At 38.6% G+C, this 72,089-nt stretch overlaps 1 protein-coding gene, 2 long non-coding RNA genes and 1 pseudogene across 7 annotated transcripts; all 4 read right to left on the bottom strand.

Moving 5' to 3' along the window:
- The window catches only part of LOC124282332, a 5,642-nt pseudogene extending 109 nt beyond the window's left edge, over positions 1-5,533 (bottom strand).
- An 8,280-nt stretch (positions 5,534-13,813) lies between these two features.
- Positions 13,814-16,414, bottom strand: LOC124282321. The gene is made up of 3 exons (XR_006900127.1): positions 16,308-16,414; positions 14,769-14,853; positions 13,814-14,612 (listed from the first exon to the last, which is right to left on the bottom strand). It is a non-coding gene; the product is annotated as an uncharacterized LOC124282321 (long non-coding RNA).
- Positions 16,415-26,961: 10,547 nt separating this feature from the next.
- On the bottom strand, positions 26,962-70,776 carry LOC124282315 (receptor-type tyrosine-protein phosphatase T-like). 5 transcript variants are annotated; one of them, XM_046718280.1, is made up of 19 exons: positions 70,627-70,776; positions 64,981-65,038; positions 64,590-64,694; positions 63,636-64,243; positions 63,308-63,548; positions 62,885-63,208; positions 45,590-45,677; positions 45,305-45,414; positions 44,686-44,984; positions 44,278-44,365; positions 43,728-43,804; positions 42,758-42,794; positions 42,422-42,519; positions 41,877-42,002; positions 32,035-32,186; positions 31,113-31,248; positions 28,687-28,803; positions 27,992-28,108; positions 26,962-27,688 (listed from the first exon to the last, which is right to left on the bottom strand). In XM_046718280.1, exons 1-19 carry the CDS (start codon positions 70,669-70,671, stop codon positions 27,674-27,676), a joined length of 2,841 nt encoding a protein of 946 aa, XP_046574236.1. In that variant the 5' UTR covers positions 70,672-70,776; the 3' UTR covers positions 26,962-27,673. The 5 variants fall into 5 exon arrangements, with proteins under 5 accessions (XP_046574236.1, XP_046574233.1, XP_046574235.1 ...); XM_046718277.1 differs by having other exon boundaries at positions 62,885-63,548; XM_046718279.1 differs by having other exon boundaries at positions 26,962-27,683; positions 62,885-63,548.
- On the bottom strand, positions 47,123-48,931 carry LOC124282320. Its single transcript, XR_006900126.1, has 4 exons — positions 48,732-48,931; positions 47,837-47,894; positions 47,442-47,546; positions 47,123-47,135 (listed from the first exon to the last, which is right to left on the bottom strand). It is a non-coding gene; the product is annotated as an uncharacterized LOC124282320 (long non-coding RNA).
- Positions 70,777-72,089: the final 1,313 nt, after the last annotated feature.

The raw sequence follows: 72,089 nt of genomic DNA, 5'->3' as shown, positions 1-72,089 counted from the left end.
TGACAAGACGACGACAAGTCTGTGAAGGGACTGGACGTAGGAGTCGTAGGACCCTGAAAGTATGACAACTGTAGCATCGTAATAATTCTCTGCACAGTACAGCAGAATAATTCTAATGTCTGTCTGTCTGTCTGTCTGTCTGCATGTATGTATGCATATATGTCTGTATGTCTCTATGTGGTGTATGGATGGATTGATGGATGTTGGATGGGTGTATGGATGGATAGATGGATGGACGGACGTACGTACGTATGTATTTATGGATGGATGGATGGATGGGTGTATGGATTTATGGATGGATGGATGGATGGGTGTATGGAAGGATGGATGGATGGATGATGGATGGGGATGTATGGTTGGATGGGTGTATGGATTTATTTATGTGGTGTATGGATGGATGGATGGATGTGTGATGGATAGTATCTGCCGCGTTTTCATATAAATACAAAGCTTATTTCTCTGATGGTGTACAACATTTCGGTTTCACAAGGAAACATGGACAAGGAATATGAATATAGGACAAACTTTATGGATAATAACTTCTACCTCTATTTGATGATTGGGGCTTGCTTTTACCTTAACAACATTCTCCATGCCAACGGAAGAAAACCCGCCACCGTAAAGAACAACAACCCAAAATGTGTCATCTACAAAATAAACTGTGATTGTGGGCTGAGCTACATAGGCGAAACTTCCCGACCTATCAACACCCGAGTGAAAGAACATCAGACCTCTGTTACCAATTCCGACAGCAAATCAGCCATTTCCGACCACATAAAAGCAAGCCCCAATCATCAAATAGAGTGGTCTGACATCACCATTCTCTCAACAAACAAACAGACTTCACTAAACGCAAGCTCACCGAAGCCATCCACATCAAACGCCAAAGCCTACCACCAACAGAGACCAAGGATACTTCATTCCATCCGCTTATGATGCACTCATCCACCAAGCCCAACCTACTGTATAAACTCTGCTGTATAATCATCTCATTATTATTTGTACATCATTGGCTTCCACACCTGTCCTTTGTCTACTCTCTGGCTTCAGCAGCTTTCTGCCTAGCCAATTATGTTAATTATATTGTTTTCTTTGTTACATTGTTACATCGAGGATATATACACTTCCCCTTCTTCATGTTCCATTATGCTTGACAACGGTACAAGAATCTGTATCGAAATGTCGCACTCACGAATAAAAAGAAGTTGTTATCCATAAAGTTTGTCCTATATTGTACTTCCCAACTTCTAAAATGCCACTCAAAAAGGAATATGAATGTAAGGAAAGCAATAGTTGTACTTGGATTGAGATTCTTGTCACGTAAATCTCGTGCCACACGTTCTACTACCACTCCTCAAACAAACACACTCACTAACGTCCACCACAGCCTCTTTAGATATTTTTGCTTTATTTGCTTGAGAGAGGATAATATCGATGGCTATTCTTTACATCATGATGAATATGACACAGCTTACTGATTACCGGACATTTGCTATTTGACAATTTGTTTTCATATCTTTCATTAGATATTCTTCTATCTTCCATGCGAACTTAAATATACTATATTAAATTTCGCCAAGCCTACCCTTTACCTACACTGAAAACAATGCAATGTGTTTCACAGTGAAATATTTACTTAAAGAACCACAGAATAGGACTGCAATTGTAAGCTGTGCCCTCTGTTTTACCATTTGTAATATGTGTAGCTATAGTTAAATAACAAACAAATACCTTTAAATAGACCCATAACACAAATCTGAGCACAGAAACCGCCTTAACATCAAAGGGCACATAACACCGTCGTGTTACACTTGTCACGGTAATCTCCAGTACAACGAAGATTAGCATACAACGCTTTTGCCGGCCCGATAATCTGGGTTATGTTGGGACCGTGACTAGCTGTGAATTCAGGAAGTGATAACAGCATATATACCCTGATAATAGTCCGACAAGAGTATACATGTATTTCAAGAAAGGAAAAGAAATACATTTACTATTAAGATTATCTTATAAGGGCAACTTTGTTTTTAAAATCCAACTTTCATTTTCTTTACAATAAAGAATTCATAACAGCCTCAACTTATGAACATACAATATTATTTTGAACGTGCTCCACGTGTAACACATGCTATATTTGGGATTTGGGATAACACTTTACCCAAGTTAGATTTGGATACCAAGATACATTTCTGACAGTGATCATATCAAGACATCCATATCGTATAGTTAATGCTCACATTCCAGGCAGGACCCAGTACTTCTGTTGCACACTGAACAGTGGTCGGGACACTCGTTGTCACAGTATTCTCCCCACAGTCCTGCTTGACATCCCAAAGTACAGACAGGTTTGCTTCTACCTGTGTCGGTAGTGGCACATTCCATGTCTGTACAGTTGCTACTGCATGTGAGGGGTACAGTGCTGACCGTAAGCACCAGCTACACATCCATCTGAACACGAACCATTGTCTCTGCTGCACTTGTCGGTAGCACAGTTCTCAGGACATTTAACAGAACAGGTGTCGCCATGCCAGCCCGAAACACAACCATAATCACATTTCCCGTTGTTCTGACTGCATGTTTCATTCAGACAATTGTCGCTGCATTTCTCCTGGCAGTGTGTTTTGAAGTAGCCAGGTTTACAAGGACTGCATCTCCCATCTCTACTACATGTCTCACTACCACAGTTCCTGGAACACCTCTCCCGACATTGTTCACCATGATATCCCTGTACACACGTCATGCATGATCCATTCTGGTAGCATGTACCGTGAAGACATGTGGCACTGCAGGCTGTGTCGCACTGCCATCCAAACATACCTTCTAGGCACCCCGTGTGTACATGCACCTGTTGTACTATTGCATAACGTATTTAGACACTTACTATTGCATTGTTTGTCACATTTAACTCCGTACAAGTTTCCTGAACACCCACAGATACAAGAACCATCTTCACGGTCACATTTCGAGACTCCATTGCCACAGACACCACAGTGATAACAGTTGAGGTCACATCGTTGTCCATATTTACCCCAATGCAAACCATGGACACACTCCCTGACCACTGATAGCACACCAGACTCCGGCATCCAACTCCACATCGCTTTGCTACATGCTTCTCCCCATCTTCCCGTTACCGGACACGTTCTGGTACATTCATCATGGTCATCCTGAGTTTGTCTCTGACATTCTGTGCAGGAGTCGCCAGTCCTGTACATACCTACTGCACAATCTAGTAAAATAAATACAAAATCAATTATTGCAGTGTTTTAAAACTCCCAAAATTTCGAAGCCGTTTACAGCCGGACGGGTAACTTAGACAATTACACCAGTCCGGCTACAAACTTGCATGTCCGGTTTTCAGCAGGTTTCTGAATACTCTACTGTTTGTAGGCATCGCAATGAACAGCATAGCACTAACAGGCAATGCGCCTTGTTAAGGTAAGCTGGAAGTATGCATGTGTTGTGATTGGTTATTGTAAAATAAACTGTCCAATCGTAAATAGTTTAACATAATGATCATAATACCTTAAACACCTCAAACTGACGAAAATACCCTGTCTGATGACTTGAAATATTTACTGTGTAGACCCCCGAAAATATCTACCAAACCACCGGAACGGCTACTTTTGAAATTTATTGTCCATGATCTTTTGAGACCGTTCCGGTCGGTCGACACTTCGGAAATTTAAACACTGATTATCGATTAATTCGTCATTTCGTTATGGCGTTTATGCCCCAAACAGAAGGAATTACATCAATATTTCTATAGTTTTTCGATGTTACCTGGCCGCTTTGTATATTTCAACCAAAACCAAAATGGGTAGGGTTTTTTTGTGAAAATGATCATAATTGGATCGATTTGGGAATTCGAACCCTCATTCATGTTTTCTTCAAATTGAAATCGAAGCAGATGTGAGCAAAGTACAATATAACCAAACATTACTGCAGGTGTGTACATTGTATCATTGGCAATCATTTGACATATCTCAGCTAAAGAGAAAAAGGTGAATGGATGGAACAGGTCAATCAGGTTCTTGGATTATACTATCATTTTCTTTTTCTTCGCAGTAAGTCGGTAAACCTGGTACTAGGAATCTCACCATGGATACCATTAACTGACACTGAATCATTGCTTATTATTATTATTAGTATAATATATGCCACATAAGCAATTCACGTATTACTGTATCAATGTTGGTCTGTCATACATCTCTGAATACATTCCATTTGGAAGGAATACAAATATAAAGACAGCAACACAAACCCGTTACGTTACAGCGACCGCACGTCCTCCGGCAGTGTTCAGCGATACCTGGATTTCCACAACGACTCTTGATACATACCGTTGGACTTGAATCCCGGCATGTTGCACCATCTGTGAAGTCATGAAGCAAATATATAAGTAAACTAGGTATATAACGAACACTTTTATAACGAACTGTGTTTTGGCCACTTGATGTATACTTCAGCCACAGTGCGTATAACTACGGTTTCATCCAACTAGAGTTAGTGGTCCCTTTGAGTCGTTACATGTAGTTATTCATGGCAAGATCAACCTGTTACATGAAACAAAACCATTTGATCATGGTATGGAATTCTGCAAGGGCAGTGACGTTAAAATAATCTCTGTGACGATTCTCCGTACAACTACACCGTCGTTTTGCCAGCTGTACCCTAGTATTCCTTGTTACAACAGCCGTTAAATTAATTAATTCTTACCATTTTCAAGGAGCATAATGCTTATTTTAGTGAATAAAGTTTCGAAGTGTTGTTTGACGACGACATTATAACCGTCACCTAACTATGAACGAGAGAATTGACATGCTGGCTGTATCGGCTGGAGATATAGTTACATGGTCTACACGAAGGGTGGACAGTTTGAAAGCTGAAGCCATTCTTCTTGTCATACTGTCTTTAGGAGAGTGTTTTCTTAATCTTCAAGTTGTAGATCTAAATATAAAACAAATGAAGAAGTCTCACTGACCTCACATATTTCTGGTTCCGGTTGCAAAACAATGTATTGTTATCCATCATTGTTGTTAGGTGACGGTTAGTCCCAGGTCATTTAACGTTAGACCACAGATGATGCCAAGATTGTATGATATATACATTTACTTACCACTTATATTTAATCTTTTCTTAGATGCTGAAATCACTGTGTTCATCGCTCCATTACTTACCTGCCTGATCTCCAGTTATAGCTGCTACAAGTGTGTACAGACAGATAATACATCTCAGATCTGTGGTCTCGTCAAACGAACGTTGGGCCTACGACACAGAATTGTCGATTGCAAGTATACGCAAGCGGATTCAGAAACCACCCATGCGATGAACAGAAGTGTAGTCATGCAAACGTAGTGTCTGCAATACGCCAACAACCTGGTGTGGATTGCAAGTATACACATACGTATTTATAACCATACATGTAAAGAATTTGTGATTTTTTATCATACATGAAAGGAAAAATGTACACAAATTAACAGTTTGAATGAACTGAAGAGTAAACAGTATTTACCTTCATGGTCTGCAAGTGCTGGTACTGACGTGCATGTATTGTCGTCGCTTTGTGGGAACTACCCTTTCTATTTCCTTTTTCCTGTTGCCACTTACAATGATGCACAGGAAGTTGGTCTCGCACAGATACAGTCAGTTGTTTTATGTTTAAATCTACCAAGCTCCGTGGCGTTAGGATTAAAACATCTAATCATTGATTTTATTTTTAAATCTTTTGTGCTTTCTAATTCCTTGATCGGCATTCTAGAAGTTGGTGAGTCAAACATGAAGCACATAACTCTATGGATGCAATAGACAAAAGCTGCTCCTTTATTCACATTGATACGATGTGTGTCAACCGTAATAGATCTATGCGCAGCTGAGGGAAATGGAAAATGTTTTATCTTACAGCTGAACCATATGTTTTAAACATATTTTTATTCCGTCAATAGAGAAACCTGGATAGGCGAACAAGCCAAGTGGCTTATATAAACGCCGCTCCAGTACACGGTTCCAATATAGCTGGATACATATTTGAAATAGTCCGACAAGAAAAGAATACTACTGAAACAAAATTACACTCAGAAAAATGATTGAATAATAAATATTTGGTTATAGTGTTGGTTGTGCCTAGCAACGAAAAGAGCTGCCGCAGAAAATCAAGTTATATAAATCTTGTCTTGCGTTGAATATACATGTATATGTAGAGGTGATAATCACTGAAAGCGCTTACTTTTAGAAATGAACTGGTGTAATGAGTTTAGAATGTCACAATTTGTTGAGTTATCCAATGCGCCGTTACCGTATAAGGTAGTTTTCACATCGAATCCTTGAATATAAAAATACACCGTTGTTCTTAAATTGTGATAGTTCCGACATGTAAAAAGGTAGTGAATGACGTCTTCGTTATAATGACCACATGAACACGTAGCTGTTTCTGATATATGTCGATTATATCTGTCTGCGTTCAGATCACTACAGCCGAGCTTGAGGCAACAATGGATGATTTGACAAAATCTAGTTCCAAAATTTAAATCAAAGTAGTTGTCAGTTTTTGTTGGATTTATCATGGTTTTAAACTGCCTCACGGAAATAGCGTTTACAGCTCCATCGGGCAATGAATTCCACGACATAATCGCGCTCGGTAAAAATGACTGAGAATATCTTTGGGTTCTACAGTTAGTAGTTTGAGTGGAAGTACTATCTCTAAGATTATAGTTGCTTTGTTGAAATACTCTACTTGGTACAAGATCATTCATATAATCAGGAGTCAGACGATGATACATTTTAAAGAAAGTTATAAGTTTAGAGCGATATCGTCTTTGTTTCAGGGTGCTATAATTAGTTTCCTTGTATATTTTATCATGACTGGTGCCACGAACCGCACCGCATATAGTTCTTAATGCGTCTAAGTGTAAATTTTCCAGTAAAATCGCCTGTTCAATCGTACAGTTATCCCATATATGACAGCAGTAATCAAAAAGTGGTAAGATAAAGGAGTTATATAAAGTATTTAGCGTTTTCCGAGATAAACGATATTTCAAACTTCTCAGACAATTGATCATTGGACTAATTTTCTTTACCATGTCACCTATATGAACTTTCCAAGAACAATCGCTTTGAAGTGTTATACCTAAGTGTTTATGGTTATCAACTTCTTTAATAGTTTCGCCATTCATTAGTCAGTTTGGCCTGTCATAATTTTTCGTTTTACGAGTGAATGTTATACTCTCAGTCTTACTAGGATTAAAACTTACCTGCCACTTTCTGGCCCAGTCTGAAATCTTTGCCAAATCATTGTTTATAATTGCGGCTGCTGTAATATGATCATTTATTATAGCATATATTGATGTATCATCAGCAAAAAGGCGAATGTTACTGTCTATACCATCTACAATGTCATTAATATAAATGATGACAAAGTGGTCCTAATACGTAACCCTGGGGTACACCAGCTTCCACAGATTTGATACCTGAACTATATCCATTTATTACCACTTTCTGCATTCTACTATCTAAATAACTTTCAAACCACTCCAAAAGTTCTCCCTGTATACCATAAGCGTAAAGTTTATGAATAATACCTTTGTGCCAAACTTTGTCAAAGGCTTTACTTACATCACAGAATACCGCTCTGATTTCCTTTCCTTGGTCTACGGCACTTGCGATAAAATTATAAAGATAAGTTAGTTGATTTACTGTAGAATCACCAGGCATAAATCCGGATTGTAAGTTTGATAAAATATTGTTATCCCTGAGAAAGTTGAAGACGTATTTAAAAATGCATTTTTCAAAAACTTTAGCGACACAGCTTGTTAACGCTACAGGTCTATAGTTTGAGCAATCGTGTTCATCACCTTTCTTATGAAGCGGAATCACCGAAGCTAGTCTCCAAGAAGTAGGATACGTTTTATTACGAAGGGAGATGTTGAACAACTTAGCTAACAACGGGGTTAAAGAGGTTGCAGTTAGTTTCAGTATAATGTTTCCAATGCCATCAGGCCCCATGGCTTTCGATGTATCTAGACTCAGAAGAATATCGCGAACATCTCCATTACTTATTGTGATAGATGACATAGGATGATCAATTTCATGCGGTTCGAAATCAGGCAGATCGGCGTTAGGATCAGCAACTTGGGATTGTTCTGAGAAAAATGAGTTGAGTACATCAGCAATATCTTGTTCATTGTCATAAACTATGTTATTGCTGACAATTGATGGAAAGGACGATTTTATCGAATTTGTTTTAACATAATTCTTAACTAATCGCCACCACATTTTAGTACCATGAGTGTTATTTATAGTTTCATCAACTCGTGCATCAAAAGCACGTTTTGCATTTCTAACTGTTGCTATTACTTTGTTCCGAAGTGTTCTGAACTTAGTCCAATCATCAGGAAGGTTTCTGTTTTTTGCAATCTTATGAACACGATTTCGTTTTCTTATTAAGGATCGGATTTCGTTATTCATCCACGCGGGATCTTTGGTTCTAATTGTTACAGTTTTATTTGGAATATATTCATTCATGATATTCAATAACAAGGATGTAAGGTTTTCAGTGATATTATCTAAGTTCCCCGAAGAGAAAAATATATCTGAGTTTATCTCTTTGATGGTTTCATTCATACCATTAACATCCATTGAAGAATAATTATAGATTTTCCTCTTGAATGAATTCTTGTGCTGCATCATTTCTGCTATGTTAACAAATACGGGGCAGTGATCGCTGCATATGGGATCTAATACACCAGAATCTTTAACAACGTCGACGCGAGAAACAAATATCAAATCGATCAAAGTTTTACTACTTGCGGTTATTCTAGTAGCATCCGTGATTATTTGTCGAAGGCCGTAGTAACTTTGTATATAGTCTATCTTTTGATTATTGCCATGAAGAACGTCAATATTGAAATCACCGGTTAAAATTGTCTGCATATTAAGATCAACTGCGTTACCTATTGATTCATCGATCAAATTCAAATATTCGGAGCTCTTGTCGGCGCGATAAACAGTTCCAATCAGGTAGTTTCTTGTTTTACATTTAGTCTGTATCCATATCGCCTCAAGTCCGACTATGTCTAAATCAGACATCAACAACGCACAAATAGTATCTTTCACATAGACTGCTACACCGCCACCGCGAGTTTGTCTGTCTTTACGGAAAGGTAGATGAAAGCCAGGAATATTTATATCAATGTTATTTGTATCGGAAGTTAACCAAGTTTCGGTTAGACATATCACATCATAAAATCCAAGTTCAACTCTTAAATTATCTTAATTTTTCCTTAAGACTACGTACATTTAGATGGACTATCCTTAAAGCATTTATGCATTAGGATGGATATCTCCACAGCACAGTAACAAAAGTGAAATCATTATGGAAACACAACTGCCATACAGACAACGAAATTTGAATAGATGTTGATAAAGAGCAAATTTACCTGAGTGTTTAGAATGAAGTGCTGCAGCAAATGTACCCACTGCCTGTCTATATTGTGATATTTCAACCGACATCGAAAATTAGAAACTGGTGACAAATATAGTAGACAGTGGGTCTTGAGGATGCAAAACTGCATAGGCACACACCAACAACATAACTTAATGATATAATACGTAAACAAAACAAGGGCATTCTTTTCTTGTCACATTCATAACAGAAATAATCAAACAAACAGAAGAGGAAAGGGTAAAACAGGAAATACAAAGACAAAAACATTTGTCTATTTAGTGAAAGGAAAATTCGAGAAAATTTCATATATATAATGTTTTCAAATTGCCTATAAATGAAAGTCTTAGTCATATCAATTGCCCAAAATATCTACATCAAAACGTAGTTAACAGTAGTGAGGAGATTTGTATCCGTGTCAACGCATGTGCATGTGCGAGAGAACACGATGTGGGCGCTTAGCACGAGAATGTGTGCGTGTGTGTGTGTGTTAAGGATGCATGTTCAGGGCACGACCAAAACGGACTGGATACCTGTGCGATTAGATGCATGGTGTTGTGAAACAACGTGAGTACTGTTGTTTGTTACATATCCTATTCTATATAGACATATTCAATGCTTTATCATAGACGGAAATAAAAAGGGTAATGTAAAAAATGTATAATAATGATTTGTATAGTACAGTAGTTGAGTCAAGTGTTAATTGACACAGATAGCTTATTGTGCACATTGTATGAATGCAAACGACTATGAATGTATTGAACGTAGCACGATCACCCATGAGTATGTTATTCAGATCATGGTGACCTCTTATGTCATAATTATCAGATCAAAACATAGCGTCCATGCGCTTTAAGAATGAAGCCGTAAACGTGTCAATTTCATTTAAGCAATTGTTTAACGGGTTGCGATTTAAACACACAAACACACACACACACATATATATATACATACACACACATATATATATATATATACACACATATATACACATATACACCCGTGACCATACACACACATACATGTATACACATAAACATACACACAAATACATACACATACACACATACACATATATACATATACACACATACATACATATATATACATAGAGAGAGAGAGTTAATCATATTCATATCAATTGCCCAAAATATCTATATCATATCATAGTTAACAGTAATAAGTTTGTATCCATGTCGACTCATGTCCATTGCGAGAGACCACGATGTGGGCGCTTAGCACGAGAATGTGTGTGTTAAGGATGCATGTTCGGGGCACAACCAAAACGGACTGGATACCTGTGCTATTAGATGCATTGTGTTGTGAAACAACGTGAGTACTGTTGTACTGTTGTTTGTTACATATCCTATTCTATATAGACATATTCAATGCTTTACCATAGACGGAAATCAAAAGGGTAATGAACAAATGTATAATAATGATTTGGATAATACAGTAGTTGAGTCAAGTGTTAATTAGCACAGATAGCTTATTGAGCACATTGTATGAATGCAAAATACTATAAATTTATTGAACGTAGCACGATCACTCATGAGTATGTTATTCGACAACGCTGATACACATGTATTCTTAAAAACACCCGTGACCATCAGATCATGGTGACCTCTCGTGATATAGTTATCAAATAAAAAAAATGTAGCGTCTTTAAAATGGAATCATAATACTGCTAATTTCATTTAGGAGAATATTTAACGGGTTATGACCTCAAAAGAATCTACAAACACCAGTAATCATAATCAAACCATACCGTCCATCATGAGTTTAGAGCGTAAAAAAAACCACAAAAATAAATAAATTAAAGCATCACCTGCTTGTAGCTCAACATTTACCAGGTTAAGGACCCAAAGCGAGTACAACACATGATTGTGAAGCTTCAAAGAAATACCATGCCGCTGACACTGAAAATATAAATTACAATACCAGTACTATCAGTGATGGGTTGATATAGCATTAGAAAAAACAAACAAAACAAACAAAAAACAGACAATCATAATGTCATAATAATTCACACCTCAACTTTTGAGGACACAATGTTAGCCCATAGAAAGTCACAGATCAATATTATAGTCTTTTTCTTTCCTGGTGCCTCCTTAAACGCAGGATTTGATAGACACTTTCTCGGTGCTCCTCGTGAATACTGGACAATCACAGACAACACTGATCACATTCCTCTTTCCATGGGCAAGTGATATTGTACCATGTGAACACTGACACATAACATTGTGTATTGACACTTTAACACCAATTGTAATTTGACACCCCCACCGTTGGTAACATTCCAACTTGGTATTGTATAGTGTGCTACAAACATGCCAATGTGCATGCCACATTATGTAGTTCAAGTGTCAATTTTATAATATATATTAGCAATAGACAATATGTTCTATCTAAGAGTGAACAGTTATAAACATGATGAAAGGATAGTTTGTCATTGTGTTTACAGTTAGTGTGAGAAGAAACATATTCATTTGGAGTTAGTGAGAGTCCTGGCTCAGCGAAATTACCATTGTCAGTTCTAGCTGAACCATATCTTCGGTGGACGTGCATTAACGAATGTCATGTTTGGATATTCGTACCCATACTGCCTCACCTGAGTGTAGATGTATGTGGAGCATTGGGTGAGTGAGTGATTGAGTGATTGAGTGAGTGGGTTGGGATTTACGCCGCTTTTAGCAATATTCCAGCAGTATCATGGCGGGGGACACCAGAAACGGGCTTCACACAATATGCCCCTGTGGGGAATCGAACCCGGGTCTTCGGCGTGACGAACGAACGCTTAACCACTAGGCTACCCCACAGCCCCTGGAACATGTGGGATGATGATATTTTACATGTGTGTGTATGTGTGTGCGTGTGAGCGTGTGTGTGCAATGAAATGAGTCTGAAAAATGTTTTTATCAACAAAAACTGAAGTTCACGGCAGCTATGTGTTTGGTGGGGTTTGCAGGACATTGTAGTGTCATCTAGTATCTTTGCCTGACAAGGAAATGGTATCTCAGATCGTTCTGCCAACAAAGCCATATGAACATATGAAGACTTATTTGTTATATGATATGATATATCATTTGTTCATTAGTCAGGAAACTGCAACGACCTGTTTCATGTTTTTCAAAGTCAATCACAGTCAATCATAGAGATAAAACAATTTATCATTCTAATCAAATCGCATAGCTTTTCACTTGTCTGTTACAGTCACCGTCAAACATATGAAATCACTTCAAGAGACCACTTGTGAGAAGTGGTGATTGGTATAAGATAGAACAGGGGAATAATCGAACACCCGTTTTGGTTTCATTTAAATAAGAATATACTCTCAATAAAACAAAACTACCGAATGATATGATCCTGATGAAACAACTGACCACCATAACCTCATTAATCGCATAGCCCCGCCTTTACAGTGTGTCCATGTTTTTGTTGTTGAAAATGCTCTCAATTTCAAAATGCATTAAAAGACCGCTGTTACAAAAGCGTAAAATATTTGTATTCAAAATGCAGGTAATTCCAGGTAAGGGTTTCCATTTTCGCACAACATTGCTCTTTCGAACATAACGTTTTATCCATTTCACACTTGTTAAACGTTGGTGGACATTTGTTTCAAAATGTCTTTGAAAGCAAGCATTCGTACTTGCAAAGAACATGACATTCATAACAAATATAACTACCTACCCACAATCTATTGTGTCTGCATCAAACACTTTCCATACATATTTCTTTCTGAAATTACATTTTGTAGCCATAACTATGCATAATGTAGCCATCTTTGTGCTACTGTCATTCATTACCCAGGATCCCTTTCCACAGTATACGCATACATATATCATGTTTCATACAACCGCCCTCTCCCCTACTCCTACCCATTCCAACACAATCACCCACCCACTGTGTTGCAAAATCAGCATCTTCATCAAATGTATTCTTTTCGGATTAAACGTACCAACATTTCTGCAGTTGTGAAGAATTGCGACAACCAAAACTACCATACCGTTATATGTAATTCGAGTAATTTCAAACTTATTACTTGACTCCCCTGTACGTATTTCGCATGTCCAGTCAAGATGTGCACTGATTTTAAGTATATTCCATTTGGTTACCCAAAGCGGCAAAGCATTTTGTCGATTACTACAGTGGAATAAGTACCAATCTCTTTTTATTCACCATTCTTTATGAATGGTCATTCACTCTTACCAGTGAATGAAACAATTATTTTTCTGAGGGGGCTGACCTGACCTTACTGAGTGTATCATGTATATTCTGTTAAGGAAAAATGCAAATATCTTATAACATTTTGATTTTCGCCCATTTCCAAACACGTCAGAAGGGCGAAGGAATCTATCAAGAACGCATTGTAAATAAACGACTTTATAATGATTTATTTACAAAAATATGTGAGCAACTCTGTACAAAATTAGAGATATATTTGTTGCTGTTCCTGACATTTACATAGGAGTGAGTGAGTGAGTTTAGTTTTACGCCGCTTTTAGCAATATTCCAGCAATATCACAGTGGGGGACACCAGAAATGGGCTTCACACATTGTACCCATGTGGGGAATCGAACCCGGGTCTTCGGCGTGACGAGCGAACGCTTTAACCACTAGGCTGCCCGACCGCCCATTTACATAGGAACTGTCAAACACTACTCTACATGACACACAACGAATATAGTTGCATTTAAGACATCACGTAATAATCCTTTCATGTCTCATTTCCGTGCTTGTGAGGACAAAAGTACGTATTTTGAAAACCCTATAGTCATACAGGAAAGCATTCAAAGATCATATACAATATATACATACACGCAATATTGATAGAAATATTGTTGCAGGTAATAAGACACTGTTGATGACATCATCAAATTGCAGTGACACAGGTAATAAATAGAGGATCTTTTACTGACACTCAAGTTTATCTCACTGCCAAGTATATACTAACGGCATGTAGCCAGTGTCTGGTCGGGGTGCTTGCAGTTGTTCGTAGTCTCTCTCTTCCACAGCGAGGTCGTTATTTATATCCGGGATCACGTCATACTGAGAATTTTCACTGTTGCGTGATACATTAAACTCTTGCAGTGAGATTTCTTCTGGTCTGCTGTCAGGGTTGATTGGTGATATACTTCTGTGGAAACCCGGACAAGACGTACACTCTCTCCTCCTGATAGAAACAAGTTAAGTCGTTAAAGGTGTTCATGAATATATGTTAAAGGTTTCAGATACACACAGACCAAGAGGGCATTTCTGTTAATGTTATAAGGTTTGACCCGGCGCAATTTCTTTCGCTTGTATCAAAAAGAGTTTGCAAAGATTTCACCTGACGATCATGACGGCAATGACAAGGATGAAAACACCGAGACATGCTGGCAAGACGACGACAAGTCTGTGAAGGGACCCTGAAACTATGACAACAGTAGCATCGTAATATTTCTCTGCACAGTACAGCAGAATAATTCTAATGTCTGTATGTATGTCTGTCTGTCTGTCTGTATGTGTGTGTATGTATGTATGTGTATGTATGTATGGATGGATGGATGGATGGACGTATGGATGATGGGATGGATGGTGTATGGATAGGATGGATGGATGGGATGGTGGTGGATGGATGGATGGATGGATGATGGATGTGGTGTATGGATAGATGGATGGATGGATGGGTGTATGGATGGATGGATGGATTTATGGATGATGGATGTGGTGTATGGATAGATGGATGGATGTGGTGTATGGATAGATGGATGGATGGGTGTATGGATGGATGGATGGATGTATGGATGGATGAGTGATGGATAGTATCTGCCGAGTTTTCATATAAATACAAAGCTTATTTCTCTGATGCTGTACAACCTTTCAGTTTCAGAAGGAAACATGGACAAGGAATATGAATGTAAGGAAAGCAATAGTTGTACTTGGATTGAGATTCTTGTCACACTGGAGAAAATCTACGTAAATCTCGTGCCACTCGTTCTACCACTCCTCAAACAAACACACTCACTAACGTCAACCACAGCCTCTTTAGATATTTTGCTTTATTTGCTTGAGAGAGGATAATATCGATGTATATTCTTTACATCATGATGAATATGACACAGCTTACTGATTACCTGACATTTGCTATTTGACAATTTGTTTTCATATCTTTCATTCGATATTCTTCTATCTTCTATATGAACTTAAATATACTATACTAAATTTCGCCAAGCCTACCCTTTACCTACACTGGAAACAATGCAATGTGTTTCACAGTGAAATATTTACTTAAAGAAGCCACAGAATAGGACTGCAATTGTAAGCTGTGCCCTCTGTTTTACCATTTGTAATATGTGTAGCTAGTTAAATAACAAATAAATACCTTTAAATAGACCCATAACACAAATCTGAGCACAGAAACCGTCTTAACATCAAAGGGCACATAACACCGTCGTGTTACACTTGTCACGGTAATCTCCAGTAGAACGAAGATTAGCATACAACGCTTTGCCGGCCCGATAATCTGGGTTATGTTGGGACCGTGACTAGCTGTGAATTCAGGAAGTGATAACAGCATATATACCCTGATAATAGTCAGACAAGAGTATAAATGTATTTCAAGAAAGGAAAAGAAATACATTTACTATTAAGATTATCTTATAAGGGCAACTATGTTTTTAAAATCCAACTTTCATTTTCTCTACAATATAGAATTCATAACAGCCTCAATTTATGAACATACAATATTATTTAGAACGTGTTCCACGTGTAACACAAGCTATATGTGGGATTTGGGATTACACTTTACCCAAGTTACATTTGGATATCAAGATACATTTCTGACAGTCATCATATCAAGACTTGTTACAGTATAGTTAATGCTCACATTCAGGGCAGGACCCAGTGCTTCTGTTGCACACTGAACAGTGGTCGGGACACTCGTTGTCACAGTATTCTCCCCACAGTCCTGCTTGACATCCCAAAGTACAGACAGGTTTAGTGGAACATTCCATGTCTGTGCAGTGGCTACTGCATGTCAGGGTACAGTGCTCACCGTAAGCACCAGCTACACATCCATCTGAACATGAACCATTGTCTCTGCTGCACTTGTCGGTAGCACAGTTCTCAGGACATTTAACAGAACAGGTGTCGCCATGCCAGCCCGAAACACAACCATAATCACATTTCCCGTCGTTCTGATTGCAGGTTTCATTCAGACAATTGTCGCTGCATTTCTCCTGGCAGTGTGTTTTGAAGTAGCCAGGTTTACAAGGACTGCATCTCCCATCTCTACTACATGTCTCACTACCACAGTTCCTGGAACACCTCTCCCGACATTGTTCACCATGATATCCCTGTACACACGTCATGCATGATCCATTCTGGTAGCATGTACCGTGCAGACATGTGGCACTGCAGGCTGTGTTGCACTGCCATCCAAACCTACCCTCTATGCACCCATGTGTACATGCACCTGTTGTACTATTGCATAATGTATTTAGACACTTGCTATTGCAATGTTTGTTACATTTAACTCCGTACAAGTTTCCTGAACACCCACAGATACAAGAAGCATCTTCACGGTCACAGTTCGAGACTCCATCGCCACAGACACCACAGTGGTCACAGTTGAGGTCACAACGTTGTCCATATTTCCCCCCAATGCAACCATGAGCACACTCCCCTGACCACTGATAGCACACCAGATTCCGGCATCCAACTCCACATCGTTTGCTACATGCGTCTCCCCATCTTCCCATTTCCGGACACGTTCTGGTACATTCATCATGGTCATCCTGAGTTTGTCTCTGACATTCTGTGCATGAGTCGCCAGTCCGGTACATACCTACTGCACAATCTAATAAAATGAAATACAGAAAAATGAATTATGGATTATCCGTCATTTCGTTATGACGTTTATGCACAAGCAGTACCTCAGATTTAGACAATTACAGCAGTTTTTCATCATATTTTATATTGATCATATTTCAGCCAAACCAAAATGGTTACGGGTTTTTTAATGAAAAAGATCATAATTGTTTCGATTTGGGAATTCGAAGCTTCATTCATGTTATCTTCAAAGCGAAATGAAGCAGATGTGAACAAGTACAATATGACCAAACATTAATACAGTTGGGCACATTTTATCATTTGCAATCATTTGACATATCTTGACGATTAAGGTGAAAAGGTGTTGATAAGCCAGGGTGCCCTTGTACAAAACAACCCTAGCGCTAAGAATAGCTTATGGCTATGTTCAGGTATGGGAGTTACGCTCACCTCAGCGCTAAGGTCGCTTTGTACAACGGCACCCTGGTACTATGAATCTCACCATGGATAGCCTTAACTGACACAGAATCATTGTTTAATATGCCACATAAGCAATTCACATATTACTGTATCAATGTTGGTTTGTCATACATCTCTGCATGTGTTCAAGTTGGAAGGAATACAAATATATAGACAGCAACACAAACCCGTTACGTTACAGCGACCGCACGTCCTCCGGCAGTTTTCAGCGATACCTGGATTCCCACAACGACTCTTGATACATAACGTTGGACTTGAATCCCGGCATGTTGCACCATCTGTGAAGTCATGAAGCAATGTATATTTATTTAAATATGTCTAATTCGTTTGCACTGTTCCTTGCTTTTAATTACAGTAAACTGCACATGTGTTTCGGTCACAGCATAGTCACAGTGCGTATGACTATGGTTTCATCCAACTAAAATAAGTGGTCTCTTTGAGTTTGTTCTATCCTAGAACGAGACGGTTTCACGATTTGCGTACAATAAGCGTATTTCTACAATTTGTCCACAAAGTGATTAACAGTTTCGTTCTGATAACTCTAACGTGGCTTTACCACAATATTATGTCTAGATTACAATGACGAACTATTGTAATCTTCAATAAAACAAATTTCCCAAAATGTTTAATCAACTATCTAAACAATACTGGATACAGTTCATTCCCTTTTCAAATACACACTTTGGTGTTTATACTACTATACATTACATCTTTAGATACTGAATTTGATAAACACCGATTCTCTATAGTAAAGACACGTAGTAGCCTATTTAGGCCACGTGGTGGCCGCGCTAATTCTAAGTCCAAATGTTACATGTTGCAAATAATTGTTTAAAACAGAGACCATATATCGGTCTCTGTTTATAAGAACCAAAAATTGCATGATGTGGTGTTTTCATGACATTCTATTACTCTATTCCATAGCCCTTACAAATTGAAAACATAACGGGAAAATATGATATGAGGCATAAATAAGATGTGCCCTCAGACTAAATAGAAGAACCACAAATAGAATGAATGAATAGAGAAAGGTATTCAGAATTTATCTATCCCATAGATTTTTATAGCACTATTACAAAAAGAACTGAAAATTACGTTTTATGACCTTAAAGGTTTTTAATTATGTTTAAATGGTCAACATGACATACACTAAACGCCAAAAGAAACGTTACCCTCCTGCCTTAGTGACGGAGGTACCTATCTTCAGCTGGCGTTGTGATGCGTGGACGTCTACTTCTTGGTCTGTCTACGGTGACCCTAGTCTGACTGAAGCCCTGAACAAGTATTATAACCATGATACGGTGGCATCCGATGGCGTTGGCAACAGCATTGTACGTCGACCCCATCTGCACCACCCCAATGGCTCTTTCTCTCTCTTCAGCTGTTAATCGTGGCATATTTCTCGTACTTGTCTATCATATCATGTATTCTAGGCTCTCTTCATACCCTATAGATTCATTCCATATGTGAAATGGATGCAAATACTGCTTGAATTTTGCTGCGTTTTGGCGATTGATATTGCTAATTTTACACAAGAAATGGAAAAATGTTACTTTGCAAGCAAAAATGTTAACAAAGTTAATTTTGATGTTCCTAAACCCTTTTTCACAATAGCAAAGACCTGTTTTACTTGTTTTCACTAATGCAAATCAGCAGAAAATGTTGGAGAAAAAGACTGGAATCATAGCAATGATTATTTTACAATATTACACACTCTACAACAATTGTTTATTGCTTTAATAGTTGAAAAATGGTGACTATAAATGGTTTATCTTTGTCTCAAAGCAGAATTATATTTCAAACTTTCTTTTGGACATCTAAATCAATGTTGTTAGTGTATTTCGGCATGGACGAAAATTGGACAGTTTAACTCTTCTGAAAAGGATGCATTTCTCCTAAATATGAATGCATTTGAGAATTTATTTTTAGTGATTTGCACAAAGCTGTGCTGTTAAGATTTCTTGCAAACTAATACCTTTTAATATATCTTTAAGAGTTTTTCAATAATTCATAACGGTAGGAGGTAACGTTTCTTTTGGCGTGTAGTGTATAATATTAGATATAGATTCGATATAGCAAAACCGAAGTGTTACATACAGTTGGAGACAAAATTTGAATTTCATGAAACAGTTACCCATAAACACATCTGTCCCCTCAAACACAAACAGAATGAATGAACATAGAAATGTGTTCACTGTGTTGTATCAACGCGGACGGATTTGAAGAAAACAAAATACTCGTTCAAATTCAATATCCGTTGGTAATTTCCACTTTCATATGTTCGACTATTGTTATTGCTTCGTATGCGACAAGTTCGCCTACTGAATTCATGTACTCCTTTGGAACGCCGTGGAAAAAGCTCGGTGGACTATACAGTGTCTCTCCCTTTGATTATTGTGTCGGGGCGGTGGGGTAGCCTAGTGGTTAAAGCGTTGGCTCGTCACGCCGAAGACCCGGGTTCGAATCCCCACATGGGTACATTGTGTGAAGCCCATTTCTGGTGTCCCCCGCCGTGATGTTGCTGGAATATTGCTAAAAGCGGCGTAAAACCAAACTCAGTCAGTGATTATTGTGTCAACATTTCCAAAACGTGTTATGAATTAGGAGTTTCGTTAGAAATATCATTGAAGAACTAAGAACATCATGACAATGTATAACATATATCGAAACTGAACCGTCACAGACAATTGTAGAGAAAGTTTCAAATTCTTGAATTTCCTACACAGTTACTTATCAACCCCCACAGGCGTTCTTCGTCATATGAGAGAAATATTCTCAAGCACGACGTAAAACCCAATTTCACCTCACCTCACAGGCGTTCTACTTTACTATTAGAAACAGATCACAACTAGTTGGTCGATCATGCAGAAAACGATACTGCAACCTGAGAACCGCTGCGATCGTGTCAATATTGGGTCAGTATTGATAATGTGATGCTCGTCATTTGACATGGGAAGATGGACCTGTTGCATTAAACGCATCCATTTGATCAGGACATGGTATGGATTTCTACAAGGGCAGTGCCGTTAAAATGATCTCAGCGATGATTCTCGTTTTGTCAGCTATACCGTGGTCTTCCATGTTACAATAGCCGTTAAATCAGTTGTTTCTTACTATTTTCAAGGAGTGTTCAAGGAGTAACGCTTATTTTAGTGAATAAATTTTCCAAATATTTGACGAAGACATTGTAACCGTCACCTCGGCAAGCAAAAATTGTAACTATGAAAGGGAGATTTGAGTTGTACGCTCTGTATGAAGGATGCTGAAGCCATTTTCCTTGTCACTGTGTTGTGGAGAGTGTTTTCCAGGTCTTCAAGTTGTAGATCTAAATATAACAGGCGACCATGTCGCACTGATCTTTCATATTTCTCGTTCCGGTTGTCAAGCTATTTATTGGTATCCTCCATTGATGATATTTATTCCTAGACCATTTTATACCGTTAGACCACAGATGATGCCAAGATTGTGTGCTATGTACATTTACTTACACTTTAATCTGTTCCTAGATGCTGAAATCACTCTGTCCATGGCCCCATTACCTACCTGTCTGACTTCCAGTTATGGCTGCTACAAGTGTATACAGGCAGATAATACATCTCAGATCTGTGGTCTCGTCAATCAAACGCAATGGCTGTAACAAAAACATCAAAATGATGTGGATTGCACACATGCGACGAACTTGCAATTGTATAATTCTTCATCGGATGTGAATGGTAAAAGCACAGTGATATAGTATAATCTAGAAGCATGTCAATATTCCTTAACTCCAGTTACCTTCATTGTTCGCGTCTTAGCAGTCGTGCTGACGAACATGCAAAGGGGTCGCTTTTAAGTCACATTCTCTACTTCCTTAACATCTGTCGCGACTTAAAATAATGCACGATTGGTCTGTTTCGCAGTGCTATAAATTTATGTGAGATGGACATCATCCTTAATTACAATGCCTTTTCTATAAATTATTCTTTCAGTGTATTTGTATGTCACTAGTTCGTTAGCATCCCGAAATGTGTTAATTAAACCATCTCGACTGTGTGGTTATGGAACAAGTACTAATGGGGACATTGAAACTGACTGTGGTGATTATATGTCCCTATTAAGACTTACTATAGCCACGACTGACAGTAGGTTTCACGAGGAATATAGGCGATGATAGTCATACACTACAGTACATACACACATACACACGTGTATCCATGTTTATATATGTCTTATAGGCATATGTGGGTGTTACCTTGAATTTAATGTTTTTTTCATACAATGCTGATATTTCAAAAACCTCGTTTTTTCGCACTTCCATCACACTATACTGTTGAAGGGACTGAAAATCTTTTATCCATAGAAAGAACATTATGCTGTATATGTGTCCACGCAAGATGTGTCGTATTTAACTCGCATTTTAAAGAGTGTAAAGCTTTTACTCTGACATTGATATCTCTTATAACATGGATTGTTTCCGGTGAACAATTGCCTTGCCTCTACATGTGTTTGTGACGGGTGTCATAGGTTGGGCTGAAAACGCTCGCCATTTTGCAAACACATTGTATCATCATCATATGACAGCTATTCATAAACATATGCTCATGACATGTTCATGCTCGAAATCGTAATATTGTGTCTGTTTTTTGAAGAGATTTAAATTGATCATTTGATTTTTTTAATATTATTGTCAAAATCCTTAACATAATCCAGGATGCCTTACCTCATGTGAATGGCATTGAATGGAGTAAGGTGAAGATATGCTGGCTGTATGTGCCATCAATAAAGTCGGTTTTACCGTGTTAGCATGTCTTACCGCGGAGTCTAATCATCGACCTCCAGCTCTCCGTACAGAGGAAGGGAGTGAGTGATTGATTGAGCGAGGATGTTTTACGCCGCTTTTAGCAATATTCCAGCAATATGAGAGGGGTTGGGGGGTTGGGGGGTTGGGCACCAGAAATGGGCTTCACATATTGTATCCATGTGACGAGCTAACGGTTTAACCACTAAGCTACCCCACCGCCCCTATTCTACAGTCCTCAGTTCTCCGAACAGAGGAAGTGAGTGAGTGAGTATGGTTTTACGCCGCTTTTAGCAATATTCCAGCAATATGACGGCGGGGGACATCAGAAATGGGCTTCACATAATTGTATCCATGTGGGGAATCGACAAGCCAATGGTTAAATCACTAGGCTACCCCACTGCCCCACAAAGGAAGTGAGTACGTATATATGCTGTCATGACCATACCTAGGATCAGTATTGCACATGCTCATGAAAACTATGCCAGTGTTATTGTTTGAAATGTTAACCAATACAAAGTGGTCGTCAAACATTCTGATGTATTCTTAAACGAAAAAGATAGCATTATATCATAGCATATATTGACACCTTGTCGTGCAAAGTAAGTATAAACCAAGTGGGTAGGTTCCTGTGACAGGTGATACAGATAATGGCCATGCAACCAGATGGACAAAGGGCAAGAAACCTTGGGATGTAATAACATTGATCTCTGTATATTATCCTCTTCATCGTACCAGCTTCCAAATGCCAAGTGCTTACGTCTTTACGAACGAGTTTCATTTCATGTCATTGCAGAATCCTCCACTAGAGTTATCTATTTTTCAGTAAAGACAAAAAATGTGATTGGGTGTCTGGTCGATCATATGTACGGTAACCTGGCACTTTACCATTGCAAGGCAGGAGAATTGCCGTTAGGTGTCAGGCAACACACGCTTACGTTTTTATGCAAATTGGACGAGTGGCATGTGCAACCGCTAGGGCAGAACATAGTATATATACCCTTTCGGCAAGCAGCATTGATTTTCAGTGATCCATTGATATTATCTTTACCCCAACCCCTTTATGCCCTGTTAAATCTGTTTCGCGGCAGAGCGTCTGTATATTTATTGACGTTGTATATTTATATAAACTGACATAGAAATGCGTGAGTCAGTATGATCTTACGCCGCTTTTAGCAATATTCCAACAATATCACGACGGGGGACACCAAAAATGGGCTTCACACATTCTAACCATGAGGGGAATCGAACCCGTGACGAACGTACACTTTAACTACTAGCCTACCCCGCCGCCCCCACATAGAAATGATAGCTACTACGATAGAAGAATACTTTTTTGGACCATGACGGGTTAAACTGTGTATGATAAGTTTTTGTGTTTTTTCACTTAGTGAACCTTTGTTGTTTGGAGGGAGGTCTATGTGTGGATTCAGAATCACAAGTACATTCCTCCTTTTGAAGGTTACGTGTCCCTGAGTCTGATATCAATAACCAGTTTCCAGCGCTAAATTTCGTCAACACGAGTGTCTCTCTGAACATATAGCATGTAACCGTGGTTTAGCACTGAACATGAGGAGGCATTTCAAATACAAGTAAGACAATTTTCTCTTTCGTTTAACTTAGGTTCCAATTTCAGCTTCTTAAACTATGGTAAGTCATAAAAAATGTAGCTTAACGACAATGTGCACCGCCGCCACTAACGTTGTATGTCATCGTACCCCAGTTGCGTAGGTCGATGCTCATGATATCAATCACTGGTTGTGTTGCCGAACAAATATTTACAGACTGATGTCATATGGCTGGACCATTACTGAGTGCAGCATTAAACAACAAGCACACAAACAACAAAACAGTTGCTTGTACGCCACGGGTTCGTGACAAAGGGTCGTATTTAGTTTACTAACTGACCTTCGGTAGCACAATTACAAAAGGTGACAGTGAATGCTATATATAGGGTTAATGATGCAAGATGAGAGTTTGGATGCAATAAACCATGTGTGAAATATGTCGCATTTCACATGAACAGCTAGTTTACTAGTGCTAACACAACCCTTTTATTGGACTAATGCCAGACAGCGTTAGATGTCTTTAGGGTCGATTAACTTAAAAAATCTGATTAAACTTATATGTAATCCTTAGTGTAATGTATGAAAAACTGAAAAAGTATCGCTACTACATAAATGTGACAGTATAACCCATCTAAAAGCATTAATTTTGATTCACCCATTGGCCTCCACGTGTGGTTAATTTAAAAACTTATACAGCACAGAGTAAAGCTACGAAATGAGACACTGAAATATTACATAAACTGTGAACAAAAGCCACAATCCCTTTCCACAATAATTATATAAATCGTCAGGGCAAGAGGATACCTCGTCTTGACTAGCTTCAGAAACAGACTGCATTTAGTGTAAAGGTCGATATATAGCTGTGAAACTGATTATGAATGCCCCATAGAAAATCAGGGATCACACCAGGTGTTCACAAACAGGTTAGGCATGTCTTGCCCAACCGTAGGCACCCGTCATTCACCCATTTTGCCAAAGAAGAACGTATTTATAGCGGAGAGTCTGAATCTTCAATCCTTCGCCTATCGCATGAACTGAATAACAGATTGTGATGAGAAACAAAGCTCATTGTACTGATCAGTGTATTCGCCTTTCATCATGCGAATCAAATATTGTTGTACGTGAGTCAAACAGCACGTGCCAAAACTTCACCGCCTCTCTCGTGGACAAAGTATGAATATGAATGTGTCATAGATACATCAAACGTCAACCTCAGTAACCAGCAGTGAACCAGTGTGTCTCATTGCCGGCTTCATAGTCACGAGGGCACAGAAAATGCACGTAATCACTCATGATTTCCGGGGAATTATACTAAAATCTCAAATAAAATGTCAAACAGAAAGTAGAAGTAAATGAAAAGTTGGAACATGTTGTCATCAATTGAGTATCTTTATTCAGTGAAACATAACAAGTACATGATAATGTATGGCTTTGTTAGAGGTTAAATACAGTGAACGCGAGGCATGATTGAAGGGACAATAATCTGTCCCATGGTTAGAAAATTCAGAACGCGATTATCTGGATGCTTCACTAAGTTTTTAACGCGGTTTCATTCTGCTTTTGGCGTGTTTCATTTTCATATAATTTCAAATGACCATTTACAGACCTCCTTGTTGCTGGTGTTCATATATAGGAACATTCCAATACACGAATACATGACATTTTTTAGGGATAGCAACGTCTTTTTGTTCTTTATCACGACGTTTCGGAGCTAGTTCTTGAGCCTTCATCAGCTTTAAATATTTAATGACTTTGCAATTTGCGATTCACCTGATGAAGGTGTACTCTGAAACGTCGTGATGAAGAATATAAGGAAGTTGTTTTCAATAAAGCGTGTCATGTATTCATGTTCGTCCAACTTCTAAATGTAGGCCTATTTAAAAAAATTCAAAACGATATATATTTATAGATCTGTAAAAATATATTCCACAACAGCTCTCTGAATATTTAATGACTTTGCAATGGCGATTAAAAAGAATGATCTGACTGTTATTTACTTAGATATATTACATAATATACAAATTACGTGAGTCTTGTACGCGGTAAGATATATTACATAATATACAAATTACGTGAGTCTTGTACGCGGTAAGATATATTTACAGTGTAAATACATATACTTAATATGTGCAAATAATTGCTTTAACGCCAATATTAACATTAAATATATACATAAACATATCCACAGAGATAAGCATCTGTTATTTACAGGTGGACCTTAACGACCAAGCCAAAGTGTAACAACGGTGTAACAAGGTCACGCTGACATGGCCCAGTAACCGCGACACACGGGTTTGTTGAGTTTCCGTTTCACAGCCGTCCAACAAGGAAATATTTGCAGGGCAACACTCCCCTAACATACATGCAGTTTAGAACGAGTCAGATGATACTTGCAACGGTTGACAGATTTAGTAACTAGTAACTACAGACCTCTCTTGTGGTCGGAAACTTTCAATCGGATATTTTCTCTACTGATGAGAACTGTGGACAACACAACTAATATGATTACAATTTTACATTATTGTTTAATTTTCAATTTAATCACACACAGACAGACAGCCAGAGAGAGAGAGAGAGAGAGAGAGAGAGAGAGAGAGAGAGAGAGAGAGAGAGAGAGAGAGAGAGAGAGAGAGAGAGAGAGAGAGAGAGAGAGAGAGAGAGAGAGAGAGAGAGAGAGAGAGAGAGAGAGTAATACTCCCGAACTAAACGTTAAACATTTCACCTTAATTCTATGCAATGTAAAGTTAATCATATTATCACAGATCTACTTGAAATCTTTAATGCACAAGATGCTTAACATGTAGCGAAACGTGATCAGGTCGTCAGGTGTTTTGTATATACAATAGCCTCTTTGAAAATTGTACGTCTCGCTGATTCACGGATTATTTTCGAGTAAGTAACTTTCGCAGATTACTTTTAACATATTACGGACTAAACACTTTATAAGTGAAACTATGCGTTTTGAGTAGATCTCAGAACGCGTGTGATTAATACGATGCATTGTGAATACATGTATAGGTTTGTATGACATTCCTTCTTGATGCTGATTTATTACAGAATGCTACACTCATCCAAAGTACAGGGCCTAGATTTTCGAAGCTCTCTTAGCGCTAAGATAGTCGTAAGGTAATGTAAATGAATGACACTTACGACTATCTAAGCGCTAAGAGAGCTTCGAAAATCTAGGCCCAGAGCCGTTGACACATTCGTAGTGTATGTCATGTAGAAATAATAATGACACTACATGAATATTTAACATTAACATATATACTAGTATTTCGTTCATACACATATGCTTCGGCGAGTTAACATATCATGGATAGGGGAGACGAAGTAGCCTAGTTTTAACCGTTGACTTTGGTTCAATCCCTACAGGTATATCTGAAACTAGCGTAAAGGCGTCCATGAGGCTGGTTTTGCTGGAATATTACTAGAACCCTTTTCACTTAATCACTCACTCAATATATAGACATAATGACATAATATACAGACATAATCCAATGAACTTATGTTTGCATCGTTAATAAATGTCACGCAAATACGCAATCAATTAGAATGTCCTCTGCAGGAACTTCAGCAGCCCTCTTCACGCGGTTGTCAGCTACACCTGTCCTGCAACAAAAGTAAATACACGACACAAATCAAATTAGATCTCATGTTTCCTTACATGAAGCAAGGTGACGGTAATCCAGCTTATAATCGTTATTAAAATAATCAGTGAATACCGCTAGTCCTGAACGATACCCTTTCTCTCTATAATTACATGTTATGAGGGGCAGTTTTGTGTTCACATGAATAAAGAGGAAGAAGTGTAGTTGGTGCTGATAATCAAACTAGGAATTAACTGATCATTATAAAACATTTCTTGGAAAATGAGGGTTAGACTCGTCCCGTGTTTAAACGTCCTGGTCGTACCTGTGGTGGATGTTGGAATCTGTCAGCGGCGTGTGAGGGAATCTCCGGCAGAGGTAACTGAGTGCGTCGCCTGTACTTGTCGTTTTCCTGTTCCAAAATTACATTCCGTTTCCGTTTCTGGAAGAAGATGCAATATACATAATATACATATCACAATTATATCGTTCTACGTATTGGCAGCTGTTGCCTCCAGTACATAACAGTAAATATCAAGTCAAAATCTGAACTGGAACTCAGTTGGAAGAGGCTCCCTGCTAGAGAAGGTAGCTTATTGTTAAAATTAGTAGAAGTCTTTGAATGTCATTTAGAAGTGATACACATAAGGAAGACAGTTTTATGGATGTCCTCATAATAAAGAAGTTGACCATCGATCTCTTCCTGAAACCTAGTAGAGTCTACAACAGGCTAGGTCTTTTAATGTATGAACTTCCAAGAAATTAAGAGAATAAACATTTCTTTACGAACACCCGGTATCATCATTATTTGACGGTGTTCTTGATATAAGCACTGTAGGAATCGTGCAGTCGACAATTCTTATATGAATGGTTTTAAACGCCTAAACGCATAATGCATTTGTCATATGACTAGTATCAAAGGCAGATATGCCGAAACGTGGTGTCCTGTTACAGCCTGATTAAAAGCTGAAAACCTATTCCTGAAAACCTATGGAATGTACTCCATACAATGACGATCACCTGCACGACTGCGTAGACATCGCTGGCCCCCTTGTCTGCATCCTGACACTCCAACGTCTTCTTATCACAGGACGCGAGCGCCTCTGTCAGAGCATCATGCAGAAATAGGTACTGCGCCTGTTGGAAAAGTCAATACCGTTTAGGGACCGTTCATGATATATGGCTTGGGGTGGGGTGGTGGTGATGATGATTTTTATGGATAAGCATGTAGAATGTGAAAGATGCCCCTAAAGTTTATGCAAAACATAATTGACCCGCCTGCATCTCATGTACAAAGTCAATGACCCTCCCACCCCACCCTCCCATAATTTTTAACCATAATTTTAAACATATTTATATGTACAAATTGATCGCCCCTAGTACGTGTGTACAAAATTGATGCCCCCAAGCTCCCCAGAACAAAATGGGTGACCCCCCTTAAAATCATCATTCTGAACGGTCCCTTACATTTCTGTTCAAATCTTGAACATTAACAACAATAACAAAAACAATTATCATCTAAAACGCTTCAAGACAAAAGAAGGAGGATAGGTCTGTTTACTAGGGGGACTAGTTATTGAAGGTCAGGCCTAAGGGATGCACGCTCTTAGGGATGCATGTTAGATACGAATTTCAAAATGCCCATATATAGGACACACTGCAGACATTCAAAGAATCAAGTGCCAACTTCCTTATATTCATCAGTTATAGTGACACAAACACGACATGATGGCGTGGTTTCGGTCCTTGTGTAAGAGGTCCTGCCATGGTACGACCCAGAATGTGTAGAGGGCGTCATGTCATGGAAATGACAATTACAACATTCTTCGGAATAGTCATAGATATCCATGCCATCAAACCCGACCATGTCGTGTTTGATAAAACAAATGAAACTATGTAAGTCACTGGATTTTCGGCCCCTTTGAAGACAAATGTGATTGACCAGATATATGGATTTATACCCGCATATTCTGTCACGGTAAAATTTTCTGATGATTTATCTTCAATATATTCTTTCAGTTTCAGCCAGAACGTTTTCACACACTCAGATTCCCAATAAACATGTATCAAATTTTCTGACATTAAATTACAAAATGAGCAAAGTTCATCATCTACTAATTTCATTCTCAATAATTCTTCTTTTGTGTAGACAATATTTCGGATAAATTTAAACTGAAAATAAATTTTCTATATTTTCTAAAAAATATCTTGCCATGGAATTGCAATATCAAAGATATTTTGCCATTTTTCACATGTTGAAGGTAGGTTTTCAGTAGTTATAAGTTTATCATAGAAATATCTGGATCTCTTTGGTGCTGAAAGTAAATCTATCCGTGATGTGTTAAGATAATGATTATGAACAATCAATAAATTCTTTCTTATAGTTCCTTTCCATTTTTGGGATATATTTGAAAGAACCTGATAATAGTCAAGAATTGTGCCTTAAAGTTTGTAAGTTTTCTTAAGTTCACTAAATGGCAAAATACCTTGATCATTACACAAGTCTCTTATAGAGTGAATACTTTTGAGATGCCAATGTCTTATAATGAAATTACTATTTTGGAATTGGTGATTGAACCAAAGGGGTTGGGATAAGATTTGATCAATATCTGTAAAATCAGTTTTATGTGTTTTATAGAATATTCCCCATGCAGCCAAAACATCTTTCCAATAGGGATTCATAATACTGACATAATTTTCAATATTGGCTCCAAGCAGAAATATATCTTTACATGGAAAGATACTAGGGCTAGAATTGCTATTATTTTGAAGATATTTATGTAAAACTGACAGTTTTAAAGAGTTTATGATAATACCTGTACATTAACCATTCTGAGTCCCCCCCTCTTCATATTTTCTAATAAGTGTCGTTCGCTATATCTTATCCCGCTTATCATTCCAGATGAATTTATAAAATATATTGTTTAATTTGTCAATTAATTCCTTTGGAGGATTTGGGAGTGAAGTGAATATATGCAACAATGATGAAACTGCTAAAGTTTTAATAACAGTTATGATTGATAAGATTTGGCAAAAACTTGGCATATAAGTAGACCTCGGTTTTGGACCTTCCAATTTCTTGACTAAAATTCTGGAAGTGAATAATTCTGACATTCTAGGCAATGCAAAAGGTCACTCTTAACATTGGCCAAATCAGCCTGACTGATCCAGTGGAAGGATCAGTACGCATTCGATTTCAACTCTCCCTGGCTCCCAGGCGAATATAAGCCCAAACTACTGTAAGGCGCGAGCAGGCTATCCATTTCCCATCCTACCGGGTACCCGTTCACCGCATGGGCGAAACCGTCTGGATTCAAGATGCAAAAAGCGACTATCCATCAGATTACCCTCCGCGAACTTTGTTGATTAGTTTGCACTTGACACAGGACGACGTACATTCATGTCATGTAAAATATATTTCATATCTGTATGGAGAAACACCTCACCTCAGTCTGTATTAGATCCATACGCTGGTGCCGGAGCCTGACAATACACTCAAAGATATCCACCACACCTTCCGCCTTAGCTTGGGCAATCAGATAGTCAAGTGCTATCCAGGTCCCAGTTCGGCCTATACCAGCACTGAAAACAACATTCACCCCAGTGATTTTGTAATGCCAACATCTAGTGATATCGACGCAGTTTGATCCTGTTTTAGGGCCAACTTTAGATTAGTATTTCAGCTACACTATGGCTTATTAACTAAATGTTAAAGCGAAACAGGAAGTCCCAATCATCTTACATTTAGTAAAACCCATGAGAGCTGATGGAACAAGAACATGACAAGAACATGACTGGGATGAGAACCTCAGAATCGGGTGCGCCTTCGGGATGCATGTCTGCGGGGTTTGATTCACCCACACATAAACAACCATAGACACAAACGCAACACAAACACGTTAGAGGAACAGTTTGGGATATTTGACAGCTATGAACGCAAAAAACCCCCAAAGCTTGCCTGTACGAAACATACACTTTATAAGTATTCATGTACAACGATTAACTGTTTGGCCAAACATATAAGAGAGTAAACCCCAATTGAATTGATAATGAAACTGCATTGTTGCCTTATCCCCCTCGTATCACGTCAAGAGACGAGAAGAGATAATACTTAGGGGCTTGCACTCGACCTTGAGGATACTAAACATAGACTGGTCAGAACGGAGTCAGTATACCGTGTCTCAGGTGGGTATCGATGATAAACTGCGGAAACAGTAGGAAATCATAAGAAAATCCGCCATCAGCCCGCATTATCTACATCCCATTTCCCTTCACAGTTTGGTTCAGACCTTCCCAATAACAATTGTCTAAACGGTATACGGTCTACGTGAACACATTTCAGATCGTTACACTACAAGTTCGACGTACCTGCAATGGACAACTACCGGGCCTTTGCTTTTTGACGGTGCGTTCTTGACCAGTCTGTGGAAGTCCACCAGCGTCCCGACATCTTCTGGGACTCCTTTGTCTGGCCACGCAGTGAAGTGGTACTGCTTCACGGTTCTGACAGGGTCTTCATCCTGTGAACCGTAGTGTTAGATATCAAACAAACTGGGATTACAGGAATATCCAAGTAACCGAAGGAAACAAAACACATGTCCAGGTTATGTCACACATAGATCTTGCCTTATTTATGTCATCATCCGCAGTAGAAAGGCTAAAGGTGTCAACGAGTTTGGTCCCTTTGGGATCAACCATGGCGGTAAACACGTAGTTAGGTCAGTGAAAATAGATAACGGATTAAGACAATATTGAAACACTGTTGGGATTCCTAAGCGAGACAACAAGTGTGTGCAGTACATAAGTCACTGCTTACCTGCCATGGGTGTGACTTTTGGACTCTGGAGGGCCAGAACAGGACAATTTTGTTATCGAGGTAAATCAACATCCTCATTTCGCCCAGGTATAACGCCCCAAATGGGACACGACTTTGTTTACGTCTGTCATTGATCATTCTGACACTCCATTGTTGCTGGAGACGTTGAACGTAATCCAGGCCCTGATGAAATTACAAGACAAAGCAAATCATTGCATCGTCTCAGGAAAGAGTACAGACTCATTTGTCCACGAGAAATGCTTGCGTAGCTCCAGATAGAGATGAACAAATTTGTACACTGAATGACCTCGGTATAACGCTCTAGTTCATCAAAACAGAACTTACCTCCCTTAACAACAAGTTAGATGTGTTTACCAGTGACTTCAACAACAAGATAGATGAGCTGAAGAAGGACAATCAGAAGCTTCAACAGAAGGTTCTCTTGTTGGAAGAATAAGTTGACGTTAGGGAAGGTAATTCACGTAGAAACAATATGATAATGAATGGAATTAATGAAAAACCACGAGAATCTTGAGAAGAATGTGAAGAAGCAGTGATGCATGTTATGAGCGACACACTCAATTTAGAAAATGCGCATTCAATTCCTATTGAAAGAACTCACCGCTTACACTCGAGGTCAAGGAACAGACCGGTCATTGTGAAACTGACTTTTTTCAAAGATAAATCTGTAATCCTTGCTCCGGCTAGAAAACTGTTGAAAGAAAATGAAACTTACAGGGTCTCAGATGACTACACAGAACGAAGAATTCCGTGAAAACAATAAAACTGCTTTCCTAAGTTATGACAAACTCATTGTGGATGGTGACGTCTATGGGTATGATGATATGCAAACTGATGTCCGAAAAGTAGGACAACGTCGAAACTGGACCACATCTAAGTAAACTCATCCCCCAACCAGATCTTCACAGGAATAGGACAGTGGCCGTGGCCTATCAGATAGGGACTATGATCAGCAACAACACAATGGTGGACTTAATATAAACTTTTGGAACATTCATGGACTTCGATCTAAACTGTTTAATAAAGATGTTTCTTTACTTTTTTGAATAGTTTGAACTTATCTGTTTGATTGAAACAATGTGTTCAAATTCAACTAATATAACTAATATTTTGCCAAATTTATTTCAGCATTACACTTTATTCCATTCCGATGCTAAAAAGCTAAGTGTCCAGGGCAGATATTCTGGTGGCATGAGTGTTGGTGTAAGGAATACATATGCACACAGATTTGAGAGAGAAAACTGTTTTCTTTAGAATTAATGGTGCGAATACGTGTTATCCATTATTCATGGGAGTTATATATATCCACCCAGAAGGTTGCCATATATACGACCACATGGAAGGAAATGGAATAGATCTTCTAGAGGAGAAATTGTTGCAGATCACATCTGATAATGGAGCAGATTGTCAGTTCATTCTCTGTGGTTATTTGCCAGAACGTCACAAGAACAAGATTAAAAACTCGATGATGATACTTCCTACATACCTGTAGCTCAAGACTATAATTCAGATGCATTTTGTTGCCCAAGACAATCCTCTGATATTGTTATGAATACTTATTGGAGATGACCTCTACAACTATGTAAGCAGTACAATATACATATTGCCATTGGACGTACTCGGGGAGATAAACCAGCATATTATATATTTATATATCATCAAGGATGTAGCTGTGTTGACTATTGTCTCATGTGAAGTACAGTAGAATACTTTTATAACGAACAGGGATATAACGAACTGACGACTATAGCGAACTGTTTTAAAAGTCCCGAATAAACCTTATATTATCATATAAAAAAGTGAATAGCGAACTACTGATATAACGAACTAATTTAAGTGGTCCCTTGGAGTTCGTTATAAAGGTATTTTGCTGTAATATTTTCCACAAGATGAATGATCTAGAAGTCTTATGTAGAACTGAATCAGACCATATGCCTGTTAAGTGTTCACTGATAGATATCTTACAACCGTTTCATTCAATGTGACAAATACAACAATGCAAATGACTGCAACTGTTCGATATAAACTCCCTGAAAGTGCAAAGTCTGGATTTATCCGTATGCTACGATCAACTTTAAACGATAGTATATTTGAAGAATTTGAAAGACTGTTTTTCAAGGACATAAATGCAGCAACATACAGGATGACTGACATCTGTACTTTCTTTGGGGGAAATATGTTTCAAGGAAATAGGAACAAGAATTTTCCAAAACAACAACCTCCATGGTTTGACAAAGACTGAGAAATACAAGTGCCTAAACAAATATAGGAAATACAAGTGTACAACAAATTTACACAAATATATTACGGCAAAATCAAATTTTACGGAACACTGAAAACACAGAAAGATGGAATATGAACAAAAGACAGCTGAAAATATCAACGAAGCGGTCAAGAGCAAAGATTGTAAAACATTCTGGAATACACTGAAATTGTCTTTGTCAAATGAGAAAAATACATATGATAATAATCCAAATGAATTCTATGAATACTTCAAATGCCTTTTAAGTCGTGATAAATCTGATAATTTGAATGACTTCGATCAGCAAGTCAACGATTTTCTTTTAAATCATAAATGTTATGATTGCTGTGAAAATATATAATCTTCCGAAATAACAAATCACTAAATTACAAAGGCTGTTGAACAACTCAAGAACAACAAAGCCCAAGGAGAAGATGGGATTCCTGCAGAGTTTCTTAAAGTGGACATTGTTAATATACTTCCCTATATGAACCTACTATTTAAAAATATTTTGAACTGTGGTATTTTCCCAGAAGCATGGAACATAAGACATGGAACATCGGTGGAATGATGATCACTATTATTATTGAACAACGATTAAGATCTTGGATGGAACCAAACGAACTTCTTGCAGAATCTCAATCTGGCTTTCGTGAAAAGTATTCGACTATTGACAATATATTTACTCTTCAAGCACTCTCTACCAAATACTTATCAAGATCGAAGCATCGTTTCTACTGCACATTTATAGACTTCAAAAAAGCCTTCGATTTTGTTCCAAGAAAAAACCTTTTGTACCTGTTATCGCTAAAAGGGAGCCATGGGAAAGTATACAATATCATCAATAATATGTATGACTCTGTGAAATCATGTATAAATATTAAAAATGAAAAGACACCATTATTTACAACAAACACAGGCGTTCGACAGGGATGTGTTTTGAGTCCCTTGTTATTTATTTTCTTCATCAATGAACTTGTGAGTGAAATGTATTCTACTTGTAACCATGGTATTTTCGTATCACCAGCTATTGAGGATCTGTTACTTCTTCTGGTTGCAGACGATGTTGTGACGTTTTCATATACTATAATAGATTTACAACGACAACCTGATTGTGTATCAACCTTTTGTAAGAAATGGGGACTTGAAGTGAATTTGCAAAAAACAAACATAATTGTGTTTAGAAATGGGGGCATAATCTCGAAAAATGAATCCTGGACATTTGAAGAAAAACCTGTAAAATGTACAACACATTGAGTTCTATTCTCGTCATCACTGAAATGGACCAAGAACTGCCAGAGTTTCTCCGCCCAAGCTGGAAAAGCCGTCATTCCCATCTATAGTCTCTTCAAGCAATACTCATCAATATCATTCGAGTCTGCCTGTCACATATTTGACAGCAAAATTAAACAATATTGCTCTATGCGCCTGAGATATGGGGAATCTAATATCAAGAACGTATAGAAAAGATACAAGCTAATTATTTTAAAAGATTTCTGAACGTTGGAAATTTGCATCAAATAAAGCAGTTCTGGGGGGAAATTGGACGATACCCATTATACATATGTACACAAGTAAAATCTGTCAAATACTGGATCAGCCTACTAAGAATGAACGAACGCAGATATCCTCACCAATCCTATTTAATGCTGAAAAACTTAGATGAAAAAGGAAAAGTAAGGAGTCTGCTATTTTCTTGTGGATTCTCACATGTATGGTTTTCCCAGGATGTCGGAAATGAAAATAGTTTTATTTATCAACTGAAACAACGACTTACTGATACATATGCTCAAACATGGCATGATGAAATCTCAAACTAAACATATCTAGCGCATTTCAAGACTTGGATACATCCCCTCTGCAGCCAGAATTCTACATAAAACATGTTGAAGATAAAAACCTCCGACGAGTACTTTAGAATATCTCTACACGATTTTAAAGTAAATATTGCAAGGAAGAGTAAAAATGTTGAAAATGTTAATATTATTTGTACAAATTGTAATGATTACAGCATCGAGGATGAATTTCATGTCTTGTTCGCTTGTTCAAAGTATTCAAGTTTACGAATGAAGTTGCCATTTACATATCAAGTTAAGAATATGTATACAATGACAAACCTGTTAAATTTCAAAAATGTAAATACCCTTAAATCCGTTGCAATATTCCTGAAACAAGTTATTCGTTTAAGATGTATGTATGTATGTATGTATGTATGTATGTATGTATGTATGTATGTATGTATGTATGTATGTATGTATGTATGTATGTATGTATGTATGTATGTATGTATGTATGTACGTATGTATGTATGTATGTATGTATGTATGTATGTATGTATGTATGTATACTTAAGATAACTGTACACTAGGTCATGTAGCCATTCTACTGAATAAAAAGATTGATTGATTGATGTATTTCAGTTAGGCCAGTCTGGTATGAGAGGGAAGTCCCACGCCTGGCGTTAGTGATAACTAACAGTGATAACTAAAGTGTTTATTTCACGACACCCCTATAACAGATGGATGGATATACAAAACAAATATCTTGATCTTGATTCATGACATTGTGATATTAGTCCATGTCATTGCAACATTTTAACTGAGGTATTGTGGCAAAGGAATGGGTGCACTCAAAGATAATCATTTGCAAATAGGTGTACAAAGCTGCAGGTTTGTGCAGATGTATGACCAGGAATAGGAAACATTCAGCCTGTTAGTGTGCCAAGTCGTTGTCACGGGTCAGGATAACCTTCCTGCACATCACCCCGTTGTTGTGTATGAATTGTTTCATTACAATGACCAAATTGCCTTCAATGTTTGTGGTAGGGTATAAATACCTATTTTGGGATCCCAATATCCCAAGAAGGATAAACACGTGTACATTGTGTCTTTTGTAACATATGCCTCATAGAAAGTGTTTCTTATGACTTGAGTGGGGCAAACGATATTATCACTGCTTTGAATAATATTATATATCAGTTATACGTTATAACATTGACTGTCAGTTTAATCTGGATGGGAAGACCAAAAAGATGACAAACTTAAACGTTTACAGACGATCATTTGTATGTGTGTAGTTTAACGCCGCACACAGCAGTCAGGTCGCGACTCGTGAGGATCGATTTACACATATGAGATCCGACGACATTCATAAATAACCATTTCAGGGAATCTTATTATCTCACCCCGGCAGTAAATATTTTTACTTTAAGGTCAGTTCTAACCCGGATCTTTAAAAGAGGGCAAGGATTGAGTGATGACAACCAAAACAATCATATTCAAGGCGTAATGGGATTCGACCCTAAGATTAGCTGTTCACAACCAATGGAACTAAGCCTCTACGACGTATTTCAGCCTTCAGACAAATGAATTTTGAACAAACGCATCTATGATATTCCTTTGCATTATGTAATTTGCAATTAAAGTACACACTACCCTATAACTAGACAACGTCATCACTTGAATCTATCATCAAATTACTGCTCACTGCTGACAGCATAAGACCGAGTATGAAAGAACAGAGATATTGTATGTAGTCCTCACTCTGTAGTGTACCCTTACCCTTTGTACAGAAAACGACCTGACTGTGTAGTTTATCCTTATCATGTGTACAGAGAACATCCTGACTGTATAGTTTATCCTTACCCTGTGTACAGAGAATGTCCTGACTGTGTAGTTTATCCTTACCCTGTGTACAGAGAACATCCTGACTGTGTAGTTTATACTTACTCTGCATACAGAGAACATCCTGATTGTGTAGTTTATCCTTACCCTGTGTACAGAGAACGACCTGACTGTGTAGTTTATCCTTACCCTGTGTACAGAGAACGTCCTGACTGTGTAGTTTATCCTTACCCTTTGTACAGAGAACATCCCATGACTGTGTAGTTTATCCTTACCCTTTGTACAGAGAACATCCTGACTGTGTAGTTTATCCTTACCCTGTGTACAGAGAACATCCTGACTGTGTAGTTTATCCTTACCCTGTGTACAGAGAACAACCTGACTGTGTAGTTTATCCTTACCCTGTGTACAGAGAACGTCCTGACTGTGTAGTTTATCCTTACCCTGTGTACAGAGAACGTCCTGACTGTGTAGTTTATCCTGACCCTGTGTACGGAGAACATCCTGACTGTGTAGTTTATCCTTACCCTTTGTACAGAGAACGTCCTGACTGTGTAGTTTATCCTTACCCTTTGTGCAGAGAACATCCTGACTGTGTAGTTTATCCTTACCCTTTGTACAGAGAACCTCCTGACTGCGTAGTTTATCCTTACCCTGTGCACGGAGAACTACCTGACTGTGTAGTTTATCCTTACCCTGTCCAGAGAACAGACTGTCCTCCTTACCCTGTGTAGAGAACATCCTGACTGTGTAGTTTATCCTTACCCTGTGTACAGAGAACGTCCTGACTGTGTAGTTTATCCTTACCCTGTGTACAGAGAACGTCCTGACTGTGTAGTTTATCCTTACCCTGTGTACAGAGAACGTCCTGACTGTGTAGTTCATCCTTACCCTGTGTACAGAGAACGACCTCACTGTGTAGTTTATCCTTACCCTTTGTACAGAGAACGACCTGACTGTGTAGTTTATCCTTACCCTGAGTACAGAGAACGTCCTGACAGTGTAGTTTATCCTTACCCTGTGTACAGAGAACGACCTGACTGTGCAGTTTATCCTTACCCTGTGTACAGAGAACGACCTGACTGTGTAGTTTATCCTTACCCTGTCTACAGAGAACGTCCTGACTGCAGTTTATCCTTACCCTGTGTACAGAGAACGACCTGACTGTGTAGTTTATCCTTTCCCTGTGTACAGAGAACGTCCTGACTGTGTAGTTTATCCTTACCCTGTGTACAGAGAACATCCTGACTGTGTAGTTTATCCTTACCCTGTGTACAGAGAACATCCTGACTGTGTAGTTTATCCTTACCCTGTGTACAGAGAACCTCCTGACTGTGTAGTTTATCCTTACCCTTTGTACAGAGAACATCCTGATTGTGTAGTTTATCCTTACCCTTTGTACAGAGAACATCCCAATTGTGTAGTTTATCCTTACCCTTTGTACAGAGAACGTCCTGACTGTGTAGTTTATCCTTACCCTGTGTACGGAGAACATCCTGACTGTGTAGTTTATCCTTACCCTTTGTAAAGAGAACAACCTGACTGTGTAGTTTATCTTTACCCTGTGTACAGAGAACGTCCTGACTGTGTAGTTTATCCTTAAACTGTGTACAGAGAACGTCCTGACTGTGTAGTTTATCCTGACCCTGTGTACGGAGAACATCCTGACTGTGTAGTTTATCCTTACCCTTTGTACAGAGAACCTCCTGACTGCGTAGTTTATCGTTACCCTTTGTGCAGAGAACAACCTGACTGTGTAGTTTATCCTTACCCTGTGCACGGAGAACTACCTGACTGTGTAGTTTATCCTTACCCTGTCCACAGAGAATGTCCTGACTGTGTAGTCTATCCTTACCCTGTGTACAGACAACGTCGTGACTGTGTAGTCTATCCTTACCCTGTGTACAGAGAACGTCCTGACTGTGTAGTTTATCCTTACCCTTTGTACAGAGAACGTCCTGACTGTGTAGTTTATCCTTACCCTTTGTACAGAGAGCGACCTGACTGTGTAGTTTATCCTTACCCTGTGTACAGAGAACGACCTCACTGTGTAGTTTATCCTTACCCTTTGTACAGAGAACGACCTGACTGTGTAGTTTATCCTTACCCTGAGTACAGAGAACGTCCTGACAGTGTAGTTTATCCTTACCCTGTGTACAGAGAACGACCTGACTGTGCAGTTTATCCTTACCCTGTGTACAGAGAACGACCTGACTGTGTAGTTTATCCTTACCCTTTGTACAGAGAACGTCCTGACTGCAGTTTATCCTTACCCTGTGTACAGAGAACGACCTGACTGTGTAGTTTATTCTTACCCTGTCTACAGAGAACGTCCTCCCTGTGTAGTTTATCCTTACCCTGTGTACAGAGAACGTCCTGATTGTGTAGTTTATTCTTACCCTGTGTACAGAGAACGTCCTGACTGAGTAGCTCATCTTACCCTGTGTACAGAGAACATGCTGACTGTAGTTTATCCTTACCCTGTGTACAGAGAACGACCTCACTGTGTAGTTTATCCTTACCCTGTGTACAGAGAACGTCCTGACTGTGTAGTTTATTCTTACCCTGTGTACTGAGAACGTCCTCACTGTGTAGTTTATCCTTACCCTGTGTACAGAGAACCTCCTGACTGTGTAGTTTATAATTACCCTGTCTACAGAGAACGTAATCGCTGTGTAGTTTATCCTTACCCTGTGTACAGAGAACGTCCTGACTGTGTAGTTTATTCTTACCCTGTGTACAGAGAACGTCCTGACTGGGTAGCTCATCTTACCCTGTGTACAGAGAACATGCTGACTGTAGTTTTTCCTAAACCCTGTGTACAGAGAACGTCCTGTCTGTGTAGTTTATCTTTACCCTGTCTACAGAGAACGTCCTGTCTGTGTAGTTTATCCTTACCCTGTGTACAGAGAACGTCCTGACTGTGTAGTTTATCCTTACCCTTTGTACAGAGAACGTCCTGACTGTGTAGTTTATCCTTACCCTTTGTACAGAGAACATCCTGACTGTGTAGTTTATCCTGACCCCTACTGTGTAGTTTATCCTGACCCTGTGCACGGAGAACTACCTGACTGTGTAGTTTATCCTTACCCTTTGTACAGAGAACAACCTGACTGTGTAGTTTATCCTTACCCTGTCTACAGAGAATGACCTGACTGTGTAGTTCATCCTTACCCTGTGTACAGAGAACATCCTGACTGTGTAGTTTATCTTACCCTGTGCACGGAGAACACCCTGACTGTGTAGTTTATCCTTACCCTGTGTACAGAGAACAACCTGACTGTGTAGTTTATCCTTACCCTGTCTACAGAGAACATCCTGACTGTTTAGTTTATCCTAACCCTTTGTACAGAGAACGTCCTGACTGTGTAGTTTATCCTTACCCTGTCTACAGAGAATGTCCTGACTGTGTAGTTCATCCTTACCCTGTGTACAAAGAACGTCCTGACTGTGTAGTTTATCTTACCCTGTCTACAGAGAACGTCCTTACTGTGTAGTTTATCCTTACCCTGTGTACAGAGAACGTCCTGACCGTGTAGTCCATCAGCTCCTCTTCGGCCACACACTGGACATGGACATCGTCATAGTCAGAGCCTCGCTGGCCGAAGTCAGGCCAATATTGCTCACACTTAGCCTAGAAAAACATAGATCAGTGTTTGTATCAAAGGACGTCTAAATGAGGCAAGAACTAAGTTTACTTAAAAGAATGAAAGGTTTCATTATACAGTGCAATGTTTTGTCTGACAAAGGGTTAAGTGTGTTTCCGCCAGACGCGTGTGTCATCACTGATTTGGGGGATCGAGTCATAATTTTCAACGCTATTTTCCGTTTTAAGCCCAAAGGAAACAATGGTAGGAAAATGGCTATTCTCTAAACCCTCAGCGTTGTCATATTGCAAGTAGAGGCCGACATGTGCAAATGTGATGTTTCAGTTTTACTTCATAAACACTACTGAAAATAAAGATTGAAGTTTCTTCGATGATTATTGCAGTATAATTACTGCAGAAATTTATTTAGACATTGTGATTTGCATTGTGTGGTTTATTATCTTACCTTTCCATTTTCAACAAAGTTTGTCAGCATAACTATTTTACTCGTCTCTATTTCCCATATCATTCTCCAGAAATCCCACATGACCTCACCGTACGGACCTGAAAGTACGCAGGCATTTTCCAGGTACATGATTGACGTCACGAACATAATGAAAACAGTCGGTGAGGACAATCACCAAGTGTATGGTAGCAGGAGAAGTGAAAGCGAAACCAGTGTTTAACAGGCGCACTTTATGTGACTGCTCATGAAATGTTAACAGATTCAATTAGATAAGCAGAAAATCTCGGGAAAGGAAATGTAACCGAAAGTACGGAAATAATCAGCACACATAGTTACCTTGCGTAGCTACAGATGCTCTCGGCCGGCCGTATCCCTGAAAATAACAAGATCGTGTTAGAGGCACCCGGTCATGTTGCTCTATTGTATGTAAGTCCAAGACTATTAACAGGCCCAGTTAACGCACACTGTGTACGCGTGGCTTAACACAGAGAACATTGTCAAACAGTCTCATGATCAAATTCATCGTTAACGAGTATTCAGGAATTGATAGGAAATTTGATGCTGGACGTAACCTTGAATACGAAACGAAACACATTTGGAACCAGATCATAAACATGAAACTAGTCAGCTAAATATCCCTTTTGGGTATCATACGAATCTAATCCAACAAGCGTCTATGGTTTGTTTGTCAGGTTTGTAAACTGTAAATCAGTTTATATGTTTGCGACATGTCACTTATATATTGTAGTTAGGATTTACCTATTCCCGAATAACGTCTTGTCCATTTGGTCAGATTTTGTGTGTTGAACTAAAGGGAATATCATTTGATAATACGATTGACATAATCTTTGCTCCAAAATATGACATCCTCACAAATTAGATGTCTCCAACGGACTGACTGAGTTTAGTCTTTTACGCCGCTTTTAGCAATATTCCAGCAATATCACGGCGGGGGACACCAGAAATGGGCTTCACACATTGTGCCCATGTGGGGAATCGAACCCGGGTCTTCGGCGTGACGAGCCAACGCTTTAATCACTAGGCTACCCCGCAGCCCCAAAATATCTCCAAAATATTACCAGTTGTAATTAAACTTTAGATACGTTACACAGTGAAAGTGAAGATATGTGATGGAATATATATCCAGAGTAACGAAACTGAAACGGGCAATGTAATAGCACCAAAATAATGAATTAATAAAAAGATATAAATCATGCGTTTTCATTAAATACTCATTATTGAATACTTTAAATGTCAAACTTCACAGAAAGATAAATGATGCTGCGATCTATATATGCAAACTTACATGTATATAGTTAGCGTTGATGTAGTCAGAACCAGGAATGTAGGGGATAGACTCCAGTTTGACTCGAGAGTGGTCGTCTGGAACAAAAATGGGAAGGAATTTAGATCCTAAAACATATCGCGATCGATTCCTTCAAAAAGTGAGAAATGCTTTTCACCCGTGGAACGTCCGGGTATATGTCTTCAGCAACATGTGCTGGTCGTAACATGATCCGGTGTCAGACTCAGTGATCTGGCTGTATGTGTGTCAGCGACTCCCACTCAGTGAACTGATGCTCATTATATCAATCGCTCATGTCTAGACTAGACTGGGTTATTTTAGAAACTGCGTCATACAGATGCAACCATGAGCGGGGATTTAGATGACAGAAAACAAACAAGGAAATGTATAAAATGCTCATTTCATAGTACTTTCGACAACAAGCAATTAAAAAACAAAATAAATGTTTACAAAATATGTTTTCAGGTATAATTCAGCATATTCTACGTGTGTACCTTTGAAATGATCAATCCACTTACATGGTAGTACAAAACTATGTTGTTATACTTACATGGTAGTATGTTTCGGTATCTGTTCTTAAAAGCATTTCCTGGCATTTCAGCTTCGTCACAAGAACCAAGTTTACCAAACGGAAGATCCTTGAAACAAAGTTGATGATAAGCGTGTATACACAAACATAAAGGAGAAGCATCACATCACCAAATAAAGGATCCGAACATATGTTATGTGATGCACTCTGTCTGGAACTGTTTCAGGGATGTTGAAAATAATACTGCTAACCAACCAACTATACGTCTTTAATCTTACATAATTTCACTTTGTCTTTGCAAAATACGTTGATCACTGGATTGTCTGGTCCAGACTCGATTATTTACAGACCGCCGCCATATAGCTGGAATATTGCTGAGTGCGGCGTAAAACTAAACTCACTCACTCACACACTTTGTAAAATACTCACAAAAAACTGTTTGGTTAAACCAGCATCGATTTTCATCTTCGCAACAAAGGAGCTGAGGTTCTGAACTGGAACCTCCGTTTTCCATATACATTCTGGATAAGACGAGTCAGCTGGGCAGTGTGTTCGAGGCTGCGAAACACCAGGTTTTGATGAGTTACTGGACGTGGGAGACCGCGAGCGAGAAACCTTTGTCCCCTGTCTGTCCTTCACTCTGGTGCCAGTAGAGACACTGTGCCCTTCCATGTCACCCATCAGGGACTGTACCTCATTTGTGACAGCAACAACAGGCTTGTGACATCCTGAAAGATGAAATGAAACTTGCAGGTTTATTTTTAGTCCAAACACAGGATGTCAGTGCAAAAGAACACACAACACAGTCTTGACCATCCTCAGAAACGGGATCCGTAAAGGAAAAAGCAGCTGTGAAAATTATATAAATGGATCACTGAGAATGAATAAAATGAAGAAGATTGTACTACTGGAATTATGAAAGACTGTCTCCTTCGCACCATTATTATTTAGTGAGCACTTTGATGTAACGCAATATACCTATTAGGATTTAACTGTTTACTCTTTCATTATTAGAAGCGGTGAGAACAACTATGCGTTTGTTGGTTACCCTTCGGACTATTTTCAAATGTTGGGTTGTCTATAGTTAACACGGTTGATCTCTTTGAAGAATAACGGAAGCATTGACCTCTCAGTTTGCCCGGACCATTCATATTTCTTCTGAAACAAAAGACATAAAAGTAAAAGAATGAGAAAATTGCACTTACAAAAACTTCATACAAATTATTCTAAATATAACGTGTTGTATTTCAGGAACGATAAATACGGAATGGACAAGTATCAAATGTCACTATGAAGATATGATCCTCAGAAATGACATCGTTGGTCAACTTACCGTCTCAGTACGAAGAAAGCCAGTATGAAAAGAATCCCAATCAGAAGACAAGGTATGACAATCCAGAGCATCTGTATCCAAGTTGATACTGATAACAGAAACCCAATTAGCATCCGTATATGTATCTGTTAACATCTCTTAACATTTTGTGACAGAAACCAAATACATAATTTCACACATGTAATTTTTTTCGAAAGTATCAAAATACATTTTTTACAATGATGCATATACATTACATGATTTTAGTATAATTATTGACATTAAAAATACATAATTATTATAATATCTACCATTACAGCCGCCTCGCTCCCAGCCTTCCGCACAGGTAAGACAATTTCCAGTTCTGTCACAGCTGCCGCACCTGGGGGGAACACCTGCTGCTGCAGTTGTCTCCGTAGTAGTTCTCCTCGCATCCCAGACATCCAGCATCAACCCTATCACACCTGGCACAATGTGTTGGACACCTGCTATCACACTGAGACCCCCACCAGCCGTCCTTACATCCGTGTGTACAGTTTCCAGAGTCACTGGAACAGTTGGTCTTCAGACAGTTGGAATTACAGGAGCGATGACACCGATGTCCATAGGTACCAACTTTACACCCGACTAGGCAAGTTCCATTAGTTATGTCACATGTACCATTGAGACACGTGTCGCAAGATTTGTCACATGTCTTTCCGTACCAGTTAACAGTGCATGAGGTACATGTGATGCTCTTTTGGTGACATCTTGAACACGTGTCTGGACACCGGGTGTCACAGCGTGGACCTCTGTAGCCAGGTTTGCATCCTGCACAACCATGTTGTTCACAGGACTCAGTAGCACAGTTGCCTGGGCATGATGTGTTACAGTGATATCCGCTGTAGCCGGCTGTACAATTGTAACAGGAACCACTACTTTGTGCACATGAGTTTGTGGCACAATGAGGTGGACATGGTGTCCTACAGTTAAACCCAGAGAAACCATTCTCACAGTCAGAACATGACCCATCAGTTCTGTTACACGACTGTGAAACACAGTTTCCTGAACATCTCATGTCACACTTGTCGCCATACCAGCCAGAAGTACATCCTTTGTCACAAGATCCAGTATCCCGTCTGCACGTTGCGTTTTCACAGTTTCCTTCACATGGAGAACCACACTGTAGCCCATGCCAGCCTTCTGTACATCCCCTTGTACATACACGTGTGTTGTTACATTCAGCATTAAGACATGTCTCTGGACAAGGCACGTCACATGTTCTTCCGAGATATCCCTCTTTACACTTGCAAGCACCTGAATTATCACAGATACAATTGTCATATGTCCCAGTACAATCACTTCCCCAGTAACAGTGTTTACATCCAGAATGGCAGGCCCCAGTCCACCTGCTACATGTAGATGTACATCCAATGCTGCAGGTTTCATTACAGTCACGACCCAACTTGCCGTCTGGACACACACATGAACTGTTGTAGGAGTCAGTGTCCTGTGATGTCAATGGCGGCAGCTTGTCACAGGATTCACACCTTCCCTCAACTGTTTTGTAGTAGCCCCTTTTTGCAACCTGCACAATCATGTCGGACAATAAGGAACGTGTTTGAAGGATCTCTTTCTGACATCAACATCTTGATAGATTATGCAGACTAATCATGTTCTTGTCAGTTGATACAGAGGAATATCACGTATATGGAAAAACTAGTCAACAATTGCACACACACATGGAAATCAAAAGAAAATCAACGCCTCATTCAAGTACTTTGAGGACGATATGTGGCTCAGTCAACCGCAGAATTAAGAAACGAGGTACACGTTATGGAATGATCTGCCTGAACTGGTATTACATGTCACGTCTTAGTCAGTGAAAACAAACCTTTTCCCGTACAAATGTCACACGTCTTCGCACACTCGTGAACGATTCCTGGCTGTGAACAATCAATCGTCTTGCAGGTGTCCCCTAAGTTGTCCACACAAGGTTCTAGATAATGCAATGTTTCAGTGTATACAGTTTTATGCCAATACATGTACAGTGACTTAGCATTATCATCTATAGCATCATCTGTTGCCCTTTGTGAATTGTTTTATTTACAATAACGAATGTTTGGCCAATAGACATAGGTTAAATTTTGAAAGTACGGTTTCATATACAAGTGACCTACAATTCAATTAGCATATTCTATATCACTGTAAATTATATTGGCTATATGCCACCAACTACCACTATACTACCAACGTGAAGCGGCTCAGATACAATTTAATTCGACGTACCCGACCCTGCTCTGTGCCTTGCAATGATCACAATCCAGCAGTAAACGATCACGCCAATCTGGAATTGGGAATGTACAAATACCTGACTGTAAACAATATCCCACTACAACGTATTAAAACTTTTCAAGCACGGACATGCACCCATGCTACCTACATCGTGAAATAGCTGTAAATATTCATATTCAAATATGCTCATTTTGATGACTGAAACTTGGGAGATCCACCCTGATGTGAACATTTCTACTGATATGGTACGATGGATTTGGTGACTGTGCAGCTATGGTCCTATTAATACAACCCCGGTATGACTATGCCACACATAACTTGTTTGGAATGTAATGGTGTAGGTTTCGCGAACTTCTGGAATAAATAACAGCAAAACAGCTTACCCCTCTCTAAAACAGCTTTCATTTAATACACATCAATCGCTTTGTGGAAGTGACAATTTTTTATGCAAGTATTATTTTCAATTTCTCTCACAGCCTTGTATCCTTTAAACGCATGAGACATGTGTGCATTTAAAATGTTAAATCCTTAAAATAGTGAAACAGAAAGACATTTCCATAAAAATATTTACATTTTCATTTTTTGCCAGTTTGTATGAACAAGTGTCAGAATGTAAACGGAGTCCTAACTTCACAGGTCTGGGAATTACAAGCAGAAGAACAGACTGATTGAATAAAATATCCTACCAAATTTGCCTGTGGCGTCATTTGCTAGTATGAGTAAGTAGAAGAAGCACGCGACACACCATGAATGCAAGCCACTGAAATACCTTCCCGTATCATACATCGCACGTAACACTGGTCGCGAAATCACTTGTTCCTTTGGTGATGGAGTGTATGATACATGATAAAGTTAAGATCAGTATATAGATGTTTAAGTCATGATTTACCTCCATGCTTCTCCTATTCCTCAGCCACGAAATATCCTGCCACATGTAGTCTTCCCTCTCTGGTGGACAGCTGTAATAAGGTTAGTCTAGAAACACACTGTATCCCACTACACTACACCACAGCCGTTAGAATGAATCATAATTTCCATTTCCCTGTTCACCTAGAATCGGAAATATAAGCACATCTGTACCCGGACATATTATGGGTTTTCCCAAACTATTTATAGCTGTGTGTGTTGTCATATCTTGTGACATATCGAGATACACATTACTAAGCAGGTTACAATGGAACAACGTGAACCCAATCTGATATACAGAAAACGTCCATGCTTCATGGGCTACTGACACGTGTGACGTTGAATATGATCATTACCATTCCTATTGACATGTGTTCTCTGTGTAGCGTTCTCGGTGGGAAGTGACAATGGGAGCATATAGCTGGAATATGATTAATTGCACAATCCTTCCGATCGGACTCTGGACCCGGGATTGTATACCCAACGTCATCTAATAAGGATTAAGTCATTAATATTAACAACAGCAATAATATAGAGAAGTATCAACACCGCAGCTCGGTTAGGATGGCAGACTGCCAATATATACTTCCTTACACTCACTAGTGTAAATATAGCCACTTACTTCAGGCAACTGTTCTAAACTACATTTGCAAAATATTCCCATACTGTTTAAAGGTACTGTTTACATGAACTGATGTATCGTAAACAAAATCCGTAACGTAAAAAAGATTATTGTCACGAGTTCAGAAAATGAAAAAAATCAGTGAAAATTGGCGAATTCTTAAAAAAACAATTACATGCACAATATTTGAACCTGATTTTCAGCAATCTGATGCGTGATCCTCGTGCAACCCATCTGCATAAGGTTTGCAGTTGGTTCCCAAAGTTAGTGGAGAAATCAATCTTCGATGTAACTATATGTGTGTGTGTGTGTGTATATATATATATATATATATATATATACATATATATATATACATAACACACACACATATACATATATATATATATATATATTTAAACATTTTCAAGGAAGTATACAATACAACGTTGATTAACAGATGGGATTATCATTTAGTAAATAATGTCATCCAAGTGACCAGACATATAATATGACCAGAAATTATTGAGAATTTTAGGAATATGTTTAATTAGATTTCTAGTATAAACAACCTTGACCAGCTATCAAGTGCTTGGTTTCATTCAAGAGAGACAACTCCGTTAATCCTTTTTCTTTAGTTTGTGAAGAGTTATCCCCCCTTTGTTTACTTACTAGCAGACGGCATTTTCATTGATCCTCAGTATGGATGATTAAGAGAAGAGGAAGTTGATTTTAGAGTATTATAACAAGGACATCAGATCAGCTAAACTGATTTCAAGTAGAACAGGCATCCCTTTGTCCACTGTTTATCGTGTTTTAAAAAATATTGCAAATGGATATGGCACTGAGCACCAGGGAGGCGCAGGTATGCCCAGAAAATTGACTGTCGGTGACAGGAGGCGGCTTGGTATTCTTGTTTCTAAAAACAAACGAAGGAGTTTAGAAAATTTAAGGCTGGATATGATTGATAGAGGAACTGTGGCTGTCTGTAAGGAGACAATCAGAACTGAGCTGCATGCAATGGGTTGGAAGAAAAGTCGAGGAATTCCATCACCGATCATGAAACTTGAACAAAAGGAGCAAAGGTTGAACTGGTGCTTACAGCATAGACATTTAACTGGGACAATGTGATTTTCTCAGATGAAAGTTCTGTGTGGCTGTTTCCTAATACACTGAAATTCTGGACCAAACAAACTGAAAAACCTTTGTATCAGCGCCCAAAGTACAGAACGTAATTTAACGTGTGGGGTGGCATATATCTGTGTTAGGGGCACCGCCCCTGTGGGAATATGAACAGTGAGCGGTACACAGATATTCTCGAGGGACATTTACTTCCATCTGCTCACGTGTTTTTTGGATTTTCCAGCAGGACAACGACGCAAAACATCGTTCAAAGCATTCACAGGCCTGGTTTCAGACCCAAAATATGACATTATTAGATTGACCAAGCTATAGCCCTGACCTAAATCCAATAGAAAATGTTTGGGGACTTATGAAGCGATGTGTCAATAAGAGAAATCTGAAAAATATTTCTGAAATGAAAGAAGAGGTGGTCCAATATTGGGACAGCATGGACCACGACTTTCTAACTTCTTTGATCAGTAGTATGCCCCGCCGCATTGAAGCCTGCATTGCTGCCCATGGTGACTTGACAAAATACTAACTGTTCACCTGTCTTTGAATCTGGAGTTATGTTCTGCTAATATTCACATTTAATACTTGAGTAATGAGTGAAAAAAATATAAATATTTACAATCTTTAAATTCTCAATAATTTCTGGTTGTACTGTATAAATGTCATAGCCGCAAGGTAATGAGCCTTTGGGTTGTCCCGACTCGGTCGTCATGACAATAGTAAATCTCGTATATTCAGACTGTCAGTATTAACAGCCATCAGGGTCCCGATCCATAAAGCGTTCGTAACATTACGACCTGTCGTAACTCTGTAGTATGTCATTGGCTTACGAATGTCGTAACACTACGAACGCTTTGTGGGTGGGGACCCATTATATCTACTTAAGCACTGCTTAATAATTAAGATAGATGGCAGTCCTTAAGTTTCATTCTGCAGTGTTAACACGTAAAAAGAACTGACGTGTTTTTGCATCTTTATTACATGCTTTATTACCGTAATGATATCACCTTTATTCATATATACAAAAGGTAAGCGCCGTGCCTGGCCCCAGACCCTCTACCCTATGAAAACACAGCCAGTCTGTATCCTACACTGAAAGAGAGACGCAGAAATGTAGTACGTTTGGTGAACCATTCCAGATCGTCCCAAGACGAAACTAGTCGTAGGTTTGTAATTATAGCGTGGACAAAGAGAAGAGATAGGACTGTTTAGGGGGAATTAGGACATTGGGGTCTGTACCTCTGTCCTTCCTATTATGTCTGACGTATATGGTTACGGTACAACTATTCAAGCTTTGCAGCGCAAGGAAACATTTCTACTTTCACTTTCGAGTATAGACTTGGCCCTTCAACAGGTGACAAATATTTACAAATGAGAGATATATAGACATTTGTTTAGGGAGCCCGATCTGTTGAAAGGCACTACAATGTCCCATATTTTCACCTTGCATCTTCATGTTTGTGTTTGGATAAGTTATATAAATGACAATTTCATATTATATGATAAACTCACCTATATTATGGATTCCACAACTCGTATCGAACGTTTGTTTTACGGCCCTAATTTTTATGTTGTACTTTTCAGACCCACTGCAATTCAAAGATTCAACTTATTTCAATTAATCAGTACTTTACGCTATGTACATAAATTCAATACACAATGCAAGGCAGAATTTATTAAAGTTGAATATGTGTTAAACATATGTCAATTATGTGAACTGTTCCGTTTCTTGCCCTGATGACTTCCTAAATGTAAGTTTTGTTTGTTAGTTCGTTTGTAGGTTTGAGGTTGCACTCAGCAATGTTCCAGCTATATGACGGCAGTGTGTATCGAGTATCAGACAATCCAGTGATTTACAGCATGAGCATCGATCAAACATCTGACTGAAATATTAACCATTAGCCATAAACTGTAAAGGAACCAGTTTTTACAGAAAATTGTTCAGGGAATCGAAACTTATAAATTTGGCCAAGAGGAACAGCATTTCAAAGAATGACCCTCGTTGATTTATCGGGTTTACAGCAATCAAGGCTTTAGTACAGAGTTTAAGAAGCACATTAGAGGCACCAGTACCCAACATGCAACTCTCCAATGTGTTATACCGCCTATTATCATGTTTGTTCACATGAACACTAATACTTCAAATCAACAAAATTAAATAATGAACTAAATCAATACAACTGTGAATAGACAGAGCTAGCCCCTTAGCACAACTATAATTACTATAGCTGGCTTACTTACATATCGGTGTATTTTCAGATGAACAATTGATTGGCCCGTGATGGTGCATGTGCAAGGACAGCGTTCACCTTTCGAGGACACCTGTTAGCAATGATACTGTATAACGATATATGAACACAAACGTATGCTATAGACAAAATCGGAAAAATGGACAAGACAAAACATCAAAGAAAATAATATAATTGATCACTAACAATCACTGATGAAAAGTATAAGCTGGGACATGCCGGCAGGGCACAACATGCTTACCCTTTTCCCGAACACCTGGTGTCAACACTTATTTTCAGTGATCAATCCATACATTTTTTATTATTTTAGCCTTTACATCAATGTAATGTTCTATTCTGCGGATGGCCAAGCTAAGACTAGAAGGGTAAATAGCATTACAAAACAAATGTGATTTTAGCGTGAAATTTATATTAATATTATAAAGTAAACAATATGTGCTAAGATCATAAACAGCTTCTGTAAGGATTATGTCTGATTTAATTTCCTATCAAATAAAATTATCTCGAAAGCCCTATGAGTGACGTACATTTGACATGATGAAATAAGGTGACAACGACTGTGACGACAGTGATTTGAGATCAGGCTGGATTTGACCATTATGATCTTATCATTTTGGAAAACCTTTGCTTTTGTTTTTAGTTCATGTAGTCTATGGCCGTTTGGTACAAAATAGAGTCTACAGCTTATACGTGGTATGGATTTATGAGAAGAGGAAATAGAATTTTCAGAAATATTTCAATTCAGTGTCACAGAGCACTTGATGAAACAGAAGCCGGAAAAGGAAGAATTGATACCATATTTACAGCCGCGAGGAATCACGTATGATAAACTGAAAATGAAGATACTAATTTGCTGTTAAAAACATTATCTATGGAGAAGTAGCTTAAGGGATAAACTGCACAATAACATAGTATCTGTTATTTTTAACTTCAACTGCATGAAACAAATCTCCATCTTCATCTGCACATGATGGCTGGGTAGCTTCACCTTGAATCATTTCACAATATGTGAGACTTGTGATATGTGGCTAATCAGAGCACGGGGAATAGAATACAGGTATATTGGGTTTGAACGGTTAGTGGTTTGGGGAACACGTGGGATAACTCAGTACAGACAGAGTTTTTCCCTTTTTAAATATGTTCTTCAAAGAAAAGGAAGAGCTAAAGTAGGAAAAATTGGAAATATCTGACGAAGAATCGGTAAAACATTGGGAAAACCCCAAAATTTAACGAAAATACGAAGGAGCGTGGCAGCAAGTCAAAACATTGATTACACAACAGTCTCGTTTCCTGTTGACTGGGTTCCGTCCTATTGTGCAACTTAGTAAAATAGCCAGTCCAGAATTTTGAGACCAATTCATTCAACTGGATACATAAATATTAATCAGTATTATTTGATACATCTAAGCACTTGTATATTGCAACACTATGCTCCTTATAATCCGTGCAAACATTTCGTGCAGCGTGCTCTGTCGTACAGCAAGTACTGACAAACAGAAACCTGGAAATCGTGGAAATCTCAAAACGAGGCTCAGCCGCTAGAAAAGTTTGGCGGTCTGGTACGGACTTGATATTATATCAGTCACATTATACGTTACAGAACTACACTGAATATGCGCCAAAAACACATAACAGCTGTTACCAGTTAGCCATATGCATTGTGAATCATTTTACGGCCTCATCAAACTGGGGTTGTCTGTGACGTCTTAGTTAAGGTCATGCTGCCTACACCTCGCCATAAATTATAGAAATACGATGTTATTAAAGTTTAAAATTAAAATTAATTTGTAAATACCATTTTCTTATGATACACGAAATTGGAATTCAGTGTAACCAAAGTTGTTTCGGATGTCTATTTTCACTTTCACACGAGAAATAGGCTAATGAGACTCATGTTTCGGTTTGCAACCACAAAAACATTAAATGCACGTGCATCATGACATCTTTGGCTTTGAAAACGATGGGTTTTCATTTGTCTGTCATCACAATTGTACAGCCGGTAAAAAAATGAAAACATGCCACGACTGACAGAAGCTCAACGCAACAACGCCATTGGCCAGCTCCAGACAGGCGACTCTCCGTATCCGGGTTTCTCCACCATGACAAGACTGTGGACCGCAGAAGACGTGACCTCTCCAGATTCCGTCGACCAAGACTTGTTCATACCGGTCCGTCACTTAATTGATAGACTCACCACGGTCACCTCTACAACAGCAGTACCAGGACTGTGAAGGATTTCAGCCCAGACAGCGATGAACCGTTTAGCTACGCGCCGGAGGTATTGTCCCGGAGACGACCAGTTGGAGGCGTCATTCTGACTGATCAGCATCGTCGGCTGCGACGTCAGTGGGGTCAAGGACACAGAGCATGGCCACCACAACGATGGAGACGTGTTTGGTTTAGTGACGAGTCACGATTTTTGCTGCTCCGTTCAGACGGTTAGACGTCGTGGGGAACTTTATGTTTTAAACTGCCAACAGGGAGGGTCAGGTTTGGTGGCGATAGGGTAATAGTGTGGGCCACCATACCTTTACCTTTAGAACAGATTTGGTACACGTCCAGGACAATTTAACGGCTCAACGTTACACAGATTAAACAGATGAGCTTCACCAAGACATTGGGTTGTTTCATTGTTTCATGATGAACCCCGGTCAGTGACAGTGACGTGTACCAAATCTGTACAGGATATTATGATCCGTTGAATTATTAATAATATAAATTTATAATACATAGAGCATACATCTGAAAACAACCTTGCGTTTCCTTTTTGTGTAGAGTATATTTTAGTTGGTGTTGTTGGGTAGGATAGCCTAATGAAGCGAAAAGATGACTAATTTGTGTTGTTTTAGTGCACACATGGGCCTGATGGAAACATATGATAAACAATTATGACTACTTATTTTCCACGAAATTACTGTTTCTGCCATTCTCAATTGAGATGCAGTATAATAGAGGTAATTACACAACCGAACTGAAACGTTACATAGTTGTCCCAGTCACACCTGATATGATCATAACGGTTGAATGTTTAGATATTTACTAGTGTATTGTAACTTAGGGTATTCCAGATCACCCTCACATAAAAAGTATCGGAGAGAAATGACACAGCATATAAAAGAGGGTATTACTAAGAGCATGTTTCTCATTTTACATAAACTGCTCCATAAATGTTTGTGACCAAAAATATATGATATATCAAAATAAAAATCGTATATATAAAGAGAGTAATGCCCTATATAGACGAAGGATTTCTGAAACATGAAATCAAGCTCGATTCAAGCGCATCAGGCGACACTTCATCTGTACCAGCCTATACGTGAGTTTTGCCTTGAATCAGTTCGCAATATGTGTTAATTCATTGACATATCAGAGTACAGTGAAGAAAATGCAGTGAGTTTAAAGTTATTGCATGATATTATTTGTGAACAGTTGCTATCAATGGTAAATATAAGCTTCTGAAATATTCATAACAGAGTCCAAACAATATTGATACTTGGCTCAACATAACAGCCACGTTGAAACCCGTATATGCCCAAATGTATCAATTCTATTTTACTACGAGAAGGGCCATGCAGTGCAAGGGAGATAACTGCACAAGATCCAATGATAATATTGAATATATAAGACGTGGCTGTAGTCATAATTTCCTGTCCTCCTCATGATACGGGTTGATGGTAGTTGTGTAATCGTCGAAGCTACAAAGAGTTGGTTTCATGTACACAAATATGTATGGGAGCCGGGACTCTAATAAGCGCCGGGTCTGGAAGTCCGTTGAAAAAGGAGGAAATACGATATATGGTGACATGTGAATGCTACATTTCTTTAGTCCCAAGGAAACAAAGCAGTCATGTACATTCCCTTTCAACACATTTTAAACATCAGCCGATATTGGTTGGTGGCTTCAGACACTTGTCATGAAGGGGTAGTTGAGTATACCACACTGTCCCTGGATGACCAAACGGATATGAACCTAACTGTACACAGTTGGTCAGCGTTCTTTCCATGAACCTATCAGGACCACCAGGAAACGGGTGTAAAAGGTGAACTGTATCACTCATGCACTGCTGGAAATATTACTTTCTCAACAAAATCATAACGTATTCAAGTTTTTTCGGGAACTGTTGAACTGAACAACCAAAATGAAGAGAAAGAAGTTTATTTTCTTGAATCATGCAAGCAAAATACACAATTCCATGTGATTAAGTGAACTAGATATCAAATCTATCGGCATGCCATCAGGAATATGTTCCATTAATCTAAAGGCGGGGTATGGGATGGGTGTATCCTGAATATACATAATATCAGTGGAAACATTCAGAATTCAGAATTATAATTATACCTTATGGATAGATCGTACATATATACATTGTTTGAAAGGTATTTGCAAATAAAATGACAAAACCAGTACGAAAATCATAAAAAAATCCCGAATACGACAGAGTCCATTGTACGATTCAGACCATGGCATGTGCATGTGTCGCGAATTACCATAAGAAAGTAATGACACCGGGTGTTCGGGAAACGGTAAACGTGTTCTGCCCAAAGGATGACACCTGTTACAAAACATGCGAGTGTGAGTGAGTGATTACTGATTACCGCCGTTTGGTAGATATTCTGCAGCGAACACAAAAACATAAACATGCCAGTCGGTTGCTCAGCTGGGAGAAAAACAAGGAATATGTAATCACAGATGTCAGAACGGAGAATCATCAACCATCATATTTGTCTTATTTGTCTCTCACTAATGCATCAAAGTTGCAAATCTTCTTGATAAAAGTTTTGAAAGATTTACTGAGGCCTTGGACGTTTGCTTGATTACTTCAAATGTTGTGGCACGGTTATTGGACATGCGCACCTGTTTAAAGTGAGTAAGTGATGCTACAGTTTCTGTTCTCTGTAACATGAAATAACTGAAGTATTTCTCACCTAAGGGAGATCTGTGGATGTATTTAGTAATATTTCAGCAACGTCATTTGTTAATGTTGAGAACTAAACACATGCCATTGTATCATAGATCTGTGCTTTTGAGACTATCATTACACATTAATAAAATAAGAACGTAGTTTAAGTTCACATATTTATTGTAAGCAGAAAAGCAATCGAAGGGATCACCACTGATGTGGAAGCTGCGATGGCTGAGTGGGTTAAATCGCTAAGTCTGTGTGCTAGCGATTAGATGCCCGACTCTGAGAGTGTGGGTTCGAATACCGGACTAGTAAAAGTACTAGAATGAGTACTTTACTAAGAAAGTCTAATCCCCAAAATAGCAAATGTTACATTTGACCACTGTCCGGATTGCAGTGTGTATTCAAAGAGATCAAGGGGATCTACATTACAAGGATCTCTGATTGTCAAACCATGAGCAAATATTCAAGATGGTTAGCCAAGCAACGGTATCAACTCTGTTACCAAATATAACTGAAGTTAAATCAAGATATCCGACAAGATGCATACTAGGCAGTCAGTTATGTTGGCTGTGACAAATTATCACCGCAGAGTTAATTACATAACTGTTGTACAATCATTTTATCTTAGTTTCATTTGATTGTGTTATTCATAGAGAAATTAGAAAAACTACATTAACAAATTAATTCATTAACCGTATACCATGCTAATTACGAATTTCAAAAACACGGTTAAACACACTGTTGATAAATAGCATGGATATCGCAGATTGCATTTTTAACATCTCTATGGGGATACCATCTTCACCTGGAAGTTAACACTAAATTATGTTTTGGGTTATTAGGTCTTTCACAGTTCATTAATTCGGTTGTATCTTAACGATAATGTTATTATTATAGTTGAAGCTAAACTTACATGATGAGTTAGGCAGGCGTAGTAAATGCCGTTGTTACGGCTGGCATTCTAACACTAATTAACTTCAGTACAGTGACTGTTGTCAGTAGGACTTAGTATATTTGCGATGGTATTCTTTGGGTGAATGTCATTAATGCACTATCACTGATGAAGAAAGATGTTTGAGAAGTACAGACTTTAAACAATCCGGTGTGTGTGGAGTCAACATGATGTCGTAAAATACGCTCAATGGGTTAGGTCTTATACATTTCACTTTAATGTACGATTTTCGTGTATCCTGTAAGGATTACAAAATACTATCGAAATTTGTTTGTTATTTATAGAGCTATTTCTATGTTAGATATATGTGTAAATACTGTTCTAATTGTTGGTGTCTAAGCAAAACGTGTTATTTGGCAGCAGATTACCTCCCTTGGTTTGACAACTTTTCGTTGTGAATATAACATGTTATGTGTGGTCATTAACTCCCTTGTGTAATGACAATTGAGTAGTTAGTAAAACAATGTACATGTGTGGTTGTTAGATATCACAGAACCAATACATTTTATGATGATAAGCTACTTAGTGATATTTATCTAAACTTATTCCAGTGCATGACCATTCCTACTAGACAGTGATATGTTTGCAACGCTATAACTAAAGTCATGACGACATATTATGAATAAACCGAGAACTATAGCGAGTCAGGTTTTAACGTGGCGCTTTATACCAGCTGCATTACAAACACGCCCAGATATATGTCTTACAGAATGAAGTCATCTGGACAGAACAACGAAATTCTAGCCTTCTATAACATGTTGGTACTTGACCTAACAAGTAACTTGACTCATGACAATAAAACCGTACGTGACCTAAACTAGGCAATCCTATTTAGCAAATATGAAAACTGGCTACCCACGGATTACTAGAATTGAAGGAGTGAAATGTAACATCAGAGCCAATAAGGTTTGCTCATTAACATCAGATATATACGTCAGTACCATGTGAAATACGGCTCTTAAATACTTTCTAGCGAACACGTTTCGCACTGACCACCCAGTACCAGTAGGACCCGTGGCCGTCTCGCTCTGCCTGGCGCATTCGTGACCAACTCGTGTTATTTCGGGACAAGCCGAATACCTCTTCGTCTTACGGTTACGGTAAGGGGCGAAGGGTGACGAATGTGCCCGGCGATAGTTACAGCTGTCAAGGCCAAGGTTCTTACGTAAATCCAGCGCACGACGTCAGAGGCGGTAGCCTGGGCTATTCACAAGAATTAACCAGTTTTGAGTCTTCTAAAATATGGAAAACACGAGTATCAAACTAACTGCTAAACCAAGAGTAGATATCAAGATATAGGGCTGAACATATACACTCAAAGGTACTAATAAGCATTTACAACCAGATATGTACAAATTGTGAGGTGGCAAAAATGACCTCAAATACTTGAGAAATATATACATGGTACCGAACATTACCGCTAGTGCATCAAAATCAAATTCATGGATAAACTTGCCTAAACATGTGAAATACCTTATATAAAAACAATGTTTGGTAAAAAATTCCCTGTATGTGAGCTGTGCCGAATTGGACCGAGCTGTGCCGAACGAAAGACATCGGCTGTGAACGCATCTGTGAAGAGCCTTGCTTTAATTACGACCCTGTGGACACTTACAGTGATGGGCGAAACCTTTTAACCAGCAGGTTACAATACCACGCCAAGGATTAATTTTTTAGATTAAATGCAATGATTTCTAAGTATCAAACAAACCAATAACCTCGAGTTAAAAGAGCAATGTAATTAAATTGAAATGTCAAAGTTTTCCAGCAGAACATGACGTCATTGTTCAGACCTCCTCTGCTCTTTTCAAAGAAGTGTAACCCGTGCATTGGGGAGCTTGTCTCAACTGTTCGTAGCCTCGGTCTTCCACCGATACTGCAGTGTCAGGGATTCTTTCATACTGGGATCCTGTACTGTCACGTGCTTCATCCAATTCATACAGTGGAAACAGTGGCAAATCATTTGCTGGAGAGACAGCCTCTTCATCAATTTGGGGGGTGAGATACACAGTGCTTCCTCGTTTAGACAAACTGAAAATAATATTGAATGAAAACTATTAATGAAAAACTCCAACCTTAAACAGTTTGCCAAAATTGCGCACATGAATTATATAAGAGACGGGTGCTATGCAATCACTATTTAGGTCATATTCAGATAAGATATCTGCTTTGTGATAATTGTGTCTCACATATCAAACTATTGTCCCGAAACCGAAAGTGGTTATATTCAGTTACCCAGTGAGTCATTAAATGTACTGAACGAGATAATGAACTATGGGACTTAAAAATATTTTTCAGACCAGTTCTGACAATGACTGACAATTGAGAAATTGCATTATTCGCTCGGCAGGAAGTAGTTTTGAGATGTAAGAATATTAAATATCTGACATCAAAAGTGGTAGACCTGTTGCTACAAAGTAATCATTAAGGTAATGAACTAAGGCAAACACAGTCTCTATGAGGAATGTTTGTCAAATTTTAATCTAATCATTGGAGAACTTAATTGTTACCATAGCTTTCAGTTTTAATACCTAAGGCCATCCTTACTTATCCAAACAATTATGTGTCTAATAGAAACATTAGTTATGATACATTTTGTTTCTAGTAATAGCTGTCCAATTACATTAAGAGCAATACGATATCTATGTAAACTTAAATATAAGAGAATTGGATTGTGACGACACAAAAAGGTCAAGGGTATTTATACGAATAGAACAGATAATTATACGGTCAACTTAACAGAATTTACCTCAGTTACTAAGCCTACAGTTGTTATAAAGAACCCGAACGTACCTCTTAATGGTCATGATCACGATGATAAGCAACAGAGCTACAACGACGCAAATCAGTACAATTATTGATGGACTCACACTCTTCGACTCTGAAACATAATGAAAAGATCAAGAGCATTCTTGGTTTATGACCATCAACCATATTGTAATGTTGCACTACAACATCAATAATCGTTTAGTGTATATATAAAAACACGACTGGTATTTATCAGATGAATAAACGCACACGTATAATTTGATTCTTTTTCAGAAAATTCGGGCCTTCTATTGTGGAACTATTGTTAAAATACATTTTCTTTAAATGATGACCACTCGTAAGTTGTATAATATTAGCTGGAGTATAGGATAACTACGTATCCGACAGGTACGAATTTTTAACAGCTGTTTGCTTTAGGTATTGCACGCAATTATAATAACAATAATGAAAATATCTATAACCGTCTTTTCCAGGCTCGATATCCTGTTAAAAGTGCACAATCTGATCAATTCATATACATGGTTCAGTAAATTTGTCTATTTGCAAAATACACAACTGACATATAGTACACCAGTTCACACCAGTAGCAATTATTAAATAGACTTGTGATAGGATTTTGTGTATTTGATTTCGAATACATGTACGTTCATGTTAATTTCATCATATATTTGACCTTCTTGCTACTAATAACATAATTGCACCGTTATACTCCCTGGATAAACATTTCAGACTACTACTGTTTTTATGAGTTTGTTTATCCTGTAAAACAAAGGTCTTACATACATCTAGTAGATACTTTCACACCCCACCCTAGGACATGGGTATTGAAAGATACACAAACAGTTGTTCAGGATCAATAGGAGTTCCTGAAAATAGTGTTACCTCATGGTGGCTCATCTGGATATATTTCAATGTTTGCAAACAAGGAATAAATACAGCTACAGAAAAACCTATCTGACACCACTGATATTCAAACATGTTACCAACACACAAATTAAACTATATTAAAAACTACTAGGAAGTCATCATTAGGACATACGTATTGTCCCATTCTACCATTACCACAGGGAAAATGGTTAACAGGAAATATAAGAGCATGGTGAATAATAGAACTTATCCGAAATAACAAAGCATATGTATAGAAGGAAATATATGACATTGTACAACTACACGTGTATCAAATTTCATTTGTATTTGTATGTGTGTGTGCGCACACGTGTGTAAAAATCGCAGATATACTGTATGTTTTGAGGACAAATGCTTCTTAACGACTATTCAATGTATCAGCTTTAGGCGTGGTTGATGCAGAATGGTCACAACAAAATCTAACTTTATAAAATGTCGAAATAAATAAACTACACTTTGATCCTTACTGCTACCCACGGAAATGAACAAGTAGAAGTTTCACATGGCTATAGATTCGCTCCCCTGGATCAAACCGAGATGTGATCACTGAGGGAAGTGTGTGAACAATAACATTAAGTCAGTATACTTTCGGTCAGGTTAGTTGAAAAGTATGGTTACCATGGCAGCCGTCTCCCTCCCAGCCTTCCGCACAGGTAAGACAATATCCAGTACTGTCACACCTGCCGCACCTGGGGGAACACCTGCTGCTACAGTTGTCTCCGTAGTAGTTCTCCTCACATCCCAGACATCCAGCATCAACCCTATCACACCTGGCACAATGTGTTGGACACCTGCTATCACACTGAGACCCCCACCAGCCGTCCTTACATCCGTGTGTACAGTTTCCAGAGTCACGGGAACAGTTGGTCTTCAGACAGTTGACATTACAGGAGCGGTGACAGTGATGTCCATAGGTACCAACTTTACACCCGAGTAGGCAAGATCCATCAGTTATGTCACATGTACCATTCAGACACGTGTCTAGACACCTGGTGTCACAGCGTGGACCGCTGTAGCCAGGTTTGCATCCTGTACAGAGAGCTCCATGTTGTTCACAGGACTCAGTAGCACAGTTGCCTGGGCATGATGTGTTACAGTGAGATCCGCTGTAGCGGGTGGTACATTTGTTACAGGAACCACTACTTTGTGCACACGAGTTTGTTGCACAATTGGGTGGACATGGTGTGCTACAGTTAAAACCTGAGAAACCATTCTTACAGGGAGAACATGCCTCATCAGTTCTGTTACACGACACTGAAGCACAGTGTCCTGGACATCTCATGTCACACTTGTTCCATGAAGTTCCCTTGTCACAAGATCCAGTATCCCGTATGCACGTTCCACTTTTACAGTTTCCTGAACATCTCATGTCACATCTGTCACCATACCATCCAGAAGTACATCCCTTGTCACAAGATCCAGTATCCCGTATGCACATTCCACTTTCACAGTTTCCTGAACATCTCATGTCACACTTGTCACCATACCAGCCAGAAGTACATCCCTTGTCACAAGATCCAGTATTCCGTCTGCACGTTGCGTTTTCACAGTTTCGTCCACATGGAGAACCACACTGTAGCCCATGCCAGCCTTCTGTACATCCCCTTGTACATACACGTGTGTTGTTACATTCAGCATTAAGACATGTCTCTGGACAAGGCACGTCACATGTTCTTCCGAGATATCCCTTTTTACACTTGCAAACACGGGATTTAGCACAGATACAATTGTCATATATCCGAGTACAACGACTTCCCCAGTAACAGTGTTTACATCCAGAATGGCAGGCCCCAGTCCACCTGCGACATGTAGATGTGCATCCAATGCCGCAAGTTTCATTACAGTCACGACCCCACTTGCCGTCTGGACAGCCACATGAACTGTTGTAGGAGTCAGTGTCCTGTGATGTCAATGGCGGCGGCTCGTCACAGGATTCACACCTTCCCTCAACTGTTTTGTAGTCGCCCCCTTTGCAACCTGCACAATCATGTCGGACAATGAGGAACCCGTTCGAAGCATCTGTTTCTGACATTAACATCTTGATAGATTATGCAGACTAATCATGTTCTTGTCAGTTGATACAGAGGAATATCACGTATATGGAAAAAAACCTAGTCAAACAATTGCAAACACACACATGGAAATCAAAAGAAAATCAACGTCTCATTCAAGTACTTTGAGGACGATATGTGATTCATAAATGTGTTGCTAAATTGTACAGGTGAGGCTCAGTCAACCGCAGAATTAAGAAACGAGGAACACGTTATGGAATGATCTGCCTGAACTGGTATTACGTGTCACGTTTTAGTCAGTGAAAACAAACCTTTTTCCGTACAAATGTCACACGTCTTCGCACACAGGTGAACGACTCCTGGCTGTAAACAATCAATCGTCTTGCAGGCGTCCCCTTCTTTGTCCACACAAGATTCTAGATAATGCAATGTTTAAATGTATGCTGTTTTATGCCAATACATGTACAGTGACTAAGCATTCTCAGCTATAGCACCGGTTGTCATCTGTTACCCTTTGTGAATCGTTTTATTTACAATAACGAATGTTAGGCCAATACACATGCGTTAAATTTTGAAAGTACGGTTTCATATATATGTGACCTACAATTCAATTAGCATATTCTATATCAGTGTAAATTATATTGGCTATATGCCTTATACTACCAACGTGAAGCGGCTCAGATACAATTTAATTCGACGTACCCGACCCTACTCTGTGCCTTGCAATGATCACAATCCAGCAGTATACGATCACGCCAATCTGGAATTGGGAATGTACAAATTACCTGATTACCTGATTGTAAACAATATCCCACTACAACGTACGTATCAAAACTGTTGAAGTACGGACATGCACCCATGCTACCTACATCGTGACATAGCTGTAAATATTCATATTCAAATATGCTCATTTTGATGACTGAAACTTGGGAGATCCCCCCAGATGTGAACATTTCTACTGATATGGTACGATTGGTTTGGTAACTGGAGCTATGGTTCAATTAATAACTCCCCAATATGACTATACGCTAGACAGCCTGATTGGAATGGAATAGTTGTCGCAAACATCATTAATAAATATCAGCAAACAGCTCACCCCTCTCAAAAACAACTTTCATTAAATACACATCAAATCGCTTTGTGGAAGTGACAATTCTTCAAGATTCAAGGTTCAAGATTCAAGATTCCTTATTCAGTACCAAAGGCCTCCACCCCAGAGTACATGTATATATATATATATACATGTACTCTGGGTTGGAGGCCTGACTGAGTTTGGTTTTACGCCGCTTTTATCAATATTCCAGCAATATCACGGTGGGGGACACCAGAAATGGGCTTCACACATTGTACCCATGTGGGGATTCGAACCCTGGTCTTCGGCGTGACGAGCCAACGCTTTAACCACTAGACTACGCCACCGCCCAATGGGAAACAGAACCATTAGCAACAATTTGGTGTTGTATGGTGTACCTGAGAGTGGGGACAAGGAGACATACACTGAAAGTAAACAGAAAGGGCTAGACGTACTTAACAAAGCACGAGTAATGAGAGATCTCCCACCCCTTATCCCTCGCGACATAGAACGAACCCATAGGATATCCACCAAACGGAACGACAAGTCAAGACCTATAATAGCCCGCATGTGTCATTGGGAAGACAAGTGGCACTCGGTTAAGATGAGAAGTGTCTTGAAAGAACAAGGAGTGGGGATTGCCAATGACCTTACTTCCCATCAACGTCAAGAACTGTATCGACTCCGCAGTGAGAACCCCGAAACTCGATACTACTACAAGGGTAGTAAGTTGCTGCATACTCCCCCGGGAAGACACTAGTAGATCTGCGGGTACGTCGGCCTCACACCGTCCCTCACCGACAAATACTGACCGTACACCCAGATCCTGGGGTAGCCAGGACACAGGGGGGTAAATACCCCCTGAGGTCGACATCCAGACGTGTCGACAGTGACAAGTAGGGGTGTGGCCAGGGCCAACATGTATATAGGCATTTTATGGCGCATCGAAGTGAAGCAAATAATGAAGATGATGATGTTAAAAATACTACTAAAGACTCTTATAACCCAATGAATTTATTATTTTGGAATATTTCTGGTATTACGCAGAAACTAACAGACTCTGATTTTATTGAATATATTAAGTCATTTGACATAATTGGATTAACTGAGACATGGTCAAAGAATCTAGATTTAAATGATATTTTTTCTGATTATAAGAATGTTATGAAACATGCACAAAATATACCAAGCGGTGGTCGATCTTCCGGTGGTATTGTGGTTTTAATAAAGAATCATTTACTTAAATACTTGAAGTGGTTTAAAGTAACAGAAAATGCTGTTTTCGTTCTTTTCGACCGTTCGCTGTTTGGTTTTGATAAAGATATTCTATATTCCTGTGTCTATCTACAACCGGAGTCATCGTCATGGTATGATAAATTTTCCCCTAACTGTAAAAATGGTATTAGCATATTCCAGGACTCTATATTAGAAATTATCTCATCTCTACCAGATTGTTATATCTTGTGTGGCGGAGATTTTAATGCTCGAACCGGAACGAAAGCAGATTTTGTTGAAGATGACTTATTTGAATATACAGAAAATAGAAATCATTCCTACTGGGATTTTCTTATAGATTATTTTAACTTGAAGCGTTTCTCCGCCGACAAGGTCGTTAACAACTTTGGTAGAACATTTCTTGACATGTGCTCTGTTTTTAACATTCATATACTAAATGGCCGATGTGGAAGTGACACAGAAGTTGGAGACTTTACTTTTCTTGGTCCAACTGGCACCAGTGTTATTGACTATATCATTTCTTCATCAACAATATTTGACTATATTCTAGATTTTAGCATACAAACGAGAACTGAATCTGATCATCTTCCCACTACATTAAAACTAAAAACAGTACAACAGTTCTACCAATTGTAGGAATAAGTCGTTTAAGTTCATTTGGGATAACGATAAATCAGAACAGTTTAGAGAAAATATTTTGTCAGATAACGTACAAAAATTACTAGATAAATCGATTGACTGTGCTTTCGTTAATATTGATGATAGTATAAGCTATATGACCGAGGCACTCTGTCTGGCCGCCTCTTGCATGAAGAAAACAGTTAGCCCTCCCACAACAACTACTAATAAATGGTTCGACTCTGAATGTGAAAGATTAAAATCAGACCGATGTAGAGCTCTGAATAAGTTTAGGAAATCGAAAGATAAAGAATCATACGATCAATATTGCGCTAAAAGAAATAAATATAACTCAATTTGTAAGGAAAAACGCCTTAATTATTTTAAAGAGAAGCAGAGAGTAATAGAAAACAGTATATCTGATTCAAAACAATTTTGGTATGAACTCAAACACCTGAATACTAGACATGAAGCTCAAAACAACATCGAAATGAACGACTGGCTAAAACACTTTCGGACACTGTTTAACTCTTTACATAATGAAAATGACGATGTAACATGTGATAATTTCGAGAATGAAAACCCATCAGATCCGAATTCAGAGCTTACCACGGTAATACTTGATTCCCAATTACTAGAGATGAAATCTTAGCTAGCATTAACCAATTGAAATGTAATAAATCACCAGGAATTGATAAAACGATATCTGAATTTTTAAATACTCAGCAGATCTTATCGTCCCGTACTTAGAATTGCTTTTTAATTTGATATTAGAAACTGGCACGTTCCCCAGATGTTGGGCAATTGGCATAATAGTTCCTATCCATAAACAAGGTAATATAAATAATCCAAATAATTACAGAGGCATAACACTACTGAGCATATTTAGTAAAACTTTCACCTTTATTATAAATAAAAGACTTGTAAACTGGGGAGACTCAATGGATAAGATCAGCGAAGCGCAAGCTGGCTTCAGACAGGGATATACGACAGTAGATAATATGTTTATACTGCAAAGTATTATTCAAAGGTATTTAAACTCTAAAGGGGGGAAATTCTACGCACTATTTGTAGATTTTTCAAAAGCTTTCGATTCAATACAACGAAAAAAACTTTGGCTTCTATTTAATACCCACGGTCTCAGTGGCAAAATGAGTAAACTTTTATGCAATATATATGAAAATGTCAAGTCTTGCATTAAAAGTAATCATAATTATTCAGAAACATTCGACTTGCAACTTGGTGTGAGACAAGGCTGTATACTAAGCCCATTTCTATTTTCCTTTTTTATAAATGAGTTAGCACGACAAATTGAAACTAATTGTGTACACGGGATTCAACTCCACCCTGACATAGTTCATATTTTCCTATTGCTATTTGCAGATGACATTGTTTTGTTCTCAAGCACGATTAATTGCTTACAGAATCAAATTAATGAACTTGAAAATTACTGCGATAAATGGAAATTAACTGTAAATAGAGAAAAAACGAAAATTGTTGTATTCAAAAATGGAGGCAAATTGTCAAAAAGGAAAACTGGTTATATAAAGGTATGCAGCTGGAGTGTATTGGCTTTTATAAATATTTGGGACTATATTTCACCAGTGGCCTGTCATGGACGAGGCATGTAAAATATGCAGCGTTACAGGGACAAAAGCATTAATTGGAATTATGAAACAGTTGAGTATACTTGGTAATATTAACTACTCTTCATTCTTTAAAATATTTGATGCCAAAGTCAGTCCAATTTTATCATATGGGGCCGAAATTTGGGGAATAACAAAATTTGACGAAATTGAAAAAATCCATTTATACGCATGCAAAAAGTTCCTCGGAGTTAAAATTAACACTATTAACGCAGTGATTTATGGTGAATGCGGTAGGTACCCAATGCACATTCTTACAAGCATTAAAGTTATTAAGTACTGGCTAAAACTGCTGATTATGCCTTCAAATCGCTTACCCAAGAAGTGTTATAATATGATGTTGTTATATGATAAAGGTGGACAAAAGAACTGGGCAACTAATGTAAAAACTTTTATATTCTATTGGTTTTGGAATTACATGGAATACACAATATGTCGAATCACCTACGTTATTCATACAATCCTTAACGACAAGATTAAAAGATATGTATATTCAAACATGGAGTGAAAGGATATCCTTATCAAATAAATGCATGTATTATCCATTGTTTAAAAATGCCATAGTTCTTGAGTCATATCTATCCTGTGTTAATGTTAAAAAGTTTAGAATAGCACTGGCACGATTCAGATGCTCTTCTCATGATTTGTTGATTGAAAGAGGCAGATATATGAATGTAAAAAGAGAAAATAGAATATGTACACTTTGTAATTTAAACGAAATAGAAGATGAATTACATTTTCTCCTAATATGTCCATTTTATGACCGGTTGCGAACAAAATATATTAAAAGATATTACTATGTCCATCCAAATGTGATAAAATTCTCCTCATTGTTAAGTAGTAAAAATCCAGTTCTTCTACAAAATATTTCAATGTTCATTTACTATGCTATGATTACCCGATCTAAATTCCTCTCAAATGTAACATAACTTTATGTACTACAGGCCTGTGGCCTTCTCAGTGCAAATAAAGATTATTATTATTATGCTATTGATATACATTATAATGACTTGACTATGCATACACTATATAATGACTTGACTATGCATACACTATATATAGTGTATGCATAGTCAAGTCATTATAATGTATATCAATAACATGATAATGGTTCTGTTTCCCATTGGGCGGTGGCGTAGTCTAGTGGTTAAAGCGTTGGCTCGTCACGCCGAAGACCAGGGTTCGAATCCCCACATGGGTACAATGTGTGAAGCCCATTTCTGGTGTCCCCCACCGTGATATTGCTGGAATATTGATAAAAGCGGCGTAAAACCAAACTCAGTCAGTCAGTCACCAGAATTAAATGAAGCGTTGGTAAAATTGTCAGTCCCTTAGCTGTCCATATACAGCTGTCTGATTTAGAATATTCAGTGCTAATTAACACTGACACGGTGTTATCTGTCATAACTTATAGAACAGTGACAATTCTTCATGCAAGTAGAATTTTCCATTTCTCTCACAGCCTTGTATCCTATAAAAGCATAGGATATGTGCGCATTTAGAATTTTATTAAAGTTGTGAAACAGGAAGATATCACATTTCCATTAAAATATTTACTTTACAGTATATTTTTGGCCAGTTTGTATGAACAAGTGTCAGAATGTTAACGGAATCCTAAGCTCACGGTTTTTGCAATGACAAGCGTAAGAACAGACTGTGATTAAGTAAATTATCCTATCCTTTGGTGATGGAGCTTATGATTTATTATAAATATTGACTCGATTCATAACACGTAAAGATCAGTATGTACATGTTTAAGTCGTTACTCTGGATTACCTCCATGCTTCTCCTACTCCTCAGCCACGAAATATCCTGCCACATGTAGTCTTCCCTTTCTGGTGGACAGCGTAGTCACTGTAATAAGGTTAGGCTAGAAACACACTGTATCCCACTACACTACACCACAGCTGTTATAATTAATCATAGTTTCTATTTCCCTGTTCACCCAGAATCAGAAACATAATCAGACAGTGTAGGAAAGATAGATTTTGTGGAAGACGGGTTAAAAAAATATCTAGTCCGTCCTCATGTCCGGTCAATTTTAGCAAACCAATGACATATATATAATGATTATAACCTTTTTGAATATTTACTGCCGGAGGTGTTCTATTTATATTTGGAGGACAGGCTAGATTTTGGCAGGACTGATAAAATATTTGACCTGCCAGTCCTGTGGACAGGCTAGATTTTCTACATCTTTCCTACACTGTCATAATGTTCTGTAGAAATGGTATCAAACTGACATTTAGCATCTGTCCTAAACCTCAGCCCGGTGGGAAACACAATCACAAGCCAGTGCACATTATTTCTTAATGTTGAATGCTCGCGCTTCCTCAGATGCTTCTTTGAATGCTAAGTCAATGCCTTTGCTGATTAGGCTTTTGAGGAGTTGATTTTTTTGTTGGCCAGACATCAAAATCTTTTGTTGTGAGGGAGAAGTACCAACGTCATATTAGTATAGGTTTTGTGTCAGCTAAAAGTAAAATTTCCGTTTTGAGGGACACTTCAAAGTAGGGCTCCAACGATTCGGTTCGATTCATCGAAAATCGAATCTGACACCTTAGTTTCGATTTTCGATCACCATTATCAGTATTTCGAGTCGATATTTAAATACTTATTCAAATTACATCTATTTCCACGCAGCCAGAACGTCATTTTGACTCCAACTTGAGCAGTTTCGAGCGCTGAAATAAGGCGAAACGCGATTGGTTGACGCCGGGCTTATTATCCAATATGAATTATTGTTAGTAGACATCGCCAAGTTCACGATGGATTTCACGCTAATAAAAAAAGCCGACTGTGAGAGTTAAATGAAATCTGATGTTTTTCAGTGTATGAAAATCGAATCGAAGGTCCAATATCGAAAATCGAATCGAATCGAAGTCTGGGTGAATCGTTGCAGCCCTAGACACCTGTGCACTTCAAAATTTGTTTTGGATGGTAGTTCACCATTTTCTGATGAGTCATCAGTTTAGTTGAAGAATTATGTTGTTTTCCTAGTGCGCAATTTTGTGAATTTGAAGACACATTTGGTGTCAGGAATGGTTAATGTTATACTCGAGTTGATGTCGAGGGTAAGTTGTAACAGGCAGATATTAGTCAATCGCGATCAATTAGTTTGTGAACACTACAGCTGCAGTCTGCCTGCGCTTCTTTCATCGGCCCCTTGCGCCTCCCACATGCCATAAGAGAAGTAACTGACTTGATGCCACTTCACACCTTTCGTCCCTTACTAAGCG

This window comes from Haliotis rubra, unplaced genomic scaffold (genome assembly GCF_003918875.1).
Source record: "Haliotis rubra isolate DU_JTF1 unplaced genomic scaffold, ASM391887v1 Scf298, whole genome shotgun sequence".
Taxonomy (NCBI): domain Eukaryota; kingdom Metazoa; phylum Mollusca; class Gastropoda; order Lepetellida; family Haliotidae; genus Haliotis; species Haliotis rubra.
The sequence above is the reverse complement of the archived record's forward strand: the minus strand, read 5'-3'. Positions and strand labels throughout refer to the sequence as shown.

What these genes read in the sequence shown, in the direction of transcription:
- LOC124282315 (XM_046718277.1), bottom strand. Translation starts at nt 70,671, where the DNA reads ATGTGGCAGGATATTTCGTGGCTGAGGAGTAGGAGAAGCATGGAG. An exon ending in GGTATGGTGACAGATGTGAC is followed by an intron (nt 63,549 to 63,635) that starts ATGAGATGTTCA and finishes AACAAGTGTGAC; the next exon opens with ATGAGATGTCCAGGACACTG. An exon ending in AGCATCTGTAGCTACGCAAG is followed by an intron (nt 42,520 to 42,757) that starts GTAACTATGTGT and finishes GCGTACTTTCAG; the next exon opens with GTCCGTACGGTGAGGTCATG.